Genomic DNA, 60948 nt, shown 5'->3' on the forward strand with positions numbered 1-60948 from the left:
TGTTAGTGGACGCAGTAGCAGGGCATGAGCATCTGTCCTTCATGGACGGGACAACAGGATATCACCAGATTCCTGTAGCGGAAGTAGATAGGCACAAGACCGCGTTCTGCTGCCTTGGCTTTGCGGGAGTTTTTGAATATATGGTCATGCCCTTTGGTTTAAAGAACGCTGGGGCCACCTATCAGAGTGTCATGAACCTGATCTTCCATGACATACTGGGAAAGATTTTAGAGGTTTACATAGATGACGTGGTCGTGAAGTCCAGAAAACTAGGGGACCACATTGTGGACCATAGGAAGGTTTTTGAGCGCATGCGGCTACACAAATTGAAGATGAACCCTGCCAAGTGCGTGTTCGGAGTCCAGGCTGGCGACTTTTTGGGTTTCATCGTCCACCAAAGGGGCATTGAGGTACCTGAGGATAAGGTGAACGCGGTCATCAATGCCTATCCCCCGTGATCGAAGAAAGAGTTGCAGCGGCTACTGGGCAAGATCAACTTCCTGCGACAGTTCATCTCTAACTCCGCTGGAAAAATTCAGCCTTTTTCCCCGCTGTTGAAACTGCAAGGGCAAAATGAGTTTGTCTGGGAGCCTAAACATCAAGAGGCCTTTGATAAAATCAAGGCCTATCTCACGAGTCCACCAGTACTTGTTCCTCCCAGACCTGGTTTCCCACTTAAGCTTTACATCTCTGCGGCCGAGGCTTCCATTGGGAGCCTGCTCGCTCAGGACGATGAGGAAGGCATTGAGCATGCTATCTTCTACCTCAATATATGCTCATGTTGAGGGGTCAACTCAATACATTAGAGCATATTAAGGTTACGGGAGTTACAATATTCCAATAATTGTCTTATTAAAATTGCATCATATCTCTAAGCATTTTCATCTACTATATATACCTGTCACTTCTTGCTCATACACACACAATGAAATTCATTATCTTCTATAGTTCTCTCCTAGCCATTTCTCTAGTGAATTCATACATATTCTAGAGTGTGCTTTGTTCTTGCTCTTCCATAATGCCAAAGGAAAAAAATCAAGCATTTCTAAGATCCAAGTTTGCGAGTGTACGCTTACAAGGATTAACGGTTGCTGTACCTTGGAGGGTAGGGCGCCACTAACCTGCTACACCGAGACATTGTCTCCGAGGGGCGAAATCTACTCTTAAGGGCAGTGTTTACACGCCTCAACCTTAAACTCTTTTCGAATGATATGTCATTTGGAAGTCTACACATTCAAGAGATAAGTCCTATAATTCTTATTATTTTAATCTATTATGAAAATTGTTGTAGGAGAATGGAATTGTGTGTGTATTATTGATAATAGGAGCCCTTTAAATAGGGAGTTACAAGGTACCCAAAAAGGTAATAGAATCTGATTACAATTGAATACCTAGAACACATTCCTATTACAACTCTAAACCCTAGTTTGTAGAGGCACACATTATGTCGATATCCTTCAACACTCCCCTTTGTGCCGCTCAAACTTGGTGATGACGCTTTGATTGTTGCCTCGTTAAAAACCTTGCCAGGTAACAAAAACCCTGTGGGACAAAAATAACCCTAGTCGAAGGACAAAAAGAGCACAACACGTCCTTCACTCTTCGAGATCGAACATGTAGACATCATGCCTCCCCCTGATGTCAATATCTCCCCCTGATTGCTACAATCATGGGAGTTCGGATAAATTTCTCAATCCGATGCTCTTCACATGTTTCTCGAAGGTGGATTTTGGTAACGACTTAGTAAATAAGTCCGCTACATTATCCTCTGATCGGATTTGGTTCACTTCAATATTTAGAAGTGCCTGTTGTTGCTGATTGTAAAAGAACTTAGGCGATATATGCTTGGTGCTGTTGCCCTTGATGAAACCTAATTTCATTTGTTCAATACAAGCTGCATTATCCTCATAAATGCATGTAGGTTCATCTGTGGTAGACTTCAAACCACAAGTTCCTCGAATATGTCTAACTATAGACCTTAGCCATATGCATTCTCGCACAGCTTCATGTAGAGCAATAATCTCTGCATGATTTGAGGAAGTAGCAACAAGGGTCTGTTTTGTAGACCTCCAAGATATCGCTGTGCTTCCCATGGTAAAGACATAACCCGTTTGGGAGCGACCTTTGTGAGGATCAGAGAGATACCCTGCATCAGCAAAACCCATCAAGACATCGTTGTCATTTTGATGGAGGGGAGGAGGAGCACGGAAGGTGGCGTTTTGCCTTGTGGAGTCCAATCCCACACTTCTGTTATTTCTTTTCTCTCTGTAGGGATAAAACAAGCTCATATCAATCGTACCCTTTTAAGTAAGGAAAGATTGTCTTTATACCAGTCCAATGGCGTTGCGTTGGCGCGGGGCTATATCCAGCCAACAAGTTCATAATAATTGAGGTGTCCGGTCTTGTATTGTGCTAAGTACAATAATGCGCCTATTGTACATAAGTAAGCACTTCTGCTATTAACACGTCTTCGTCATCATCCCTGGGACGAAACGGATCCCTTTTAGGGCCAAGACTACAGACGACCATGGGAGTGCATTTTTGACTTTATCAAAATGCCTAAGCATCTATTGACACGGTATACAAGTTCTGAATCTAGACAAAACCGTGTTCTCCCAAGGTCCTTCCTCTCAAACTCGGATTTCAGGTGTTCAGCGGTTTCCCTTAGCTCTCAAGGGTTTCAATTATGTTTATTAACATAAACCGTGACAATTGTAAATCCAGAACTTGTTATGAAAACGCAGGGGCATAGTTCATCATATCCCTTCCCAATCAAGTAGTCACTTTAGTGAGCGTTTCACCCTCATTGCAAACGCGCTCCGTGGTCAAAAGCCACTTGATTTGGGTAAATGAAGTCCACAAGAACCTTCATTATATTCCGTATCTAGATCCCCATAAAGATACGTAGTGACCACATTTGTAAGCTGCATGTTCAATTATTTGGAAACTACCAAACTGACAAGGTAGTGGAGTGCAATGACATCCATTACGAGAGAATATGTCTTCTCGTAGTCGATTCCAGGGCGTTGTGAGAAACCTTGCGCCATAAGGTGAGATTACCATCTCTTTTTCTCGTCACGCTATCTAACGAAGACCTATTAATGTCAACAGGTTTTATGTTAGGAGGTGTTGGCATCTCAGGCCCGAAATCCTTCCTCTTCGTTAGTGAATCCAATTCAACCTGGATCACATCTTTCCATTTAGGCCAATTTTCTCTACGTTGGCATTCTTCAACGGAGTAAGGTTCAATGTCATTGGTCTCAATAATTCCACGTCCTCATGTACACTAGTGTAGTTCGTAGAGATCTCTATATTCTCAGGAATTGGTTCTAACATTGAGGTGTCCCCCAATGATGTCTCTTGGACATAACCACAATCCAAAATATTCTCATGAGACGGATTTTGAGTATCAATGATCAATGGATCAAGTTGTGCCAAACTCGCTCTCTTCTTAGGGCGAGAATCCATCGAACCTATGGGTCTCCTACGCTCTCTAGCGGAACCCATGGCCTATGACGCCATTATGCCACCTTGTGGCGTCACCATACCACCATCCATGGTGGTGGTGCCGTACCCATCTTCTCTAGGTGGCACCATGTCCTCTTATGGGGACATCAATCCTTGCAGGCATGTTTGCAGCAGGTATATGTGATCTCGTCACTTTTAGGGGATCAAGATGAGACATAGTGGGGACAGACCACGACAATTCCTGTCGTTCCTGTTGAACATTGACGTTCTAATCTCCCCCTAACGACGGGAAGACTGTCTCATCAAAGTGACAATTCGCAAATCCAGCGAAATAGAGATCGCCTGTCAAGGGTTCTACGTAGCGGACTTATATATATATGCATTCGTTGTAATGACTCATGTTGATGCGCTGTGGCGGCGCAATTGGCACATAAACCGCACTCTCAAATATGCATAAGTACGAGATATTAGACCCGAACCCAGTCACTAGCTGTAACACAAATAAAAGTTGAGTGGCTGCTATGAGTCGTATACGAATTAGCATAGCTGCATGCGATATTGCATAACCCAAGTGGAAATATTGGTGCGCATTACCAAAGTCTGGGCTACCATCGTAGTCTTTTAATGGTGGCTTTTCCGCCAGACCAATTGGGTGTGTACATGGGAATATGATACTTGATATCAATACCCGATGATATGCAATAGTCATCGAAAATTTTCGATGTAAACTCTCTAGCATTTTCAAGTCGAATTGACTGAACGGAATGATCCGGGTAGTGAGCCCGTAGCCATATGATTTGGGCTAGGAGTTCATCTTAAGCAGCATTACGAGTGGACGATAGTGCGACATGTGACCAGCGTGTCCACATATCAACCAACAGCATAAAACATCTAAGCAGTCCGCAAGTTGGTTGAGTCGATCCACAGAATCCCCTTGGATTCTTTGTAAGAATGAAATTATTCCTTTAGTATCCTTTGCATAGGATGGTCGTGATCCTTAAAAAATAGGCTTTACAGAACAAAAGATTGGCCTTATAATCAACCAATGAAGGTTTTGGTTGAGCCAGAATGTCACAATTTATTTTGAGAAGTAGAGAGAGGAGCCAAGTCTCCATACATGGTGTCAATGCCATGTATTGGCCGCAGGGGGTAGGCAGTGTTGGCCATGTGTGGCTAGTCTTGCACAATCATGGCGCCATGAGGCGCATGTGCAGCTCCTCGAACCAACTCTTGGTTCTTACTTCTTTTCGTTCTGAAAAATGAATGTCCGTGTGAAGTCTTTAATACATGGATCATCATGTCACGACCTGGGTGTCCCAAACGGTCATGCCAAAGCCTATATGTGTCAGAATCCCATAAATCATCTCTCATGACATGGTTGGATTCAATGACTCGAATAGTGGTTGCATACAACCCACTAGAGCGACACATAAGTTTCTCTAATACTCGTTTATGTCTGTAGTCATTAGAGGTGATGCAAAGGAACTCTGGTCCATTCTCACAATGTGTTTCCACATGAAAACCATTGGCTTTTATATTTTTCAAATAAAGTTCGAATTAAGGTATGTCCAAGACATTAAGCAAAAGAATCGACACTTTATTAATAGCCAATGATTACATCAAAGTTTCTTAACCAAAGTCTAATCCAAAAATAAAAGTCAAACTTAGACAGATTGTAGTCACTCAATCCGTTCGGTGACTCCAATCAAATATGACCAGGAAAGTGGGAAGAGATGTCGGTGGAGCGAGGTTCTCTTAAGTACCACTAATCTCAATTACTTTCCTAGACATCATACTTAATTAGGTGAGCCAAGTGAGAAAGAGTTAAAACAAAATGTCATTTCTTGGAAAATAAAAGACTATTCGAAATAAAAATCTGCGGCATTTTGTCTTCATCGCCAGATTTAAAGTCTTTTTGAACTCGATGTCTTGATCACCATGACGCGGCTACCTTCTTAGGTACATTGCAAATTCGGGTCCATTGATCAGACGTTCCATATCAGAAATAGACACCATAAAGAGGATTCTCCCTTGATTGAGGCGCATTGGCGCAATTTGCATGGTTCCTAGGACCAGTGGCGTTGGAAAGTGATGACCATGGCCAACGTTGGCTCCATGGTTTCCAACCCTTCTTCCCTCAAAATCACGGCTCCTACGGTCGCGTGATTGTCGCCTTGGGCGATTACCTTCTCGAGCATTTCGATTGTATGGATCATGACGTCGATGGCGACTTTCTCTAGCCATGGGACGATGCTCTTGATGGCCATCTTGAGGCCTATCAATATCTCTGTTCATAGCTTCAATAAGCTGTTGAAAACTTGTGATCCGTCTTGCATTTATATGAGTCCGAAATAAATCACAGGATCTCATAGCATAGACAGGGAAGGTATTGAGGGTTTTCTCAATCAATTGTTCTTCTGTGATCGTCTTGCCACAGAAGTGCATCATTGCTCTGATGCGGAGGGCTTCCGAATAAAATTACATGACTGTGTCAAATTCAGAGAAGCGAAGATCTTTCCATTCTGCTTCTGTATTCGGAAGGATGGAGTCACAAACATTGCCATATCGTTCGCGAAGCGCTTGCCAAAGCTTTATAGCGCTATCCTCATTTATGAACTCAAACTGGAGGTCACTATCCATGTGACGTTTCATGAAGGCAAGTGCCCTGAAAATATCTTTCTCAGTTTGAGGGTCTGGAGCTGTTTCTATAGGACAAAGCTCTTGGATTGTATGCAATAAGTCACGGGCAATAAGGTGGAGCTCAACATCCTGAGCCCACGTTAGGTATCTTTTGCCTGCATAATCCAATGGAACAAAATCGAGTATGTTCGAGTTTGACAACCTGAAAAAGGGGTGAAACAAGAACGAATTAGTTTCGGAGCTAAACTTCCATGAAAACTAACAATAATAAGATTTCCGAGCTATGCTACCAAGAAATCGATTTCCAAGAATCTCTTTTGGATTAGACCAAACAATGATGTTTTTAATATGGTCACAATTTGATGCTTTATGGACGCTCTTAGTCCAAGCATTATGAACACTCTTAGTTCATACGAACGCTCTTAGTTCGTTTAATTATGAACACTCTTAGTTCATACGAACACTCTTAGTTCGTTAAGCGCGAATCCCCACAATTCCGCTTTGTTAAATACTCAAAACCACACATGTTCATATATTCATATATTCCAAAATTCTGTAGGAAATAAAAGGAATTTAAAATACAAGAAAGCATGAACTTTAATCGTAAAAACTTACTTGGTAATTTGAAGCTTTGCTTCACGATTCTTTATACACGCGCGTGTTGATGCAGGCGTGTAGCTAAATTAGGGTTGCTGGAATCTGGTCGGAAATTGGCAGTTGGTAGGCTGCCCTTCTCCCTTCTTTTTTTCCTTTTTTTTCACTTTTTTTTTTCTTTCCGGGCCCAAGCCTGCTTCCCCTTCCCTTTTTTTTTTTTTTTTTTCTCTCTCTCTCGGCCCAGGCCTGCCCTTTTTTCTTTCTTTCTTCTTTTCTTCTTTTCTTCTTTTCCTTCGCGTCTTCTTCTTCTTTCTTTCCTCTGTTCTTCCTCCTCCTAATCTGCAGCGATCGACTGAAGCAGGTGGGAGGCTGCTGCTGCTGCAGATCGGAGGTGCGGGATGCTGGGCGCGCGGGCTGCAGGTGCTTGGGCTGTTCGCGGCTTGGGCTGCTGGGGGTAGGACGCAGGGAGCTGCAGGAAGTTGCGGCAGGAGGTATGGCAGTGGGCTGCAGGCTTGCGGCAGGAGGCTGCTTGTGGTAGGAGGCTGGGGCGTGCACGGCTGCAGGTGCAAGTAGGCGGGCTGTGCAGGGAGGCTGCGGCAGATTTTGGTGTTTAGGGTTTTAGGGTTTTTTTTTTCTTTTTTTTCGGCTAGGGTTAGAACTCGTGCTGATAACGTGTTGTAGGAGAATGGAATTGTGTGTGTATTATTGATAATAGGAGCCCTTTAAATAGGGAGTTACAAGGTACCCAAAAAGGTAATAGAATCCGATTACAATTGAATACCTAGAACACATTCCTATTACAACTCTAAACCCTAGTTTGTAGAGGCACACATTATGTCGATATCCTTTAACAAAAATAACATTATGATCATTATTTATTATTAATATATTATATTTTTGAGATCTTGTAGGAGGTGAAATCTAGTGACAGAAGTAGCATCCATCGACTAAATTTTCCAACACAAACCGGTTTGAACCTAAGTATGTTCCGGTGAAACATAGTCTCTACACTCTGTGTGTTCTTGAGCATTCACAATTTTGAAATGATAGCATTCACAATTTTGAAATGATGGCTAAGGTAAAAAGGTGTAACTTAATAAAAACCTTTAAGAATGAATGAGGCACAAAAACCAAAATAAAAATTATGACAATAAAAAAAAAACAACAAAAAAAAAAATATGAATCATGTGTGTGTCGGTAATATGTGGTCTGAAAAATTGAATCGAAGGTGCGGAGGTGCCCACTGCCCAGGTTGCCCCTCACCTCCACCCCCACCCCCACCCCCAACCACACTCTTTTTTACACGCATCAAAGTGATCGTGGAACCCATCACTTGCCACTCGTCAAGTCCTAGCTCGCCACGTATTTGATATATGCTTCCTTGCACTTTGATCCACCTGACCTGACAGCTTTCTTATACGGAAGACTTGTTTTAGACACAAGGAATTAAATTACTTCTTGCACGTCCAATGGATATTAATTAGATTGCAGCTGGTCGCTTAACTGATGCATCAAGTCAACTAAAAACTATATATGTAGCTACTACTTCACCAAAACCATCTTATGGCCAGCTCTGCAAAAGCTATAGCGAAATCACGCTAACGTGCTACTGCATAATCGTAAGATTGCGCCAGATGTGGAAATAATGTTGTACTGCTAGTTGTCGTTGAAATGAAATGTTACTTCTTTTTAGGTCAATAATATAAAACCAACAATCCAATCTTCAAAACAGCTAGCTAGAAGCATCTAGTTTTTTCATGCCCTAGCCTCAAGCTTGTTCTTAGTATATATTCAGAAAGAAAAGTATGAAAACCCCAAATGAGAGAACATAGGGTAAACAGCGGATAAGCTCTGCTAAGGCAACAATAAAATCATAAGAAATCAGAAGTCAAAATCTCCTGCGGCCTTATTGAAGAGGATATCCCTATTGTTCATGTGCATAATGCCATCCTTGAGGGTGCACTTCCACTTGCTCTTTGTGCGTTTCACCTTCTCAAACTGAGCCAACACCAAATTCTGTGTGTTCAGCTCCTCCTCTCCCTCCTCCACATCATCCAAATCGTCGTCGTCATCTTCATTCAGTGGGGGCTCATCATTCCCCTCTACCTTCGCAGAAGTACTACTGCTCCCTCCACTATCCTCAATCTTAAAGACCTCTCCGGCTCCAACTTGCTGGGTTATAAACCCGTCACCAGCGGTCTGATATGTTTGAGAGGTCATCCGAGGATAAGGAGGTTGCATGAATGGTGCTCCCGTAGGAATAGTGTCATACAAGTTTTCTCCAGTTGCCGGTAGAGGCGGTTGTAGTTGAACCGGAACGTGTAACGGTAATTGGGGGAACACTGGTACATTGAGATCCACAGCAGGCGTACCAACAACACCGGCTTGCATCATCTTGGCCTCCCAAGTTGCTTGAAACTGCACGAGTAGTTTTTCTCCGGGGCCATTGATGAACTCTGGTCTGACCTTGTTGATCACATCCTGGATGACATTCAGGTAGACGACACCGCTCGTCATTCTTATAACCAATTAGGGTTTTTTTCGGTGCATATTACGACCCTGGGGGGTTTATATAGAGGTAATGTGTGTTACTAATAAGGAAAGTAAATCCTAATCCACTAAGGAAAGTATATCCTTATCGGACAAGGAATCTAAATCCAATCTAATCTTATCGGGCTTGAAAAACCTAGTCCTATACTATAATACTAACATTTTATTCAACATTTAAGGACATTACAATTTTCCAAACATGAAGTTTATCAATCCATTACTAATTGGTAGAACCTACCAATTCCAGATGCAGTCATTCAACAAATTTTTAATACCGTTTCTCCTAGTGTAACTACACCTTCACAAAATAATTTGGACCAAATCCAATTGAGAGAGTTTCAAATCCTTCACCTTTACTAAACATGTCTTCACTGTAAGTTTACATCATACAGATCCTTGAGTTGAGTGCTTGTTGAAGAATGTTCATGGGACTCATCCTTACTAGCGAGAGAAAGGGAAGAATCAATCCATGGACCTTCCATTGATGTTCCTCTTACATGACTATCTTGCGAGAAGGTTGAAACATGTGTTTGGCTGTCTTGTGATAGTCTCTCAAAGGCTTTGAATCTTGCATCCTGCTCCATCATGTCGCGCTTGATTAATGGTGCTTGAATCGGACTTTTACCTTCAAGCATGCTTACGACAGATGACATGGGTGGTCTGAGAGTGGGAGATGGATTGGTGCATAAAAGCGCCAAGTTAAGCATTGTCATCGCCTCTTCTTTGGAGTAGTTTGAACCAAGATCTGGGTCCACAAGTTCTAACATATTTCCTTGCTCTTGTAGGACATAGGCCTATAAAACAAAAGCATCTATCATCTTCTGAATATATCCAAGTTAAAATTAAAAGAGCATACTTTAACACAACAGTATGTGGATGTAAAACATGAAAATTGAAGAACTACAAATATTTTATTTGTAGGAGATAGGTTGTTCGAGAGTGTTTGAACCCTGAAAACCATTTTGAAAAATACTTATTTCCACACAATTTGTGCTTATTTCAAGTACAACGGGAATAAACTACTTACATGAAGAGTGGACAAACAAAACTTCTGAAGATTACAGAATATAATATATGAAGCTTACCCCGTCAAGGAGATACACGTACTCCTCCTTTGGTCTGTAATTTGTGTTGCTCTTTCCACTGACTATTTCTAAGGCAACAATACCAAAACTATACACATCTGCTTTGTCAGTCAAGTATCCCCTCATTGCGTATTCAGGTGCCATATAGCCTCTGTAGAAATGGTAAATAACTCCAAATCAGTGAGAATATTGCAGTTAACCGTTAACAAATGAAGGCTAAGAGAACTATAAGAAAACTGTAAATGAAAGTATTAAAGTATTTGGCAATGCATTAGGGAAGCCATATCCATTACCCGGCAGCAGCTTTTACAGTTTCTGTTTCTTTGTTCGAAATTCTAACTCAGGAAACATAAATGACACAAAGCCATACTAAGACATCTTAGGGAAGCAAAAGTATATGAGAGAGAGCTCACATTGTTCCAGCTATTCGAGTGCTGATATGTGTGTTCTCTTCTTCATCCAGCTTAGCTAAACCAAAATCAGATATTTTGGCATTCAGATCTTTATCAAGTAGGACATTAGTTGCCTTTATATCCCTGTGAACAATTTTCAACCTTGATTCTTCATGAAGATAGGCCAACCCTCTCGCTATCCCTATGCATATCTTCTTTCTTGTTTTCCAGTCCAAGTGTAGCCGTTGTTCCTCACGACCTACAATTATAGGGGACCAGAACATCAAATACAAGACTTCTAAATTTAACATTATGCTGATAATGTTGCAGGCTTTACCAAAAAGTGCACGGGCAAGACTATTGTTTTCCATGTATTCATATATAAGCAATAACTGGTTTCCTTCGATACAGCAACCAAAAAGCTTCACGAGATTTGGGTGTTGCAAAGCAGATATCATGCCTATCTCGTTAACAAATTCACGGTTCCCTTGCTTTGATTTAGATGAGAGCTGCTTAACAGCAATTACAGCACCATCTGGTAGTACCCCCTACGATCAAGCAAGCTTATTTCAGAATATGTCTACACTTACCGCTAAAATTGAAAGACATTCATACAAATCCTTACCTTGTAAACAGGCCCAAAACCTCCTTCACCTATCTTATTTGAAGGATCAAAGTTACCAGTGGCAGCTTTAATTTGTCGTAAGGTGAAATAACCTGTTTGTAGTTCTAGCCCACGCAGTTCTGCCAAAAGGAAAGATTTTAGCTATTTAACAAACACTAAAGAAACAGACTGAAAACAAGAAAATGAAAATTTGTTGCCTGTTGTGGTGTTCAGGACATTGCCAACCAGACATATTTCACACTGAATTCATGTCTTTTTTTTGGTGGTCAAAATGTATCCCAAATTCAGTAGACACACTGTTAGTGTAATACACATCATAGACATCTCCAACCAGTTTGGGTCTTCTGATTAACCATGGTATCAAAGCTTTAATTTGGGTCCTAGGCTCGAAACTTCTCATTCTCAACCCTACTGATTTGTAATGTACTAGGTTGGCTATGTGTATTGGAAGTTTGGATAATGTACATTTTAAGCGTAGCCTATAAATAGAGACCTATATTTTGTCCAAAGAGATGTCTTGTAAATGAAATCGACAGAACTCTGTTACTCACACTTGAGTCGTTTTTCTATAGTTCACAATCAAAGCACGAAGTTTCTTCCCTTGAAATTTCAGTTCTTTTTAGTGTCAATCATTCAAGGGAGAAAGTTAACATGCTGGGAAGCAGTTCCTACGTAGAAATTGGTGCAACAAGGAACATTTTTGTATGAAGAGAATATCATTACCTTTATCTTCAAGGTCTTTGCCCCCCAAGTAACCCATATATCGAAGGACTGCCAAAATCAATACAATCAACACACATGATGATACTACAATGCCAGCAATAGCTCCAGCAGATAGGCCCCCACCACCAATATCAACCTTAAAATCTGCAAAGGAAACAGTAGTTCTTATAATGCATGAATGGAAAGAAAAGTAACAGTCTATAGTGTGAATGAAACTTACTTGGTGTCACAGTAATTGCAGATATAAGAGGTCCATAGACACCCCTATCAGGTATTGCAGTAGTTCCTTTTCCTTTCCAGTATAAGTGGATTTCTAGAGTGCTACCATTAACAAGGACATTAAATTCTTTGATGATGTCTTTACCAGCACCTCCTGCTTCCTTCATAATATTGAAATCCTTTAAAACCAAATTTCCCTGCACATAATTCGAATTACTAAATTAACCCATACAGTAACTCCATCAAAGCCATACCAAATCTTGTAAAGAAAACAACTAAGTTCTACAAGTGATAAACGGAAAGGAAAAAAACTCCAGTTCTACTCACTTGAATTGACACATCAAATATGCGCTTCCCGAGGCCAGTGAATGTGTCATTATCTGAATACATTATTTCAGCAAAGTGGAGCTGCACTTTGTAACTACCCTTAAGCATGCAGAGGCCATAATACTTGAGTGAGAGTGGGGAAAGGCGGGCAGTTTGATAAAATTCTGGACCATTAACATTAAGAGGCAATGTGTTTGTTGCTGTATAATCTGCATCATCATTCCCCATGTAAACACCTGTACTGCTATAACCCCACTTCTCAGATGAGGAAATGAAGTCTGACGATCCCACAGTGCTCAAGTCCTCTTCGTACTGATTACCATTGAATTCCATCCGACTCCCCCCACAATTAATAAACAAAGAATAGTCTGAAAATGTAATGGAAGTTGTATTAGACATGACACCCATCAGGACCAACTAAAATTGGATTCTTAAGCTGTTCCAACTTCCAAAATCATGAAAGTAAACTCTTTTATGAATCTACAGTCTCACGTTTGGCTTTTGTGGAACAAGGGAGGTCCTTCTGCAAGCACCACCTATTTGTTGAAAGAAATAAGGTCAATCTTACATTTTCATGTGAATTTCGATGAGAAAGAAACATAGTGAGCAAAGAACTTACGAGCTTTCTGAAGATGAAAAACTAGAAATTAAATTCCTGTTTGATAGTGAAGGAAGTTAGTAGATAATCTAAATTATGAGTAGCATATTATACGTACAGAAAGAGCTTAACATTAGTAGAAGCTTTAGATATTAATGAGCTTACACTGATAACTGTTGACAACCAACTGTAGTAAGTGATCCGCTAAAATTGTTGTAAGACAAATCACTGGAACAGATTGTTCATGACAATGTTAGCAACTTTAAATTCAAGATAAAATTAAAAAAATATAAAAAAAAAACATTTCATCTTGACATTAAAGGTGTATAGAAGAATTATATGAAAGGTACATTATTTGAGTCCAGCAAACACCGGTAAGAAAAAAAATACATAGATTAGTACTAGCGAAGAAGACTAACAAGTTATTTTTGTTGCTCAATATCCAGCTTGGTACTTCTCCAGTCAGTAAATTGTTGGTCAAAAACCTGCACCCATAAAAATTAAAGTCAATCAAACATGCAATGTAGCTAATTGAGAAATATATATAAACAACAATGCTTTTACACAAATAAACTCATGCTCCCTTTATTTATTGAATAGACTTACATGTAATCAAGAGCAACAAGATTCTCAAGGGTCGTTGGAACTTCACCTGTCAACTTGTTAAAGCTCAGGTCCCTATAAGAAGAAAAATCACATATGAGCTCTGTCTTGATAAATTACAAATATGGGTTTACTATTGAGCTACTCCTTCTGTCAGGACCCACCCCGGAATTACCCTCCTAACTCCGAGATGGACCTGCGGGGCCCACTTTTCGGGAAAATTCGACAGAACCTCCCCTAAAAGTGGACAACCCTAAACCTGCTGAAAACACTCCAAGGTATAACAATTTCTATGCTTGAAGCCACCCTGCTTCCAAGCAACATTCCGCAAATTTCCAAGTATAAACATCGAACTACTTATATAAATTACAACCCAGCAAATCAAATCATTCAACTTCCTCCAATATTATACAACTCCCATACACACATAATTATACAAATGTATAAATCCACCCTTTTTAAGTAATCAGAGCAATCTAAAGAACATACTCGAAATATAATACATAAAGTAGGTTAATAATTCTGTGTATAAAGCAACAAATTTCAATTGATGATTGACAGCCTTTCAAAGAAAAGAAAAAAGAAAAAAAAAACAGTTTTGGTTTGGTAAGACCAAAACTGAACCAAACCAAATTGAAAATTAGGCATCAAATTGATTCGTAATGGTTATCCGTGAACAAGATTTACAGTAGTTCAGGTCTGGATTCTGGAATGGTTATCCATGAACAAGATTTACAGGAAAAAAAAAATTGATTCATAAAATTATCCAAATTGTTGAAAGCAGGATCAGTGGTTTCTTTCTTCTCCTGAGAACCTTTTTATTTTTATTTTAATTATTTTCCTGAATTGAGATAGCTCTTGCCAAATCACCACTCAACTATCCAGGAATATCTATTTGTCAAGTACTAATTTTGAGGGAGCTTATAAGAAATAACCTTCATTTATAAGTTTATAAGCAAGCACGAAAACTCGGATTCTTGTTGACTTCATGGACTAATAAGTTTAAGCATTTCACCAATATATGCTGATTCTAAGCACTTACAATTCCTTTAATTTTGTCAGCTCTCCAATGTAGCCAGGGATAGAATCGGTAATTGAGCAATTTCTCAGAATCCTAAGCCAAGTAGAAGAAACCAAATATCCAGCAGGTTAGCAAAATTGTGAGAATGACATAGCATATAGTTTCAGTAGACTTCTGTGATATCGTACTCACACTCTTTCCAAAATTTTCAAATCCTCCAAATTAGGAAAAGGCATACTTGATCCATTCAAATCGGATATCCTCCTGAGACAAAGAAACACAGAAATATTCATGTTTTGTTATTTTCGATTTTCCATTATTAATCACTAACCAGATAACTACCCTAAACATGTAATTACAAGATAGAGGAGGGTGTTCTTCTCACAATTCAGTTAAGTTTGTCAGCAAAGATATGGTGGAAGGAATGGGGCCTTCCATGGATGTGCCTTGCATATCCCTGCTCAAATTTACTTGTTCAGAGGACAACGATATATAATAATCAACACTTAAAAACTTGATTCATAAGGAGTATAAAGAAGGAAGATGAACATAATGATGAGAAACTGACAGTCTGTCAAGTTTGGTCCAGTTTCCAATAAAAGTAGGTATTTTCCCTGAGATTCGGCTCCCATCTATCCTACTGCAGCAGCAAAAGAAGATGAGAATTCTATATTTCAAAATCCAATATATGCAATTATTGACTAAAAGTATCACGTACAAATCGGTTAAATTCTTTAGATTTCCAAATGATTCTGGAATTATTCCTGTAAAGTTGTTCGCAGAAAGAAGGCTGTAATAAAAGAAAGAGTCAGTTAGGCATTACCATTAAGCATGGTAGAAAAAACGTATCAGGTACCAAATCCAAAACAGGGTGCTGATGTTAATCATGAATAAGTTTATGATCAGATAAAAGGAACATGGTATCATTCTCCATATATATGCAATGCAGAGCTTTTTACCACTACAGTACTTAATTCTTCATATACATATACAGTTCCTCTTAGAAAACTTTGTTATATGTACCATATCATGTTCAATGGAAAAAGTAGCTTTGTAAATATTTGAATGATAAACAAAATGTTCCTGCTTTTGTTGCAGAGACGTGTGAAAAGTTTGCATGTCAAATAGCATGAGAAGAGCAATCTTACAGTCGCTCCAAGGAACTCAAACTCCCAAGGTTTTGAGGAAGAGGCCCTTCAAGTTGATTATCTTCCAACACACTGAAAAATGCAGTTTTGTTAAGGTTACATATTCTTGAGCTTCTTTTGTTAATTAGGGAAATAAAAGTCAATAAAATCCTTGCAATACTTACAGCTGAGTAAGAGTAGCAATGTCACCAATTTCCTTTGGAATAGAACCACTTAGTCGATTTCCTAAAAGAGACCTGCAGCATACCAATAGTTACATGCTAACAGCCTACATATTATCGCCTCATAAAGGTCAGTTATAAATTAAAAAAGAAAAAGAAAAAAAGGAGTAATCACTTACAGAACCTGAAGAGGGGCACGAGAAATGCTTGCAGGAATTGATCCATTGATGTAGTTACGAGTGAGATCACTATTTAAAAAAAAAAAAAAAAAAAAAGGCTTAGTCTTTGTCATTGTTGGATGGTCATTAGTAAAAAAGAGGTGCCAAGGAGAGTGTGCTTGGAAAGTAGTTTAAAATAGGGAAAAATGCACCAACAGTGTCTGGAGACTCTGAGGACTGTCAAAATGATACTTGGACTTTCAAACGTATCAATGTGATACCTGGACTTTTATTTTGTTGTCAATGTCGTACCCACGTCAAGTTTCCGTCACGGTTCTGTTAAATTTACCACGTGTGAAGCACGTGGGGTGCAAAATGAGGGCAAAAAGACTAATTTGCCCATATAACTGACATTTTAAATATTTTTAATAAAAAGGATTTAAAGCTATTTAATTCTTTTAATTTATTTTTTTCACCCCTCCACCTCTGATCTTCTTCCTCTCCCCTCGATCAACCACTCTCTGAAAAGAGTGACTTCTCTCGCCGATTCCTCCCTCAACAACACCTCGTACTCCTCGATTTCAGGTCTTGTCTATAAAGACGAGCTCCTCCAGACCTGATCCGAAACTTGCTGGAATATCTGGGACCGAAACGACGGTGGTTTGGTTGAAGCAGCAGTAGAAGAAGAGCTTGCGGAGGTAAGGGAAGGCGGAGAAGAGGAGCGGGCTGAGGGTGGCGGTGGAGGAGCAGGGCGGGTTTGGGGTGTAGTCGGAGACGTACCCGAAACTGACCTCGGAGACGTGGACAGTTACGATGCTGGGATCAGTGTCGTTGGCGAAGAAGTCGCAGACGACGCCGTGGGGGCCGTAGGAGCAGAGGTCGTCGGGAAGAGGGTGCGCCAGGGGACGTGGGGGTTGAGGGAGTCGAGGAAGCAGTAGACGGAGGCCTGCTCGGCGGGGGCGAGGAGGGGCTGGTTTAGGGAGAATAGGTGGGTGAGTGAGCACCGACCTTGGTTTGGATCGGATTGTCCGGATCTGGTGAGTGAGATTGATTCAAGAGGCCTCATGCTGGTCTCTCTCCCCTCTATTCTCCCTCAGCCATGTTCTGCACACAGAGAAGAGTACCAAAATCACCCTCTTGATTGTTGGTTCAATTTGAGATCAATGGCTGGAATGGGTTTCTTCCAAATTGAAGCTCAATCCCATCATCAGTCTCTCTTCTTTTGAAAGCTCAAATTGGTTTGTTGGGTTAAAGAAGATGAACATGAATGGGTTGAAGAACATGAACAATTGCTGGGATTAATTTTTTTTTTTTGGGGCATTTTTGCTGGGTTTAGAGGATGAACATGAAGAATTAATTCATTCAGAATTTAATGGAGAGAAAAAGTCATTTTTGCCCTCCGGATTAAAGGAGCCGTGACAGAAACTGGACGTGGGTACCACATTGACAACAAAATAGAAGTCCAGGTATCACACTGATACGTTTGAAAGTCCAGGTATCATTTTGACAGTCCTCAGAGTCTCCGGACACTGTTGGTGCATTTTTCCCTTTAAAATAAGGGAAAGAATCCTTATCTGTTTATCTTTATCCAAGTGAGTAATTCGCATTGAATAAATGAGGGGATATTTGAAGAAAAACTGAAGTTTACATGGTCCATCAAGATAACTATCAAAGAATCACTTACAGTTCTTGTAGATGAGTAAGATTTCCAAATTCCTCAGGTAGAATACCAGTTAAATTTAGACCCTTCATCACTCTGTCACACGAACATTCGAATAAAATCAGTAAATGGAAAAGAATGAAAAAAGAATAAACCAAATTTGATTAGTCTGATACGTTTCAGCAGTGGAATTCAAAGGAATCAAACTTCAAAGTAACGATATCGTACATGTTTGTGACATGGCAAGTGTTGTTTGCGAAGGAACAGTCGCAAGTGACATTGCTTAGAATCTTGTCCGTGATAATCTTATTAAAGCTTGATCCACCATCTTGGCAAGAACTTTGGCTGATGTTGTTCCAAAAAGAATTCTGGAGTTTCTGGGATATCGTTTCAAGAGTTTTCACTGTAATGTGCCAATCAATTAGTAATATGAAGTAACTGGTTCAGTAGAGAAATACTAAACTGTTCATCACACCCAAGTTTTTTCCTTTTGGTCAAAATTTGCCAAGTTGAGCCCATTTTTTTTTTCTTTCAATTTTTAAACCCAAATTCTACCTTAAAGAAACAGATCTGTACAGTGTTAAATATTAAAAACATTAAGCAGATTTTAAAGACTTGGGCAATAGTCAAGGACTCAAAATTGAAAAACAAAAAAAAACAAGCCATGTAAACGCATTTAATATATTTACCAGTCAACCCAAAACTAATTCAAAATCCTCCACACCTACTCATAGGCCTTATTTGTTTCCTGGAAAATGGGCCTTGGGAAAGGAAAGTGTTTCCTTTCCTGTGTTTGGGACAGCCATTGGAAGGGATACACTTTCCCAAATGAAGGGAAAAAGTGGAGGAAATCCATTCCCTCCCCCCCCTCCGGATTCACTTTCTCATGGGAAAAGAAATTGATTCATTTCCTTTCCCACCAACCAAACATAGCCATAATTCATCATCAACCCAACCCCTTGTTTTCTAATTAGCACACGCTATCTAACAAAATTAAGGCTAATTAATCAATAATCATTCACTTATTCTAAAGTCAGATTCTTTATCAAAATCAATCTGGATAGAGAAGCAGCATTATCCTATATTTGCTACCAAACAACAAGATAACTCTCTCCCATGTAATACTTATTATTAAACCTAAAGAAAATTAATAATACTAATTATTTAAAAAAAAAATGTCCAAGATATTAAATTTGGTTGTTTTGGCATTCATGACATGTACCAAACAAAGCAACAAGATAGACCCTTCCCTATCTAAAAAAACAAGATAGACCCTTTACTGCTCATTCTGCCATTCTGCAACTTGTACTGGCATAAATAGACAACTATGCCCTCATGAGCTGGTTATTGTTTTTGTTTCTCCATTACTAAATTTGGGAAGGGGCAATTCTCAGAGAAAAGGTATCTCAGAGTCAGATTCACAGAGCCCCAACCGGAAAAGTACCATAGTATCTTCCGCCGGTCATGCCTATCGTATTTAATAATTCAAAACGGAGCAGAGGACAGAAGAAAACGACATCACTAACCAAACAAAGCGCTTTTGTCTTTCACAAGAATTATTTATAAAAAAAAAAAAAAAAAAATGCGACATTTGACACTGCTCAATTAACTGGAACTGAGGTTCTGGACCCATATGACATTCATCTTCATCGATAAGATCAAGAATTCTATGTGGGGTAAAAATCAGAACTGAAAATTTACCATGTTTGGAGATCTTGAAAAACTATTAATATAGGGTCTGAAATTCTCATCAATGTCAATTTCTCAGTTCTAAAGTTGTTAATAATTCTGCTATAGAAAGCTTCTGATGTGCTCAGGTAGTCTGGTAGTAGTGTTTTTGAATGAGTGAAAGAGCAGAGGAAATTATAAAAAGGAACCAATTTGGAGATGTTGAATCAGACTTTAATGGAACCCAGAAGAGAAAAGGTTAAATTTTTAGAAACGAACACTGTTTGGATACATAGAATACAAAACAGAGCAGACACGCATAGAGAGATGAGGTAGAGAAAACAGGGTACCCAATTTCAGTTACTGAACAACAGAGCAGTTACCACAACAAACTGGTAAAGCAATGCAATATGCCCAGAACAGGGAAAATGTTGAATCTAACCCAAAAATCTTCACAAACCTAGAAAAAGGATATGATTTTGAAGCGATCGAGAAGGATGATATTATGGTACTTACCTTCTTGTAGAGGAATCAGTTCAGCATGAGACTCAAACCCAGTGAAGCAAATCATCACCAGAAACCCAAAAGCAAAGACAAAACCAATCCTAGAGTTCGAAATCACGAACCCCATTTTCTCTGTACAATCAACTCAAGACCCAATCACCTCTTGCATGCATAGAACAAATGGACAATGATTTGGTGAGAGAGATTAGAGAAGAAGCAAAAGGAGGGAGTGGTTGGTTACTTGTGTATGGAGTGAAAAAGACAGAGAGCGTACGTGATTCGAGGGCAGGAGGCTTAGGGGTTTAAGGATTATTATATGGTGCACCATATAATGACACAGAGAAGAAACATTACCTTCAGTTCAGAAACACAGAAACAAAGAAAGAGGAGGACACGAAAGGGTGTGCAATAAGAATAATAATATAGGAGAAGAGAGAGAGTGAATGAGCAAACGGTTGCCGGTAAGAATGGCATTTACTCTTGTGTGGTTGGTTTATTGAAAAAGTCAACTGTTGTCCTCCCGGTCAAAACAACACTGCTTCTGGCGGAACTCAGTCTGAAGTCTGAAACAGTGACTACAGGAACAGTAGAGGGGTTCAAATGGAGGCTACCGGTGACTACATTCCTTTTAAGGAATTTTTCTTATATTTCGCCAGTCCATGATTTTAACATTCTTGTAATCATATTTTCTCTTCAAAACTGAATGTGGACAAAAAACAAAAACATTTTGTAGTTAATTGGGGCTAAAATGAAGCACCTACTATGAATATCAGTTGATTTATGATTGAATTTCTGGATTTCTATGTTAAACTCTTAATCATGGTTTCAATCTTTGATGTGCAAGTTGATATTCTAGCTTGGTAAATGAGGTGCAACTCTCAGGTAGTGTGTTACCTCCCAAAGTAAGGACTCTGGGAGAATGAAAATTGGTAACAGTTTATCAAATAACCTTTGATGTGCAAGCTGATATTCTAGTATTTTACACTAACGTACCATGGCTTTAACCAAAATTTGTTTTTTTTTTCCTTTTTTTTATCCTGAGAGAAATCCCTAACGAAAAACACTTTATTATAAATTGGGTAGCTCACTTATTGAGTAGGAACAAACCCAAAAATATCATTCATCAGTAAAGTGGGTTATGAGTTATGACCAATGCACGTAGGGAACGGTTGAGTTTGGACTCCTCTTTTTCTTCTCCCTACCCACAAGTACCAATTAGGGCTATTGGGTCGTGTCATTATGCCAAATTCTGTTGTGCCATGTCAATGTATTAATCGTGTCGAAAAAAAAAAAATTTCAAGTTCTGAGTCTCAATTCGATTACAATATTTCTTGTTAATATTTCAAAATACATAATGTCGTTATAAGAAATAACTCGTAATATAGAAAGAATTACAATACTCACACCAGCATTACATTTACACAAAAGAATTTTCCTATTTTCAATACATACACACACACATAGACAAAAGACAAGATCGAGTATATGTTTATTTATTTTATTTTATTTTTCGCTAGGCGCCACTTTATTTCAACTTAAGGTCCCCTAATCTAAGCAAAAAATTGATCAGGATGTGAGATTGCTTTCAGGATGTGGATGTGGTCCTGTAGACATTGTTTGGAGATTAAATCGAACTAGCTTATATATGCAGGTTATTTATTATTCTCACGCGTTATGATGACCGAATATAATCAAGTTCTTAGCTAGATACTGATTTCGCACTTATTGTAAAATGCAGGCAGATCTTGATAGAATTGGAGTATTAATCTAAGAGGCTAGTTAGTAGTCTTTTCTATTTTGGCCTAAAGCTACCTTTGCCTACCTAGTACACCATACTCCTATACCATTTGTAACATAAATTACAAGATATGATTTTTATCATCCCTTTTATATATTATTATGCCAAATAATTTCGTCTTGGGGCACAAAATTAAAATGATATATTTATATGGTTGATAGAAGGTAGATAGCAAACTAGATATGTAGCTATTAGTTCTAATTTGTTTATTTGGTCGATTGGCTCAGTCAAAGAGCTAGTCACATGCACGTATGGCTTTCTACAAATATTGAAGAGGGCTTTCATTACTAGTCTTGATGGGAAGTTGACAGATGGGAATATGTACAAGTAGAAGCTTGTTTTTTACCAGCTGAGAATTCTCTATTTCATGAATTCAATTCAAAGTCAAATACGTCCACCTTAGATCTCTGCATGCATGCATGACTGTTTGATTTGGAAGCAATCCGAAACATTCAAATAATGGATGAATATAATTGTACTGATCGACAAATTTAAAATCTTCTAATTCTCAGTTAACTGTTCATCGGCTTATGAACAGTGCCGGCTAGAGACGAGCCGGTAATGGACGAAAAGATGATTTTGCCCCTGCATGATGTTTCTTGCTTCGACACCTGGGGTGCTGCTCGGTGCATGCTGTTTCTTGCTACGACACCTGGGGTGATGCTCAGTGCTGTCGTGTCTATGGTACTTCACTCCACCGAGAGGTAGATAGTGAAGGAAGTGATGCTGTTTGTTAGTGTACATACCGCCTATATTACATACCGCCAAGCATAATCAACGACCTCATAGGTGGGCCCCACAACATGACTAGCCCCGCCTATGGCATGCATCCGGTAGGCCGACACCCGAGCTACATTGTCATGGTGGAGGTCGGCCGGTATCTAGTCGGGAGGTCACCCTCCCATGCTCTCCAAAAGGCTTTAAGGGAAGAAAATATATGTATTATGTCCCACATCGGAAATGTAAACTAGAATGTGACTTCCTTTAGCTATAAGAGGAAGTCCTCCCCTTCTTAGAAGGGATGGATCCATGATCCCCACACTTGTATCACTACAAAGGTCACTTGACCTCACTCATAGTAAAATATCTAAGTGGACGTAGCCTTGCCCCAAGTGCATGGTGAACCACTATACATCCGGTGTCATCTCTCTCTCTATCTCCATCATGCTTCTTACTTTAGGTCCCGTATTCTTCAACAGAAACAGTTAGTATGTACGAGTCTGATTCCATCTTCCCTGTTACGCTGTTTGCTGAGAATTCTGATTTGGAGTCTGATTCCATCTTCACTCCACAGAGAGGTAGAGAGAGAGAGAGGGAATTGATATCCGTCTGTAATCGAAGAAATTGGTGCTTGGGGGTTTGATTTGATACGCAGCAAGGATCAATTTCTGTGGCAAAGGGATTGATTTCCGTCTCTAACCTGCATTTGATCACTCGGCACGAGGTTATTGAGCTTCCTCGAAGAGAGACAAAGCTCCAGCTTTCTTGAGATGGCGATCTTCTTCATTTTAAGAGGTATCTAATTGATTTCTTCAAAATCAGTGTAAATCGTCCTATGTGATTGATATAGGATTTGGGCTCGGAGGTATTGATTAAACAAAATATTGATTTTGCTAACAATTTCCATGTTTTTCTCTGACAAGAATTAAGGTTGGGTACCTGCCCTGAGGATTCTTGGCAACATCAGCTCCTCAAATTTGTTAGATCATGCTGAGGGATTTGTATAATCTCACGTCCAGGAGTCCAGGTACCCCATGATCTTCATAGCTCTCATTAATTTATTTGGGTTGATTTTTTTTTCTTGACAGCTATCTTGAGAAAACATTTTTATAGAAATTTTATATGATGCAGTTATGGTTTGCTAATTGCTATCTGTCTATTGATTTGGTTCATGGTTTTTGTTTAAGCAGAAGGTGCACAGGCTGCTTCGAGTCTTGCCGGGACAATGCTTGGATGAGGATGTTGCCTTCTAACACAGCTATTGCACATGTTAGCCCAACAGAGGTTCTCGAAGGTTTGACCTTTCGATTTTCGTTCTCAAGAGTTTGATCTTAGGAAAATCAAATTGTCAAATTGTGTGTGTTTTTCTGGGGTGTGAGAAAGTAAAAGTGAGTTTAGAACTGGAGGTGTATACTCTAATCATTTAACCTTACTTGGAATTATATTGAAAAACAAGTGAGCTATAGGTGGCTTGGAAAATTTGGTAAAAGAGACTTAAAGGGTATTGTACTGTCATATGAATATTTCTTGAAATGTAGTCATATGCTTCTTCTTTTTTATCTTGCTTCCAGATATGCCTGCAATTTGCTTCGACAAGGAAACAAATAATAATGAACTCAGAAACCCCTGAAGCTCAAGCGTTGGAGAAGGTGGAGGATAAGTCCAAATGAGAACTCTGAAGCATTGGCTTTTATCATTGATTTTTTCATTGATAATAGCTACTGATTTGAGTTGAATTATTTACTGACCTTTAATATTGGCTTTTATAGGACATATATGATATATCAGTACTGGTTTTGTTATCTAATCTGTTTGTTGTTATATGTTGTGCTACTCCAAATGGTTTTCGCATTGATTATGGCTACTGTCGCTTTTTTTGTCAGCTATTATCTCTATTTAAACAGTTGTCTTTATGATTTATTCTTCAATTATACAGTTTTGCATTTCTTGGATTGATTAGTTTGTGGTGGATTTGCAGCTTGAGAAAAGAGTGAACGAGGTTGAGCAGTATTACTTGAGGAAAGGCAGTCTGCAACCAACCACTTCGAAGGAGAAAGACGGAGATAAACATTTTAATACAATTAAGAAGCAGCAACAAGATGCATCATGTAGGGACGCTGCTGGTGCAAAGAGGATGCGAGATCTGTTGAATGATAGTGACATTTTTGCCCCTACATTCTCGCTGGCTTTTACCTGACTACCCTGACGAGGACTGGATGTGGCTCTTTTTCATTGCTCCACGAAGAGACAGAGCAATCTTGAGAGAGTTCATGAATGATCCAGAGACCCGGCGTTTGTTTCTTTGCTTCGCACGAAGAGAGAGAGTGGGAGATAGAGGTGATATTCAAGAAAGAGACTGATCGGAGAGTCACACAGAGAAAGAAAGAAGTGTGAGAGGGATCTGGGTTTTGACTACAGCCCCAAATTTCTAATCGGTAGGTTTGAATGTTTTATATACCTCTTGAATTTGCTGCCTTTTGTGGATGCATGTGATGTTCTTCTTTCTGAAATCATATATATCAATATGTGTTCAATCTCTTTAACCAAAGAGTCTAAATAGCAATATGTAATGGTGATGTCTGTTCACTCTGTTGTTACAATAAGAAATAGAAGAATGACTTTTGCACAATTTTGAATTCAACTTGGATGTGGCTTGACTTTTGGACAGAGGTGCTCAAAGAACGAAACGGTGATATTCGCTCTTTATGGAGACAGTTGCACAAAGAATGGGTACATATGTGGATTTACAATCTCGATACAGATGTGAGCAACTGATCTTACACTGAGGAGTTGTGTTTATTTGAGAAGAGAAAATTTCCAAAGATTATTATTTGTTTTGAAGCTGTTGGATTTTAAAGCAAAATGACTGCAGTATCTAAACAAATTGACTGAGGTATGTACAGCCAGATTGTTGTTTTTGTTATGGGGGTTTATTTTGGTATTTCATTTGTGTTAAATTCTGGGTTACAGAATCATTCGAATATTGCGAGTTGTCAACAATATCCAGCCTGCCGGGCATACTGATATTGGTCAGTCTAATTCCATTTTAAGAAGTGCAACTACCTTCCTTTACCTTTCTCTTTCAAAAAAGGTCATAGTATTACTTTATTTATCTTTTGATGTTGATAATTAGGAAAACTGCCATCTGAGATACACAAACTTTAGAAAGCAGCTGTATTTCTTGATAACAACACATTCTGCATTTTCTCACCAACATATTTACTACCCTCCAGTGCATATCAATGGTCAGGAAAATGCAGAGGAGGAGGATATGGATAACAATGATGATCTTGCTGGAGATGCCATTGAAAGTGATGACAAGGAAGAACAGGTACCAGCAGAACGGCCTCCCAAAACATCAAAATTTATAGGTATTCTTTAAACTTTTATTAGTATGAAATTATATTGATTGGTTTTGGCCAACCCTTTACCAAATCTAATTTTTGGATGACCAGCATCAGTGCCCCTGTGATGGTTGAGTTGGAGGGTGAGGCTGACCCACTTGAGGTATAAGATTCTCCTATGCCTATTCTGGATGCCCACAATTATTGTTTCGGTTGTTCCCTTATCTGCTTTATTCCTTTGTAAATGCATACAATGAGTTTTCACCCTTCCAGTACTGAAATTTACTGCTTTTGGTTAAATACCATAATGTCAATTTAAATCTTGCAGCTCCTTTTGGATATGTTATTTTGCTGCTTTACTATCGCTAGCACCAACAAGAGATTCTATTTTGGCTTCTCATTTATTGTTTAGTTTATACTCCTCAAATTCGAGTATCATGTGAAAGTGAAGAATCCCATCAAGACCAGAAATGGTGTGTTATGAGTATGTGCATTTTCTTGATGGCACATGAGAGCATCTACTAATACTATGGTGTAGACTTAAAACAAATAGTAAATTATCGCAGCAATATACAAACATTTCTGGTTGTTTATAGAGAACAAGTTAACATCTTATGTTTTGTTAACTATTGTCAGTCTCTTTCTATCAAAGGCAGTTTTTAAAATCGAAAAAGAGATCATATGATGTGCTTTGTAGTTTATATGTAACTCTTTTTTCTTCTGGTGGCTTCTGTTTTCTAGCTGAAAGAAATTATCGTGTGTGTATAGGATTATGTTTCTTTTGAGTTAAAGAAACATGTGAGAGGTCCAATTGTCATTTTTTACTGCATTATAATGTAAATGTTGTTTCCATATTCTACGCAAGTATAATCTTCTCGAGTTTTGAATTGCATAGATTGCTATGAAAGAGCTTCGTGAAAGGAAGATACCCTTTACCATCCGCCACTACCTGCCTGATAGAAGGTGAGATTCTGATTTTAGTTTTGTTGCAGTTCAAGTATTGACTCTGCTTCTCTCCCAGGTTTCATATCAATCATCTTTTCTAATGTGCATGCATATTTTAATTTCTGCCCAAATGCACTGAAGTGTTTCTAACTGTGTCCTGTTATTATTTTGCCTGAACTTGGAGCAAAACCTACCCTGTTGTTCATATAAGCAGTGTTCTTCAAATATTATTTTGTCTTCAACACAAATATTATTTTGTTTACCTATTTCACATTATCCTCATTTTGATGATTTTGATTCAAACTTAATACAACTTTATTATGTATTTACTTATGGAAGTAATTGATTGAATTGCAGCCCTGATGACAGATTGTAGCCATCCATCAAAAAGTTCTCACACACCAAAGTTTGATTTCGTGTGTAATGAAAATTATGCTATGTAATGTTATGAAATCAACGATATTCTTATGTACACAAACAGTTAATTTTCTAAACAATCTCCACCAATATATTAATAATTGCTTTTTCCCATTACATACTTCTAATAATTCATTGATAATGGTAAATCTCGCAGCAAAGCGCGGGCAACCTTTCTAGTGGGCACTAGAAGCTGGTCTAATTTACATAAAGTTTGGTCTTTGGAAAACTTCGATTTGGATTCTTTACGTGGTCCTGTGTTAGTCAACAGTTTTTTTTTCGGGTGTTGCTAGTTGATCCCAGTAAAAATCTATGTACGAGTCCCGTCAGCTGACCAGAGATTATTTGGTCACTTATCGTTCGATTGAAATCGGACGGTTGACAGATCTCATCCCAAATTTCATCACTTATCTGTCAACCGTCCGATTTAAATAGGATGGTAAGTGACCAAATAATCCCTGGTCAGCAGCTGACCAGGGAAACGGGGCTATCTTTGTACACCCGACAACATAATTTTTATCTCTTATTTTCAGGATTATCCCTCAAACATTCATCATTTTCTATTTATTTTTTATTTTTTATTTTTTAATTTGAAAATGATGAATGTTTGAGGGATAATCCTGAAAATAAGAGATAAAAATTATGTAAAAAAAAGAGAGAGATAACCGAATTGCTCCACCTTCAGAACGTTGACGGCTGTTCTGCCTCTTCTACCTCTACTATCACCATCTCTGATTCTCTTCTTCTTCCTTCTATCTTTTCTCTCAACTTTGTTTCAATTCTTTGAGATGATGGAGACTATCAAGATGAAAGAAATAAAACAATTAAAGTTTTGGAGCCAGCAAATCAACTTGAATTGCTTCACCTTCTCTCGATCAGTTCTACTTTCATATAACAAAATATTCATTAATTGTTCTAGTTGATAACCAATCATATATACAACATGGGTGTATTAAAAACTTTGCTGGATACAAATAGCAAGACCTTTTTTTGTCCCATATTACAAAAAAAAAAAAAAAAAAAAGAACAATTTTACTCCTATAAGCTACAAATAATTCTTGTAATACAATACTACAAAATATATTCTGGAACTCTAGCTAGTTAGAATCATCAACTTCCGCCAATCGAGATTAACTTTTTTTTGAGAATAAGAATCCTTTATTGAAAATAACCAAGATTACATAATATGGGAATGACCGGTGGTGGACAAGAACTCCCCACTCTCCTCCCTAAAAACCGAACTAGTTACGGGTCCGTCATCCAGGATGACATCCATGAGCCAAAAGAGCCCAACCCCTAACCACCTATTTCGCCCAACCTCACAGGCTTCAGATAACCCCGAGAATCTCGATAACACCTCATAGACAACCGCCTGAAAAACCAACGCCCTCTTCCGCACCGTGTCCCAAAGATACCAGACCACGTGCAAGGATCGCTCGTTAGCACATTGACCATAAGATAAAACCGAATATAAACCAACTCGTCCCCAGGAATAACACCATAACCATGACACCCAAATCTGACCCAACCCTAGCTCACATGAGTAGGGACAAAGTAAAGACAAAAAAACCCTAACCAAAGAACTAACCAAAAAAACTACTCTAAGCAAAAATAAAAAAGAACCACCGTACTCCTCCACCCTCTTCCCAAGAGCCTCGCCGGCAGACCACCTCCACAAGAGTGACAAGACTCTCCCTTCGAGCTCGCCTCGCCGAAGAAACACAAACCACACAGCAAGCCACGCCAAACTTCCGGCCTGTTGTTCGAGAAACAGATCGGACATCACCATGCCTTGCCGCCGCAGAGCGGAGAACCTCCACCCGTCTGTGTCCATTAGCTTGAGAGCCCAAAACCACCACTGCAATCTCCGTCCACCGACCCACCATAGAGAAGCAACCAGCGCCATACGATCCATGGCATACCGCCGCCATGATCTGGCCACTGACCACCCGCTCCACATCCGGGTCGCCGTCGAACGCCGATCGCCAAATACCCACACCTGCGTCGCTGCTTGAGAAGAAAGAAGAGTCGTACCCAGCCCAGTCCGATGAAGATAGGCCAAAGCCGGGAGCCTCCAGATCCCAAGAGCCCGTCCGGCAACACCCGCCGGTCGTCGATGAGGCATGGAGCCACAATCAACGCGGGAGCGCCGCCGGACAGACTGCAGAATGTCCTGTGCTTTTTCCAAACCCTATTTCGCTCGCCTGTTTTCTCGGAGCAGTATAGGTTGTGCCAATCGAGATTAACTGATTAACACAATGTTGTGAACTGTGAACTATAAATGGGTTAATAAATATGCATGTTTAAACTACAAAGTTAAAACACAATCGATTATAAAAAATAGCATGTGCCCACACTCTATGAGTCTATGTGTCTGGGTGTTTTTTTTTTTTTGGTAAGGAAGTGGGTAGTCAAAGCAGTTTCCTGCAATAATAACTACTATTTATTTTATTTTAAGAAATTTAATTTCTTTTTATTTTTTTTAAATTGACATTATTGTACCTGTTGGTTATTTCAGTTTCAAAAGTTTTTTAATATTAAAGAGTTATATTTGTCAAATTTTTCAGTTTTGGAGAGCAAGCTCTCTTCTCTTAATAATAGTATAGATATAGAAACAATAAAATATTACTTGACTTTTCGAAGAAAAAAAATATTACTTGAGGGCGAAGAACAAAAATTTGGCAAAGAATCCATTCGGGCATAAAGGAAATTATCTGAGATGAGACCCTCTCGACCCTCTGTTTGTCCTCTACCTCACTCTCACTCTCTCTTTGTGCATATATATTAAAGAAGCAGATGTCCTTAATTTCTCCAGAGCAAACACGCAGAGCTAAACTATAACCACTCGGCGTCATAGGTAGCCAACACCTGTCGGGAGCAAATCAGTAAAAACGGAGCAAATGGCAAGGGCAAAATCGAAACGACACTATTCATAAGGAATGCTACTGTTTATAAAGAGATAGAGCTTTAGAATAGAGAATGAGTAACATCGTGATTGAGAAATATCACAATTCATAAATCAATAACATTTATTGGTTATGGATGAAGTTGGTAAACCGTACATATTTTAAAGGTCAACACATCACCTCAATCAATCAGAGATCGACCATAGTAGCATGCATTTGGGCATTTTCAAATTTCAATCTAGGTACGTCTCTTCATGTAAAGTGGGAATTAAATATGGATGGCAAATTAAGATATGGACGAAACCACTAGAGAATCCTTGAAGTTTCTTTCGAGTTAAATTAGAAAAAGTAAAGAGGGACATAAGGAAAAGGTATCCGAATGAATCGATGAGTGACATCACTGACATGCATGGGAGTTTCCACACGCAAATTTTGATTCAGTCTCATTAGTCTCTATATATAGAGATAGGGTTTACATCAAAGTATATAACTAATGAATATTTACATAGACATCCACATAAATAATAATATTTACAACATGTATACAATACAAAAACTATATTCCGGAACTCTAAGCTAGAAAGTTAGAATCAACTTCCGCCAGTTGAGATTAACCGACTGACATAATGTTGTGAACAGTGAACTACAAATGTGTTAATAAATATGCATGTTTAAATTACTTTTTTTTTATGACAATGTTTAAATTACTTGAGTAACATTGTAATCGAGAAGTACGTACCACAATTTATAGATCAATAATATTATAATATTTGGTGATTATTAACAAAGTTGGTAACCGTACGTAAAAGTCTATATTATTACAGATTTTAAAGGTCAACACACCACCTCAATCAATCAGAGATCGACCTAGTAGACAACCTACGTACTTCTCTTCATGTGAAAAGTGGGAATCAAATATGGATGGCAAATTAAGTTATGCACGAAACCACCTAGAGAATCCTTGAAGTTTCTTTCGAGTTAAATTAAGAAAAAGTAAAGAGGACATAAGGAAAATGTATCCAAATGAATCGATGAGTGACATGCATGGGCACTGGCGGACGCACGTTGGGACGAGTGGGGGCTGCTGCCCCCAGTGGATTTTTTTCATTTGCTGAGCAGCTTCATATATGATATATGATTATATGTATGTTATGTTCATTGGTTTTGCCCCCAGAGGAAGAGGAATATGCTGCCATGCCCCCCGAGGAAGTGTAATCTGCTGCCTCACAACGATTAAACTAAAGAAACTTACACGTGTAAATGAATGCAAGCATTTGTCTTTTATAATCTTACACGGGAAGGTTCGCTGCTTTTTCTGCACTACCAAGTTCAAATTGAACAAAGCATTACATTAATACCCACAACTCCACAAGGCACGCCTTTTCCAACAACAAATTACAAATGAAAATTTCATCAAGCTAGCCTAGCTAGCTAGCTTAGGGTACGTGCTTGCCTGATACCTTTGGAAACTTACACGAGCAATCCAATCTTCATGACTAGTTTGAAATATTTTTTACTATTTTTTAATGCTCGCTGATTTTGTATTTTCATTTTTTTCGGTTTTGCTAGGAAATATAGCGAGTGTACTTTACAATAAATAGATGGAAATAAACTATATATCAAAAAATATATTGATTTAAAGTTATTTTATCTGTTAGGAAGTTAAAATATATATTCACTGAAAATATTATCAATATCGAAAGATTGAAAAATTATGCTTCATTCATTGTAGTATTTTATATTTGTTTGTTCAACCTTGTTTTTTGCCCCCACTCACAAAAATTTCTGCGTCCGCCACTGTGCATGGGAGTTTCCACACACGCAGATTTTGATTAATTTGCAGTCTAAAAGTACTCCACTAGTCAGAAAAGATGGCATCCAAGTCGATTATGAATATCAATTCCAGAAACTGTACTATATACGGCCGGGTCTCTATATGGGGCCTTCGCGCTTTTAGGCAATCATTCATTTTTAGACGCATTTGATTATCATTATTTGGAGTATGCTTTTGAGAAACAAACTTCTTAGTCTCAACTCTCAACCAACCAAATTTCTGCTTTCGTCTCTGCATGCAAAAGTGGGAATCAATTAAATATGGATGGTAGACCACATAAAATTTCACATGTGCTTTAATTTTCTGGAAGCAAAGTGAAAGTGTATAGCATAAACTGGATGAATATTTGATAAGAAAAAGGTTAGTCCATTGAATGACTAGGGTTTTAACTTTTTCCAAACGTGCATACATGCACCTTAAAGAGTTCATTTCAAAAAGAATACTATGGTTTTCAATGCCAAGTTGTATTGCAAATATTTAATTCCATATTGATCATTATTTTGTTTTTTCTAACAACAATTAATTAGTTCCCATGCACTTCCACTTGTGCATTCAAAAGTAAATGTTGACCAACATGAAACTGTACATCCCTATCTCTTTCTGGATCATGAATCTCAATGCTCGTCTCCCACCATCGTAACAGATTGTAGTTCAAATTGGATTTGGACAATTGAAATTAGCAGTGCAGTGGCAATCAATTGGGGCAGCTTGCTTTAATTTTGACGTTTCTAATGTAGAGGGTAAAATAGGAAGTGTGATGGAAAAAAATGAAAGAGGAATTAAGTTCAAAGAGTAGAGTAAATTATGAGGTCTGAAAATAACCAAAAAAATGAAAGGAGAGGTCAACTTCACTTTGTATTAATAAAAATTATTTTCATTATATCATTTATATGTTAATGACTAATATGCAAGCTTTTCTTGCTCGATGACGGAACACGAATGCGTGATCGTCGGAATAGTACTGTGAGGGGACTTTTATTTTTAAATATTGATGCATGCATTTATTTTCTTAAATAATGCTCTAGTTTTATTCATATTACATTTTGAGCAAATGAATTAATTTTCGGAATTTGATTTCGATTTATATCGTGGTTTTGCTTTCAATAATGAGTTCAAAGGTTGGTTATGATTTATAATGTTATTTGACGAATTACTTATTTCTGAGGTAATTTCCGGAATTAAGTATATTTCTAATCGCCGATTTAAGCTCCTGGAAGATTTTCAAGATGAGTTTCGATGGAGTTGGATTTTTCTCATTTATTTTTCGACTTTCGGTTTTGGCATTGGGAGTGCCTAATTAATGATTTTGGATTTGGTTTGTTTCTTGGAGATATTGAGAGATTTTTGTTGGAAATGGGATTTGCTTTTACTAATTTCCGGTTTTGGTTACGGATTTGAGAATATTTTGGCGTGTGGGACACGCCGTCGATTTATTCCTATTTCTCACTTATCCATTTTGAGATTGAGAGTAATCTTGGCGTGCGGGGTCACGTCGTTGAATACATGGTTTCTATCTCGTGTGAAATGTGGGGAAGCTACATGGATTTACTGGTTTTCGATGATTTTTTCCTCACCATACGCGGGTTATGTGATTAGGTCTCCTCCTCACTGACTTTGTGTTGGTGAGTGGCAGTTGAGGTAGCTTGTTCTCCTCCTCACCTACTTTGTGTTGGTGAGTGGCAGTAGAGGTGATTTATTCTCCTCCTCACGTGGGTGGCAGTTGAGGTTATTTGGTCTCCTCCTCGCACAATCTATGTGTGAGTGGAAGTTGAGGTTATTAGTTCTCCTCCTCGCACAATCTATGTGTGAGTGGCAGTTGAGGGTAGGTAGAGCCTGGGAGGCTCCATTTCCCGTATGGTGATATCTTTTCCCCATATCCTATCATTTCTCGACTAGCGGGGCCTAGTCTGATTTCCGTGTAACCAGCGGGGTTGGTCTTATCCTGTTGAGTATTGGAGTTTCGATCTTTTTTCTCAGTCGTTTCTGACTAGCGGGGCTAGTCGGTTTTTCTTGAGCGGAGCTTCTCGTGATTTGTTTTCTAAATCATTGCATGCATCGAGAGTTTTTAAGGAAATAAATGGGAAAAGTATAAAATCTCTTTCGTTTAGAATTGTTTATTTTTGTCCACTCACACTAACGTGTTTCCAATACTTTTCCCCTGGGCCCTTCGGTTTCAAATGCCCAGTTTGCAGGCGAATTAGTTGAGGTCGGGCGTACACGAAATTGAGGCATAGTCAGCAGCATGGCTTCCGCATCTGCCTTTGAATTAGGTTTTCCTCATATACCTTCCTGTTTGAATTGCTCTGATTACTTATGGGATTTATGTTATTCAAGTTGAGATATGTGTTTTGTGAATTGGAGATTGATGTTGATTTGGGGAGCAGGGTGGCTCCAGGAGCATAAGGATGATTTGATTGAGAAGTGTAAATGTTTTCCTACAGGTTTGGGTAGCCCATTTTAGGGGAAGTTCCGCCAAATTTTTGGCAGAATTTCTTCTAAGGTGGGCCCCGCAGGGTCACTTCGGATTTCAGGGTGAAATCCGGGGCGGGTCCTGTCTTTTGGTATCAGAAAACATTGACATACCACAATTTCAGTACATCGTTTTACACATTTCAATCAAAATCATAATCATCATATCAGGGTTTTTAATTCATAAATTAACATGCATATAGTTAAGTAAGATCGTTGCTGATACTTGAATTAATTGTCAAACAATCATTTTTCTTTTATGGACAAAAGGTTCATGTCCCGAGCGAACGAGCTTGTTTTATGAAAACACAATAATTTTCTTTGTATCATAATTGCTTGGCTGCTTGCAAGCTTCTTAATTAATAGTGTCAATTATAAAGTATAAGTCAACTGATGCAACATGATTGAGAAAGGACACATATATTAGAGCTGTACTTGTCTACTTGATAGTTAATACCATCATGAAAATCTAAGACAATTTATATCCTCCAATGGGTTGGCTCAATTTCTTGGATGAACTAATATATAAAGTCGTCGTAGATAAGAGGAAGATTCCAAGAGGCATCAATTGCATTAGAAATTCACAAGTGGGTGTTCAAAATAATTAATCTAAACTTAAGTTTACACAATTCTTAATCGTAAGCTTACGAATAACATAGCACAATGTACGTTTTAATTTAATCTAACAGCTAAATTTGTTTACACAATTTTGAATCACCAAATGATTATGGATTTTGTTGATTTTTTGTAGACACAATTCCAGAATTCATGCATAGAAATCTAAAAAATCAAAGGTTGAAATTATTGAATTAGGTCATATACTACTACTAGTATAAAATAGTAAAAATTCTTAAATTCTTTAGCAACGATCGCACGCGCAAGACGCCTACCCTCTTCGTAAGGAAAGAGGATTGCTACAACCAGGACCCACTGTCCATCCCTTCATTTTATATTACTATAAAAGAAAAGAAAAAAGTATATCTGCCATTTATGAAAACCCTATTAGCTATTGTCATTATTCATGTGTAATAATGACAATATTCATTTCTTAATATTGGTCCATCCCCCCTTATTAACTTCTTAAACAAGCTGATTAACCTCAATTGTACGCTTTTTTTTTTTGAACGCGGGGGGTGTCAGTCCATTGAAGTAAAGTAGGAAACATTACAAGAGATGACTCACCCGGACTCCGGGCAACGACAGAAAGAGTCATGAATGAAAAACCTAAGACAAACCTAGACTAATCAAACATAATGAATCCATGAGATGAAGCTCAAGTGCTGTAGAAACTAGAAACATAGTTCGACACTACTAGAATGGTCCCCGACCAAAGACAAGAGACCATTCCAATTTATTCATGTTCCCATCGACTTCCCCTATTCGAGGGCACCCATGGGAGTGCATTCCTCATACTCAGAACCTTTTCCAGAAGACATGTGAACCTCCCTATCAGTAAGGGTGGGTGTTCCTGCAGCCAAAACCGAGCTGCCTTCACCAGAGGAAGGATTGTCCACTACCTTAAAACTCCTCTTCCTGCGATGTTTTGGAACCTCAGAAATTAGCTTCTTAGGTTTTAAACCCACAGGTTTTGGATTATTCTTACGCCTAGGAGGACGTCCCAATTTAACCTTCTTTGCCGGAGAAACTAAGACAACCCCGTGCTTACTCTTCAGGGCCAATTCAGGTTCAAAACCAAGATCAACGGCCTCCACCTGAGGAGCCTGCTCAACTGTCTTCTTACGCTTAGAATATTGCATGAGGGCCGTAGAGGCCGTTCTCTTCTTCCCACTGAGAGATGGGACCACTACAGCAGCTTGCATGGGCGCACTGGCCCCCTGAACCGGAGATGAGATTTTGGCCAGTTGGGCCGCCAGAGCGGAGACCGAGAAACCCTGGAGTGAAATCGACTTTGCCACGGAAGTAAACAGATTAGGCGCTGTGGACTGAGCCAAAACCTTCGCAAGACTAGGAGCAGCAGACCCCACCAAGCTAGGGTTAGGGTTGGCTCCAACAGAGACCTGCATTGCTGTCGGAGGGCCACCACAACCCGACCGCTGATGTTCCATCATACCACAGACCCGGCAGAATCCAACGAGCCTCTCATAGCGGAACCTTACCGTCGCAGATGCCCCAGAGGTGAAATCAAAGGTGGATGGAGGGAAAACCTGTTTCACCGGAGACGACAAAACATGACGTATACGAACCCTAGCCGCCATGCCCTTACGAATCCCAGCTTTATCCAGATGCACGATCTCCCCTAAGGTAGCACCAATGAGCGCCACAGCACCCTCAGTAACTAGGGCCGGCGGTAGACCCATAATCTCCACCCATACTGGAAAAGAAGAGATCGGCACTTGCGCCGGATCTTTCAAACCATCGAACTCAGCCATAGCCAGCGCCTACTTTCCAAAAAACCACGGCCCTCCCTCAACCGTCCTTTGACGATCCTCTGGGTTTGAAAACTGAAAGACAAATCGGTCCTTGACTGCTCGTGCAGAGAGACGATTGCCAAGCCCCCATAAGGAGGTCATAGTCCCCAAGAAAGCCTTGGGATCAGCCCGACGCTTGTCCGTAATAGAGAGCAGTCTCCCCACCGCGAAGTGATGAGAAGACACAGTAGCAGCACCAGCCGGACCAAAGGATGTCCGACCATCTTCAGAGATCGCCAAAGCGGCTGCCAGACGAGCGGTAACGTGATCAACCATGGTGGAAGAAAGGAGGATGCCAAGAGAAGAAGATGCGAAGAAGCCCTAGCCAGAAACCCTAGCAAAGCAAACCCTATCACCGTAAAACTCTCCTAATGGGGAATACCGTAATACCTCAATTGTACGCTTGATTGCTTAACTTCATTAGTGGAAATCTTTCATGATAAATAATTTTTTTTTATTTCATTCATTTTGTGTTATGTTATGTATAGAAATGTTTTGAGTACCTTACTAAACCTCCTAGCCCTAGTGAGAAGGGCAAGAAGAAAATTTAAGTTATTTTTTATTTTGTGACTTAGCCTATTTACTATACTTTTGTGTAGTTTATAGGCTCACTTGGAATAAGTGAGCATTGATCTGTATTAGTGAGTGGTGCTAGCATATCGCTCGTCTTACTTGCCTATGAGCAGTGTGACTGATATGTATCCGTGCCGTTCTGACTTTAGTGAATGAAAACCCTATTATTATTGATTCAAAAAAAAAATGTATAGAAATGTTTTCAGACCAAAAAGAAAAAATGTATAGATATGCTTAATTATTTCCTTTTTTTCCTTTTCTTTTGGTATTTCCTAATTTTCTATATTCCTTGTCGTTAGGGCTGTCAATTCCGACACGACTCGAAACCCGCACGAAATAAAGCGGGTTGAACCCGCACGATTAAAAAGCGGGTTAGTCATGGGTCAACCCGCCATGACCCTTTTAATAAATGGGTCGGCCACGGGTCAACCTGCTAACACGAAGTGAACCCGTATAACTCGATTATGCTATACTTCATCCTGAAATTTTAGACGTTGGGAGTATTTAATCATAGAATTAGACAATTTGAAATATTTTGCTTTATATATAATTAGATTTAATTATTTATGAATTATATATAATTATTTATATTCTTCGTCTTGTGGAGTTTTTAGTGAATTTAATCAATTTATGCATTTTTTTAGTTAAATGGCTCGCATTGTTAACCCTTAAATGGGTAATTTTGTCAAACACGACACAACCTATTTATTAAATGGGTTAAGCGGATTGGAAACGGGTAACCCGTTTAATAAATAGGTTGGGTTTGGGTCTGTCCCTTCGGGGACATCCGATAAAATTGGAACGATACAGAGAAGATTAGCATGGCCCCTGCGCAAGGATGACACGCATAAATCGAGAAATGGTCCAAATTTTAAAAGTTTGGTCACCACTATGGGTGGGTTGGGGTGGGGATTATTAAAAAAAAAAAAAAAAAAAAGGTTGGGTTTGGGTTTAAATTTTTGACACGCGCATACGATTATTAAATGGGTTGAGTTTGAGTTTGTATCTTGCGACACGACAAATACTTTGACCCGACACGAACCCAACCCGACACGACCCATTGACATCCCTACTTGTCGTGAACGTCAATGTTTTTTTGTTTTTGTTTTGTTTTTTTTTTTTGAAACAGAATGAACGTTAATGTTTATTTCCTCATTGTATATGAAGTTTTCTATAATTTAATGTTTGCTGACTTTGCTAATTTGAATATCCCTCGAAAATAATTCCGGGACAAAAGAATAATTCCTCCCGCCCCGAAAAAAAATTCTAAAATTCTAATTCCACCTCATTGCTACTTGATGTATAAAGAGCCATCTACCAAACAATATACATTTGCGTACGTACTAAGAGGGAAAAAAAATCAAAACTTGAAAGAGTGGTAAACTTCACTATAAATCTATTTGATTTGTTCTCAACAAATTATCTGTTTGCAATATATAAAAAAAGGAATTCTGATAGGATTCTTGTGATACAATTTTGTAGGTCAAGTCAAGGCAGCCGCGCTCTCTCTCTAAACAGATAAGGGCATCTCCAACAGACTAGCTATTTCAACAAAAAGTTAAAAATTTGCCTAATTTGAGATAGTTTAGCACTCCAGCAGAATAGCTATATGAAAGTCAAATTTGGCTTTTGCTAAAATCTCTAGCTAAATTTAGCTAGGGAGGAGAGAGAAAATAACAAAAAGCTAAACACTCCACGTTCTATTTTTTTTAGTTTAGCTAACACTGCTGGAGGAAAAGTTGGAAATTTACTACCTAAATTTAACTTTTAGATGATTTAGCTAAAAAAATAGCTTTTACTGTTGGAGATGCTCTAAGGTTAGGGTTTTTAATTGCCATCTGCAGCTTTCTTTCCAACATCAATGGCAATTGATGCAATGGTCGCCCGTCTCGCCGCTTCCCTTGCCCTCGTGGAGGGGAAAAGGCCTGTGGATTTGCGTCTGTCAAAAGGACTACGACGTCATGAGGCTTTCATGGCTAGAAAGCTACTCACAGTGAGAGACTACACACGTCGATCATTCATGGGGATGTTTCGATCTGCCAAGAGGGTGAATGTTACCCTTAGGGTTGAAGAAACAGGAGAAGATGATTGTATTCTTTTCTTATTTTTGGATCTGGTGATAGAGCTAGGGTTTGGAACGGAGGACCATGGGGGTTTAATAGAGCTCCAATTGCAATTGCAGATTATGATGGCGTCATATCTCGGCGGTACCATTGAAAATGTCGTCTTATTGGATAACGTTGTTGGGTTTTCCTCCTGCCTTTCAATCTGAAATGATCATGCGTCTGATTGGTAGTACCTTGGGCGATTTCAAAGAGTATGATAAATTGGCGTTTAGGCAGAGGGTACTACATATAAGAGTTGAGATTGAGTATGACATACCACTACTATTTAAACAGAGGTTTTGGATTGAATATGATATTCAATTTCTGGTAAAATTCAAGTATGATAAGGTTTTTGGGCGCTGTGGCTTCGTCACCCATGTCAGACTCCCTTGCTCGGGTCCAAAACTAGAGGAGGATGATGAGGAGGTTGCAGGTGTGGTGGCATAGTCGTCTGCACTGGTAGTGTTGCGAGATGAACTAGGAACGGGTTCCAGTGCAGTTAGGGTTTTGGCGATTGGCCAAACCCTACTTTTCAAGGCCAAGCCTTCCTAGCAGCGTCCCAGATTTCTGCATTCCTCTAGTGGTGGCAGCAGCGTGGCGCGAGCGACATCAAGTGCATATTAGGGAACTTGTAGAACCGTGACAACAGGCTGAGTCTATCCTTGGACAACATCGTGCTAGGGATGGTGATGAGGTAACTGTTTCCCCAAAAAAGTTGAGATTGAGTTTAGCTATTAGCAAAAAGAATTTGGATGCAATGACTATGAGACTATTGGAGGGGCCATCTAAACATGTTGAACAACAAAAAAGGAAGAGAGGCCGGCCTGTGGGAAGTCTGAATAAGCCGCCTTATAGCATGACAGGGAAAGGAAAGAATGCCAAAGGTGAGGGTTAAACTGGAAAGAAGGTTAATTACAAACAAAAGCAAGAAGACCAACATGATGCCGAGGTTATTGGTTGCTGATGAGGTTGAGGATGGCACTAACTCTAATCCTAAGGGGAAGGAGATGGTGCTTCCTTAGATCTTTTTGATGTCTAGACATCTAGATGGAAGTCTTTTAAAGTAGAAATTTTCTCTATGAGCTTTTCTAAGATGTTTCTAGTCATTTTTTGTACCACAATTGTGTGTTGGCAAATTATGCTAGATGAATGATTTTTCCTTAGGAAGCGAGTTTTTCTTGCGTAGTTAGACTTGCTTTCAACGAGCGTCCATTTAGAATTTAATGAGTTTAGTTTTGGCTTAGAAAGGATATCTGGTCTTTGTACCAGGTTTCTTGAGTAAGTGTTTGTTAGACTTTGGCCTGTTTTATGACTTTGATTATTAATAATATCAAATCCTATTATAAAAAAAAAAGAAAAAAAGAAGAAGCAAGTTGTGAGAATAATATTCAACATTTTCTGTGTAATTTGTTCTTGTTTAAAGGGGAAGTAAGGCAGGTTGTAATGTAGTATTATAGTATGCGGACTTAATTTTCTTAAGGACTAATTTCAGTTTACCCCCCTGAGGTTAGGGGTCGTCATCATGTTAGTCCCTCTAGTTTCAATTTAATCATGTTAGTCCCTGTACTCTCAAATTTCATCATCCGTGTCCAATTTCTACTATTCCGTCCAATTTGGACCGTTAAGTCTGACTTTTGAGGGCTAAAATGGTCATTTCAAGACAAAAAAAAAACTAAAAAAAAAAAAGATTTTTTTTTTTTTTTTTTTTTTTTGCATTTTTTTTATTTTCTTGTTTTTTTTTTTCTTTTTCTTCGCTTATTATTATTATTATTTTTTTATAATTTTGTCTTCAACCTATACACCACAAGTTATAATAGGTTTATAAAAAAAAAAAAAAAATACTCTAGGTAGTTAAAAAGCCGCTCGCTGGTCTACGATATTTGTGATATATCTCCGATAAAGCGAAGAATTTTAGGATATATCTGTAAAATATAATAGGTTTATAAAGTGAAGAATTTTAAGATATCCTCAATAAAGTGAAGAAATATCTATAAAATATGATTAAAAAAATAAATACAGATATTTCTTCATTTTATTGGGGATATACCTAAAATTCTTCGCTTTATCGGAGATGTTCCACAAATATCGTAGACCAGCGAGCGAAGAATTTTAGGATATATCCCCAATAAAGTGAAGAAATATCTGTATTTATTTTTTTAATCATATTTTACAAATATTTCTTCACTTTATTGGGGATATATCCTATTATTCTTCACTTTATAAACCTATTATATTTTATAGATATATTTTACAAATATATCCTAAAATTTTTCACTTTATCGGAGATATATCACAAATATCGTAGACCAGCGAGCGACTTTTTAACCACCTAGAGTTTTTTTTTTTTTTTTTATAAACCTATTATAACTTGTGGTGTATAGGTTGAAGAAAAAATTTATAAAAATAAAAAATAAAAAAAATAAAAAAGAAACACCTAGAGTATTTTTTGTTTTTGTTTTTATAAACCTATTATAACTTGTGGTATATCTCCGATAAAGCGAAGAATTTTAGGATATATCCCCAATAAAGTGAAGAAATATCTGTATTTATTTTTTTAATCATATTTTACAGATATTTCTTTACTTTGTTGGGGATATATCCTATTATTCTTCACTTTATAAACCTATTATATTTTATAAATATATTTTACAGATATATCCTAAAATTTTTCGCTTTATCGGAGATATATCACAAATATCGTAGACCAGCGAGCGGCTTTTTAACCACCTAGAGTATTTTTTTTTGTTTTATAAACCTATTATAACTTGTGGTGTATAGGTTGAAGACAAAATTATAAAAAATAAAAATAATAATAATAATAAGCGAAGAAAAAGAAAAAAAAACAAGAAAATAAAAAAAATGCAAAAAAAAAAAAACAGAAAAAAAATGCAAAAAAAAAAAAAAAAACGAAAAATTTTTTTTTTTTTTTTTTTTTTTTATAGTTTTTTTTTTGTCTTGAAATGACCATTTTAGCCCTCAAAAGTCAGACTTAACGGTCCAAATTGGACGGAATAGTAGAAATTGGACACGGATGATGAAATTTGAGAGTACAGGGACTAACATGATTAAATTGAAACTAGAGGGACTAACATGATGACGACCCCTAATCTCAGGGGGGTAAACTGAAATTAGTCCTTTTCTTAATTTATCTCGTTTGTGTCATTTGAGGTCAAGTCTACTCTCTCTCTCCCTCCCGCACCCTCTTATTAGTTTCCTCTTTCTAAACTATTTCAAACAGAAAGCTACCTGTTAATTCCTCCTACTACTCCATTTCTATTCAAAGTTTCAAACCCACAGAGCTTAGCTCTCAAAATCTCCCTTTCTTTCTCCGAACAACTCATCAAGAGCCCTTCAAATGTGAAAAGTTTTGGCCATAATCATGAAAATGATTTACACATTCTTCTTCCCTCGGCTTCTTCTTGCTCTGTCTCTCCTGCTAGTTTGCTCTGCAACTTTTGCTTTCGGAGCCACTCGATTACCAGAGGATGAAGGTAGCTACTTAACAAGTTAATTTCTTTACGTTTATATATGCATTACTTTAATATTTATGATGTTTAATATATTGTTGCATGGATTATGTTCATGTGAAGTTGAAGCTTTGAAGGACATAGCAAAGACGCTGGGGAAGACGAACTGGAATTTCAGCGCTGATCCCTGTGGCAACGATTACGGGTGGGCTAATCTGAACCCGGTTAAAGGATCCGAAGATGCCGTCACCTGCAATTGTACCTTAGTTCCCAATTCCACTGTCTGCCACGTCACCAGCATGTATGTATCACTTGCTCTTTTGACAACTATACATCTTACATACTTCTTTTTGGGTAAATCCAATAATATTTTCTTAGATACTAAAAGTCCCTCAGTAGGGTGGAAATTTTTGACACCACATGAAGTTAATAGGTTTTAATTGGTGTTTTGCATTGATTCGTGAATTTGATATTGAATCGCTAAAGATGCGGGTTGTCTTCGGGTTAATCCGCTTATCCCATTGGTCATAACTCATATGTCAAATGATTGGTGCAATTTCCTCTCGTTTGTTGTAATTTCAAGTTATTTGGTATCCTCTATTGTTATTTAGGTCATCTTCTACGGCTGAAGTCTTAAGCAAAGTTGTTACTATCATACTATGTAAACGGGTAGCACCGTCTTGGCATATTAGTTGTTTAATCAACGAGCTGTGTTTGTGTTGGAGATTTTAACACAACTAATTAATAGGTCATGATGATCTGTTTGTCATGAATGAGTTGAGCATATATGATACAAACACTACAAGACATCATGAGACAATTTTGTTTTTCTTGTTTTTTAAATGTTTTTGAATGAAAAGTTAAATACTATCGTTTAATCACTTTAATGACAATATCTTTCAATGATGATTTGGGTTAAATATTGATGGTTTTTGTCTATTTGAGTGGTTGATGTGAAAGGGTTAGAAGGATGCATAAGGTCAAAGTCTACGAGATTATTATTTCTCATTTTGCATATACCAGTACTTTTTATGCTTTGTATTTTTCTTATTTTTAATCAGTGATCAGTGACTAATTATGTTGATATATAAAGACGATGATGAGTTTTGTGGGGTGAAAAAAGAGAGAGGGCAAGACGAAAATAACCTTAAAAATATGGCGGAGTTAACGATGTCATAATTAGTAATTTTTCGTATTATACGCATAAAACACGTACTTATGTTTTTTTTTAAAAATATTTCCGTACTTTGTATTTTTGAAAAGGACTCGTTAAATCTCCCATACTTTTGAAGCCAAAAGTATTATACATGTACTATACACGATTTTTACGTTTCTTTTCCCCGTATTTTACACATATTATTGAATAAAAATGAATATAAACTAATATTTTTAATTAAATTTTAATTATTTAATTAATTAAAAATATTTTGCCGAACTATTTATAAAATGTCCGCATAATACATGTACATATTTTTTGCGTACTATACACGTCCCGTCTTTTACTAACTATGAACGATGTTATTAATGGAGGGTACTAAAAGTATGTCGAATATTAGTTTTGAGGTACCAATGTGATAGTTTTAGAATATTAGGAATCAAAGTGTTTTTTTTTTTTTTGAGAATGGAATCAAAGTGTTAAACAGCCCAAACATCAAGAAGGAGTTTGATTCCCCTCCAATACATGAAAAGGAAAAATGTCAAATGACCATATCGACCATTAAATGTAGAAAAAGAAAAACAGAAAAGCCAAGGGGAGAGGCTCTTAGACCGTGTGGCTGGTCCTTCCTTCCTGATCATATTTTGCTTCAAATCTCATATTACAGACATCGCAGACGCAGAGCAATGGAGTCCCACGCGATTCTAACAACCCTCCTTTGTTTCTGGTTCATAGTCCTAATTAACTTTAAGTTGGTTGTCCCCCTAAAGCATTTTCTTAAAGTAGCAATTGCACGCAAGCTGTTCGATGAAATTCTCCCAAAGGAGAAATGTGCAGTACGAAACTAGGAAAGCCACACATTTGCTGTGCAGGGCAAACGTGATTTTGTAAAACTATCTCTTATTGGATGAATGATGAAATGACAATTACATTTACAATGATGCCTCAAGTATACAACAGTAAACCAAGCAGGTTTAACTGCATGATTGAAGCTATTCCAGCTAAGCTGACAGGTTAACCAGCATTTCTTGCCTCTGTTGGTTATAATGGGTTGGAGTCGATAGCTGAACTTCATGCTGGATTGTCTTTTGTCGCTATGTTCGTATGGGTTTGGTAACTCATGAGTAATTTATCTGTTTTGGTCTTGGTTCAGTGGTTGTTTTTCCTTTTAGGCACAGTTTAACTGAGTTGCTGATGTTTATTATATAGTGATTATTGAGATATAAATATAACCATGTATTTTAATGAAGTGCAGAGTTTTGAAATCTCAGAATCTGCCGGGAAAACTCCCGCCAGAGTTGATTAGGCTCCCCTATCTCCAAGAAATGTAAGTGCACTGTCAACACTCCAAGTTTGAGTCGTATTAATTTCATTAGCTAATTTATCTGTGTTTCAGTTTTGAAAGAGGCAATGACTCATTTCTTTCTTTCTCCTTCAGTGACCTCTCCCGCAACTACCTGAATGGCACCATCCCTCCAGAATGGGGTGCCCTGCCACTGCTTAACATGTACTTCTTGTCTCCCTCTGAATACATATGTGCATACTTGATACTCATTATTTTCACGTCATTCTCATATGTTTTGTTCTAATGGCCACTTCAATGTTCTTTCATCCATTTCTTTCTTAAACAAAGAATCTAAGACAGGTTTGTATATCTTGATGTCCCATCATGCACGATTTGGATAATAAATATTTGAATGTTAAATATGGAGTACTTTTTGTGCATTTCATATTCATAGCCATTTTAATGTTATTTAGCCATTATTTAATAAAAATGCTTTTAACATGTGAGTATTGTTGCAGTTCCCTTGTTGGAAACCGTTTGACAGGTTCTCTACCTGTTGAGCTTGCAAACATCACCACCCTGAAAAGTTTGTAAGTCTTGATAAGAACATTTGTGTCCTTCTCCCCTTACTTGGTGTTTGAACTTTCTCATGATTGGAATTAAATATGTTCTGTGCAGGGCCATCGATTTCAATAGCTTCTCTGGAGTTCTTCCTGTGAAGCTTGGGAACTTGCCCAACATAGAAAGAATGTAGGATCTCCTATTAGAACTTTTAACCATGATAACTGATGTTTGGTTATATCTGGAATTGTTTTTCCATAGACATATGCTTATGTAGTTATGTTTATCGCTAGTAAATCATGTGTAACCTTTTGGATCATCTATAGTTGCATGCTTGATATTTATTTGGAATTAGTCTTTATTTTTTAACTTTTATCCGTTTAATTGGTTAGGCTTCTTACCTCAAACAACTTTACTGGGGAGTTGCCGGAAACATTTGCAGGGCTTACTACGCTAAAAGACTTGTAAGCTTTTCGTTTTCTTTCTTTCTTTCTTTATTTCTTTAACTATGATGTCCTTAGCACCCAACCTAGTTATTATGTATCTCATTCCGAGAAAAGTTGTATCATTTTTATTCTTCCCATTGTTATGCAGTCGGATTAGTGACAATTCTTTTTCTGGAAAGATACCTAATTTTATTCAGAACTGGACCAATCTAGAAAAACTGTGAGTGCGTTATATTTCATTTATGTTTACTGTTGCTTGATTCTGAAATTTGAAATTTCATATCATCACTAATTTATACTATGACTTGTGAAACAGAGCAATTCAGGCTAGTGGCTTGACGGGGCCCATTCCTTCCGGCATCTCTCTTTTGACAAAATTAACTGACATGTTAGTACCTTTTGTTATAATTTGCTGGTTTGTAGAATGGAATAGATTAGGTTTGTGTAACTAATTTACATTTGCAGGAGAGTTACTGACTTGAATGGACCTGATTCATCATTTCCTCCACTTGAGAATATGAAAAAACTGAAGACACTGTGAGTTAGATACTTCCATGTGGCACACATTTCTGGCTGCACCAGACGTCTTTGCCAACTCAATTAAGTATAACTGTTTATGTTACAGGATGTTGCGGAATTGCAATATTAGTGGACAGCTACCTGCATATCTTGGGGAAATGACGACTTTGAAAACTTTGTTAGTACAATTGCTTTTTTGTTTTTCTGCCTTCTATAAACTATCTTAGTTCTACATGCTACTATACGAAACAAAGGATCATCATGTTTACATTTTCTTTGATTGGAATCTTTGCAGAGACCTCAGCTTTAACAAGCTAACTGGAGAAATTCCAAGCAGCTTTTCTGGACTAGCAAATGTGGATTACATGTAAGCAATGAATAACAGATCTTGATTCTTTTACTGATTACTAGGGGATTTACAATAAAGGAGCAGAATGAGGCCTCATGTATAATTTTTTTTTTTCGTGCTTTCTACATGCATGACTGTTGGGAAAATGTTAGCTTTAGGTTTTGGGGTCTAGCCGTTGTCTAACAGTAGGATTTGATGGAGTGTTTCTGAGTAATAAGTGAGATAGTTTTTGTTTAATATGTTGTGGATGAAGCAAGAATATGATATAAATGGGCATAAAAAGAACTGAGTACCGACATCAAGCATAACATGAGATGATTTTCGTATACAAAACAGATGCTCAGTTGTTTTTGCATTAATTATGTTTAGGTTCTTGACTGGAAATATGCTCACTGGATCTGTGCCAGATTGGCTGAAAGGAGACAACATGTAAGCTCTCTTCTAGAAAAGCTATAGTAGCAAATGCTACTCCTCCTCTTCTTCCCTATTTTAGATGGTGAACAAAAGTTTACTTAAGCCTTTTTATGCAGTGATCTTTCATACAACGATTTCACCACTAAGTCAGCAGCTGTCAGTTGTGAACCACAAGGCGGCTTGTAAGAATATCTTTGTTAAGTTATATTTTGTTCATGTTCTGCAGAGCAAACTTAACTTACGAGTATATGTTAATTACTACAGGAACTTGTTTGCAAGCTCTTCCGGGGACAATACTTCGTAAGTTTAATACAGTCTTTTAAAGGCGTGCATAAAAGTTTTACTTGGAATTCAAAGATCGATTTGCACTGCAGTTGGTTTATCATGTTTTCTTGCTGATCTTTTTGGACCCTCTATTGTTCTGTTTGCAGATCTGTTTCATGTTTGAAAATTGCAAAATGTCCAAAAAGTAAGTTGGGTTGCACATATGTCCTTTATAAATGTCTATGGCCTTTTCTTTGTTTTCCACTTCCTTCCTTCCTTTTTTTTTTTTTATATATTTTTATTTTATTTTATATTTTTTAAGGCTGAAAGCTTAACAGCTAAAAAAGATATCAGAATTTCTAAGGAACAAAAGACTAGAAAGTAAAATTATCAATTATCTACCACTGCTCTGAACAATGGTGAATAAAGAACTTGGTCTCTTTACACTTCATATTTAAGTATAGAACTACAATATGCAATGCAAAAAAGTTAGTGTTAAAGTTGCAAGTCTGTACGAGCATAGTTTCAATCCTATAGTGTCTTAAGTATTGAACTATGACGATCAGGGTGTGGGAGGAAGATGAGGGTTAAATCCAAAACAACTTCTTACTTAGCTTAGACAATATATACACAAGACTATAAGAGGCTGATGGATTCTTAATCTTTTAAGTGTACCAGTCTCTGCTTTTTATACTTTTAAGATCAAAAGTACATTGATTATGCACCCTAAGATTTGGCCTTGTCATCTACAAGTAGCATCTTTCACAGTCTTTGCCTAGTTAAGTAAACTTTCAGGATGAAGTTTGCTGATCATTATTTCATTTGGATAATTATTTCAGATATATATAGTATATGGAAATCTTATTTGTCGACCTGTATATGTTGTCCCCACCCCCCAGCCTTTCCATTGCAACAAAGGGATATAGAAGTCATTACCATTTTCTTCCTTCTAGGATTGATTCTTTTTTGTTTTCCTTCTCAAGGGCTACTAACCTGTTTTTGCTTTTCTTTCCTAGCTTGGTACTCTCTCCACATAAATTGTGGCGGAAAAGAAGCAACTCTCAGTGAAAATTTTACAAGGTCCACAATGGCAACATATGAGGATGATACAGATAAATCTGGGCCTTCATCATTTTACCAAAGCAGAACAAATTGGGCATCAAGCAACACTGGTTACTTTACTGATGATGATCGTCCTACAGATACCTTTATCTGGACTAATACATCTAGACTTTCTATAACCAATCCTCAGCTGTATTTGAATGCACGTCTTTCTCCTATTTCTCTAACTTATTATGGGTTTTGTCTGGGAAATGGAATCTACACAGTAAACCTCCATTTTGCCGAGATAATGTTTACAAATGACAAAACATATAGCAGCTTGGGAAGGCGTATATTTGATATTTATATACAGGTAAGACATATTTCCACATATATCAGCTAAAGTTTATAATATTTAACAAATGTTGTCAAAACAAATATTACTTTGTTTTTGGTCGATTAATTATTGTTCTGACTTTGTTATGTGGGAATTTTATGGCAACATGTAATTATGTACAGTCAAGACTAGAAGCCTTAGTAAATATGAACATGAAATGTTAAGTAATTATACTACTCTATTGCAGGGGTCACTAGTGCTGAAGGATTTTAACTTTGCGAATGACGCAGGAGGGTTTGGTATAGCAGTCATAAAAAACTTCACTGCTAATGTAACCAGTAATACCTTGGAGATCCGTTTATTTTGGGCTGGGAAAGGAACCACTGGCATCCCTATAAGAGGAATCTATGGCCCTCTTATCTCCGCTATTTCTGTAGATCCTAGTAAGTTTAATATTTTATGAACTCTGATGTTCTCCTTATAACTAGTTGTAGACCATTCAGAGTTTCATTATAAGGATATTCCATCCATCCTATTATAGGAGCTTCTTACACTAGTCTACGGTTTGATTTTGTGTTTCTTGCATTAATTGCCAAAGAAATGCATCTACTTACTTTATGTTTTACGTACCTAGTTTGACTTTGAGAATTGAGGAATGATCTCCATTCAGTCTCCTTGTCACAAAGTGTTTGTATGTTTATGTTTTTAGGTGCATGTGCTAGCTTCAAAGTTCATTTACATTCAACATAGAGGATTTTTACCTGAAAGTTTTCTTTTACCTAAAAAAAGAATTGACAGCAAACTTGTGTATCTTATTATCTACTTGTTTTAAGGTTCCCCCAAAGGGTTGAATCTTTTGTGTCTTTGCGCATTGGGTAGCTGGTTGAGTAACACACTCCTATCAATAACCTTTACTATATAATAAAGCTTGTCTACTTCCGGCAGACTTTGAACCCCCGCAAGAGGCCTCGGCAGGAGGTGGAGGTGGAAGTGGAATATCTGTAGGTGTCCTGGTTGGAATTGTGGTTGGGGGAATCTTCATTATACTACTTATTTTTGGTATTCTTTGGTGGAAAGGCTTTCTAAGAAGAGAAAGGACTCTTGAACAAGGTATTTTGCAGTTAGTTTGTGATACTACTAATAGTTTAGTTTAGTTTAGATTGATTTCAAACTCTAGAGGCTTCCTAAGATGATATTAATATTGTTCTACTTTTCATTTAGTATCACCAACATATGAGCATTATCATGTTTGTAAGATGGTAATTGTTTAGATTTCAAAATCTTTAGTACATAATGCTGGTAGAATACATTATATGAATATTGTCAAAAGTATTAGTTAGGTGACTTTGTTAAATTCTAGGCCTCTAATCAGTCTGAAGCTTGAATTCATAGTGCAATGTTAGTCTAAAAATTTGGGAAACCATTTCTTATATCAAATCGCTTCCTACACAGATTTAAATGGAGTGGACTTGCAAACTAGTAAATTTACCTTGAGGCAAATCAACGCTGCCACAAACGACTTTAACCCAGCTAATAAGATTGGAGAAGGTGGTTTTGGTCCTGTTCACAAGGTATTGGTCAGAACCAATCATTTCTATTCATTTTCTTCACCTGAGTTCTTTTTTTTTTTTTTTTTTTCGCGGATTCTCACTATGTTTGATGAATGCAGGGCCTTCTATCAGATGGCACCATAATTGCTGTTAAGCAGCTTTCTGCCAAATCAAAACAAGGGAATCGTGAATTTGTGAATGAGATTGGCATGATTTCTGCTTTGCAACACCCTCATCTTGTCAAGCTCTATGGATGCTGCATTGAAGGAAATCAATTGTTCCTTGTGTATGAGTACCTGGAAAATAATAGTCTTGCACGTGCTTTGTTTGGTAAATATTTCTAGCATAAGTGTTTGTGTCTAAACCTTCACTTGGTTCATGCAAGTGGATGTATAAGATTTTCTTATAACTAGCTATTATGTATTTTTTTTTTTTTTTTGACAAATTGAAGGCCCGGAAGAACGTCAGTTAAAGTTAGATTGGCCAACAAGGCACAATATCTGTGTCGGTATAGCAAGAGGTTTGGCCTTCCTCCATGAGGAGTCAAGGTTGAAGATCGTTCATCGAGACATCAAAGCTACTAATGTGCTACTTGATAAAAATCTTTTCCCCAAGATATCCGACTTTGGATTGGCCAAACTTGATGAAGAGGAGAATACCCACATAAGCACCCGAATTGCTGGAACTTAGTAAGTCCTGTTGTATTAACTTGTTACTTTTTAGTTAACTCTTCATTTCACTGCAAGCCATCCATATAAATAGGAAAAAGAAGATGGAACAAATTGAAGGTTTTATCCAATATATAGCTCTGTTATTATCTGTATTGCATTGTAAGTACTCATTTAGGCTAGGTTTGTAAAATTACTTGTATTCAAGTATTTTTACAGTTTTTTTTTCTTGTAGCTTTTTTAAATGTGGGAATTTATATTTGAATTCGTTTTTGCAGTGGATATATGGCACCTGAATATGCGATGCGTGGTTATTTAACTGATAAAGCCGATGTTTATAGTTTTGGAATTGTTGTACTGGAAATTGTCAGTGGGAGGAGCAATACAACTTACCGGACAAAGGAAGAATGCTTTTATCTTCTTGATTGGGTAACATGAATCTATTTCTTCTTTGTTCACTTTAGTTCTATTGGTCCTTGAATCAAAAGGAGCATGTATACCTACAGTACTATATAATGATTGAAATCCTTAATCTCGTTTCTAGGCACTTCTTCTAAAAGAGAAAGGGAACGTACTGGAACTAGTTGATCCAAGGTTGGGCTTAGACTTTAACAAAGAAGAAATGATGATCACAATCAATGTGGCTCTTCTTTGCACTAATGTCATTGCAGCAGATAGGCCTACCATGTCTTCAGTGGTGAGCATGCTTGAAGGCAAGGCTTCTGTCCAAGAGTTGGTCTTGGATCCAAATGCGTCGAAGGATGAGATCAATGAAATGAGGAAACATTTTGAGTCCAATGTTGCAGAAAACACGAGTGAGAATAGTCAGAGGCAAACTATGTCAACCGAAGGGCCTTGGACTGCTTCATCTACATCAGTTAATGATCTTTATCCAGTCAATCCTGATTCAACTTACTGGGAGAACAGAAATTAGAGAAACTGAGCAGACCGTCTTCATTTTGTTGCCTGCATATATATGTTCAATAACCATTTCAACTTATTTCTTTTTGAAATATAGTGAAGGAATGTTCACAGAAGTAGGTTCTTTTATAGCATAGTGATTGTAGATTGTGAAGCAAGCTGTTCACATCACCTTACCTTTTTAGTTTACTGAACTGAATTTCTCTTCACATTACCTACTCTGGAATAAATCATTTTGGATTAACTTTAATATAGAGAAACTAGAGTACGTATCTTGTCATTAAATTCAATTTCAGAAAATGTTGCTATTACAATGGGGTGTTCTATAGTCGATTAATGCTCATTGAGTTGAGTGCACAGCAAACAATTTGCAATCCAACCGTTCTTGGCTGCGGAATTTTAATACTCCCTATCACTGTAGAATTTTGCATGACAGTGATGTAACTTGGGATAAGAGACAACTACCCGTTGGCGACTAGAGAGATAAAGATGTTGTGAGAGATGTAGAATATTCTGTAAATATTTACTTTCCTTGTAGGTATAGATTACGTTTTCTGTATAGTCATAGGAGATTTTTTTTCCTATTAGGATTACTCTTGTATCTCTTTATAATCCTCCTATTTTAGAGATGAATAATATAGTATTGAAGCATAACAAACACATCGAACTCTTATTTTCTACTTGGTATCAGAGCAGGCTCAATCCTTTGAACTTGCACTGGGTTGAAACTCGAAACCGGAATTCGGAAGAACATCAAACCGCTGCGCACCACCTTTGAAGTCAAACCATTAATTGGCATAGGACTCAAAGAACAAGCAGCAGCATCACATCTCTACATCACGTGGGGACCGCATTGGAAAAAAAAAACATTAATTGCCATAGGACTGAAAGAACACCCAGCAGCATCACATCTGTACATCACGTGGGGACCGTATTTGAATTGCCGCTGCTTTATTGCTCAAGTCTAGCCACACCCTGATTGATTAAGTCTTGCCGGCCAAACTCAGGCTATGTTTGGGGGGGCTTTTTAGCTCCCCTGCTTATAAGCACAAGAGTCACATGCGTTTGGTTAGCTGACTTATGCTCAGCTTATTTGAAAAGCCACTGCAGCTTCTCTCAAAAAGCAGAAGTTGCCTGACCCCTGCTTTCAGAAGCCAGAAGCCAGCAGCGTACTGTAGCGGAGATTACTGTAGCTAAATGAATCTTTCTAAATGACGGAGTCTATCCTTCCTTGGTTGAGGCAATTACGGATTGCCATTACCCCTTCGAGATGAGATCTCAGACTCTGCTTCATTTTCATCTCTATCCCATCTCTACTCTCCCTCTGACGCCGTCGGGCTCTCATCACAGACCAAGCATCGCTCTCATCACAGACACCGCCTCAGCCTCTCATCTCTGACGCCGCCTCAGCCAAACAATAATCACTAAAACCCCAAGCACAGAGCAACTGAAATTATTGTTGGTTAGAATTATGGATGAGAATCGAGTGTATCAATCCGAGTTCGAAAGATGCAGAAGCTAGGGTTTCCGAGCATGAGGAGCTTGGATCAGTTCAAGTCCCTCTCCAAATCGGTCTCAAGAGGACCTCCGAAGACCTTCGCCTACTCTTCGCGTCCGCAGGAGTCGACCTCGTCGGGAAGCTTCGCGAACTTGAAGCTCACCGCAGGTTCGGATTGATCGGAATTTCTATGTTTTCTAGTTGATTTCCTCGAAGCCAAGGTTTTTGATTTCCCAGTACTCGATTGTTGAAATTAGAAGCAAAAGTTACAACTTACAAGTTGAAATCTTGATCTGAATTTGGAAAATTTTGATTCTGCTTTTGGGTATTTCTGCATTGAAGGAGTGTGTGTTGAAATTGAATATTGATTGTTGAAGGATGTGGCTAGTGTATTCTTTTCTGAGATTGAGCATGTAAGGAGATGAGAATTATGCAGAAAAAATTTCAGTTGGTTATTCTTGGAAAGATTGGAGGTGTAATTGTTACTAGTTGTGATTGGTAACTTTGTGAAGTGATATTAGCGAGACTATCATTGATACTGGCTTCTGTTGGAGAATTATGCTCAGTTGTTAGACTTACGATCGATCTAGCTACATTTTAAGAAGAATTTTCTGCACTAAGCCTTACGTTCTAGTTCTCCTTATATTCATCTTTTTTTGTGGCTATTGTGAGGATTTGAAATCTGCTCCTCGAAGTTGGTAGGACTGTGGTTTAGTTGTTGTTAATAGCATTTCATAAGAACAGTATACCAAGCAAACTAGACTCCTGAATCATATCGATGTAAGATTAGAACATATTTACATACTACTTTAATCTAAACCAGTAAAAATATTTCTACAGTGTCTAATATCCTAGCTCTTGGTTCCAATTTTAGGAGTGATCCCTTGTCCAGTTATTCTTGTCAGTTTCTTGTGGCTTCAATCTTTAGCTAAAGTACTTTTCAGCTGTAGGGAAACTTCATTAGCTCAGAAATTGACTAAGAAAACTAAGGGAGGACTTTGGAAGACTTGTATATATCATGTGGAAATAGAGAAATGTCTTGTTTCAATCTTTGAATATTGTCTGTGTATATTCAAATAACACAATCAGATATTGTTACCGATTAAATGCATTTACTGTGTTGTTTGCTTATCAACTTCTCTAGTTAAATGAAAATAACTTTCTCATGAAAATGGCCATTTGTTGGTTTATAATTATCTTGGCAAATCAAGTAATCATCTTAGGATTTATTCCTATCCTTATCATGTAGTTTTGGCCTGTATCAATTGAACAGTTGTATTTCTCCATCTAAATTCTTCTCTTCTATTTTTACCTCCCTTAGCTTAGCTATTTCTCCATTGCTCCCTAGTGCTACTACTGCAACAGTATTGTTGATTCTAATGGCTTAGTTGCAATAGGTAGATGTGAATGATATCGTTGAGGAAAAGATAAGTCGATTGTTTTGTTATGTAGTGTTCTTGGCTTGGTTGTTTGTAAATGATGGTGCAGGTTAGCAATGATGATACTAGGAGTTCATTGCTTCATTGATTCACTTGCTTCACTTGTGCACAAATTAGGTTGGATCACTATCTTGGATTGAGAAAGAGTTGGCTTAGGCTATTTGTAATTTACCTATTTGCTGTTTCATACAGGTTTTGAGGAAAAGATTTATATAGCCTCATCATTAAGGGACATGCAAGGTTATTCATTTGATAAGCAAGTGAAGATTGTCATTGTCACCATGACACTTCATAATTATATACGGAGACATGCACATGGTGATAGACATTTTGTCCGCAGTGAAGAAAGAAAAGGTTATGGGTCAAGTGGTGGGATAGAAATGGATGATGATGTAGAAGAAGAATATCATGGTCACGGTGCACAAGAAATGGAAACAATAAGAAATAACATTACTCAAAGTTTGATGAATGTGCGTAATAACGTGAACATTTGATGCGAATCAGAAACCAATTGTTATTAATGTTACTAATATATTTATATAAGTTATTTTTAAACTTGTCCAATATTAATCATATGGTCACGATTTATAAAAATTGAAAGTTAACAAAAATTAATAAGGACATAATAAAGATTAAAAATAATAACAAGAGCATTTGAACAACATTGTATTACTAAACAATTAAGGCAAAATAATCTCTCATGTCCAATTTGGTCATTCCACAAACAAAAAGCACAAGCCAGTTTGATTTACCAAACACTTTGCCACTGCTTCTGCCACTGACAGCTCTTATAAAAAGCCAGTTTACCAAACATTCAGCGGCTTTGCTTTTCAGCCACTTATTCTCAGAAATAAGCAGAAGCCAGCTTTTCTGAAAAGCTCAGCCATACCAAACATAGCCTCATATAGAGGTGTCCTTTGCTTTCTATAACTACTACTGTAAGTTATTATTTTTTTTTTAAACATACTTTTGCCCAATTTTCAATGGAAGATGATTCTGCCACCCTCGCACTCCACAACATGCCTCCACCACGCCGCCTTTCGGGTAAGATAAATCCATATGCAAATACAAAGTGTCCAGTCTGTGGAATTTTAGGTCATAGCAAGCAAAGGTGTTATGAAGTAATTGGGTACTCTGATTGGTGGGATTTCACCAAGAAACCGCGAAAGAACCTTGAAAAGGCTGTCGTCGCTACTACAAAAGAAGAGCAATCTTCTAATGTCTCCGCTAATGTAGCACAGTCAGGTATATGTGAATAGTTCTTGGACCATATGACTAATGATCCTACCCTCTTGAAAAAACTGAAACCCTCCTCTCAAAATATTGTTTCTACAGCTGATGGTACTCCAACTCCGGTTACCGGAGAAGGCTCTGTTGTCCTATCTGACACGTTAACCCTTGACTCTGTATTGGTTGTCCCTTCATTAGCATATAATCTCCTATCTGTTGGCCATATTATTCTAGCACTAGCATGTATTGTTACTTTCTATCCCTCTTTCTGTGTGTTTCAGGACATTCTGACTCGACGGATTCTTGGTTATGGTGTTAGAAGGGGGAAACTCTACTACTTGGATCTGACAGAAAGTGGAGAGCAACAGCTGTTAGGACAAGTAAATCAGGTTAATGGAGTAGAGAATGCTAAGGAAAATGTGTGGCTGTGGCATCGTCGTTTGGGTCATCTGTCTTTTAGTTATCTTAAGAAACTGCAACCTCATTTATTTTCGGTTGTTAGTGATTCAGATTTTCGTTGTGACGTATGTGAACTGGCTAAAAGTCATCGAATTTCATATTCACCTAGTCTTAATAAAAGTCCCATTCCGTTTATGAAGATTCATTGATGTTTGGGGTCCTGCCAAGATCCCGTCTCTTTCTGGAGCTCGATATTTTGTGACTTTTATTGATGATTGTACTCGTATGACTTGGGTGTCTTTATTGAAGAACAAGAGTGATGTGTATTCTATGTTCAAGGAGTTTCACAAAATGGTGTCTACACAGTATCAACAGACTATTCGAGTTTTCCAATCTGATAATGGCGGAGAATATGTTAATGGTCCTATGCAGGAGTTTATACAATCTCATGGAATTCGCCATCAAACGTCGAATTCATATACTCCTCAGCAGAATGGGTTGGCAGAAAGAAAGAATCGGCAATTGCTTGAAGTTGTCCGTGCTTCTTTGTTTGGTATGCACGTACCCCGTGAATATTGGGGAGAAGCTTTGAAGTCCGCTGCCTACCTTATTAATCGTACTCCTTCTCGGGTGATTGAATTTCAAAATCCTCAGCAGAAGCTTCAGAAATTTCTTTCACTTCCGTTGTTACCTAACTTGGAGCCTCGTGTGTTTGGCTGCGTAGCCTACGTTCATATTCCCCAACCTCAACGCAGCAAGCTTGATCCCCGTGCCCGTAAGTGTATATTTGTTGGTTATGCTGAATTTCAGAAGGGTTATCGATGTTATGACCCTCTTACTGGCACTATACATGTCTCTTTTGATGTTGCGTTTCTTGAATCCGAGCCTTATTATTCAGGGGGAGTTTCGGAGTCTTCCCTTCAGGGGGAGAGAGGTTGTGAAGGAAATCCTCGAGATTTATCTGCATTTGAAGAATTAGAAGTTTTAGAATCGAGATTTGCAATTGGGAATTCTCCAACACTGGTTGAACGTGAAAAAGAGGACGGGGCAATAGGAAACGACAATGAAAGTGCACATGGTGTCGGCCCAGTTGGCGGTAGACCCAGAGAGGATGAGCTGATGGGTAGTGGACCCAGAGAGGATGAGCTGATGGGTAGTGGACCCAGAGAGGGTGAGCTGATGGGCGGTGGACCCAGAGATGCTGTCGGCCCAGGTGTTAATTCCAGCGGTGGATCGGTGGGGTCCCCAACCTGTAAGGATAAAAGTGGTGTCGGCCTACGTCATGACCAGCCAACATGTGCAGCACCCCGCCAAGAGACCAGCATGCATTCCCCTCCCCAAAGTGACTTCGACCAGTCAGACGGGGAAGAAGTTACACGCCAGCAATTTGGCACGTGTCTTGAAGGTGATAGTGACGCTTCAATGCATCCTGGAATGTATGAAACATCACATGCTTATGAATTACCTATTGATCAGCCCAGTCTTGACTCACCCAATGAAGATAATATAATTCGGAGCTCTCGTCTGTCAGAGTTTTTACCCCTCTCTACATCATCAACTGAAGGACCCGCTGTGAATGTTCCCCCTCAGGTACCTTTAATTTTGAATGAATCATCTGGGGTAGATAATATTGAGTCTAGAAAATCACAAATGGTTAACAAGGGTATTCCTAAGAAACAATATGAACCATATATCAAAGCTAAAGCTAAATATCCTATAGCTAATTACAAATCTAACCATAGGTTGTCTGGGTCATATGCACTTGCTGTTGATCAATTATCTACTGTATCTATTCCTAGTAGTGTACAAGATGCTTTAGCGGACCCTAAGTGGACTAAAGCGATGAATGAAGAACTAGAAGCTTTACAGAAAAATTCGACTTGGGATATTGTGACTATGCCTGCTGGGAAGAAAACTGTTGGATGTCAATGGGTGTTTACAGTAAAACTTAAAGCTGATGGGAGCATTGACAGGTACAAAGCCAGATTAGTCGCCAAAGGGTACACTCAGCGCTATGGAATTGATTATGAAGAAACGTTTGCCCCTGTAGCAAAGATCAATACTGTTCGGATCTTGATTTCACTTGCAGCAACTAAAGATTGGCCTCTACATCAGTTTGATGTGAAGAATGCTTTCCTCAATGGAAATTTGGAGGAAGAAGTGTATATGGACATACCGCCAGGAGTCAAAAATATGCCTTGTGATACTGGCAAGGTTTGTAAGTTGAATAAATCTCTGTATGGTTTGAAACAGTCTCCTAGAGCTTGGTTTGGAAGATTCTCCAAGTCTATGAGGATGTTCGGATATAGACAAAGCAACTCGGATCATACCTTGTTCATCAAGCGTAGTCAGGGTAAGATTACCGCTCTGATAGTATATGTTGATGATATGCATGATTGTCACAGGGGATGATCTAACAGAGATGGAACCCTACAAAAGTATCTTTCTAAGGAATTTGAGATGAAGGACCTTGGGCAATTGAAGTACTTTCTTGGAATTGAAGTCGCAAGGTCGAAGAAGGGAATTTCTTTGTCCCAACGTAAGTATGTACTTGACTTATTAGCTGAGACCGGGATGCTTGACTGCAACCCTATTGAGACACCGATCGAGATGAACCACAACCTTGCCATCTATCCGGATCAGGTTCCGACTGATAAAAGAAGGTATCAACGTCTAGTAGGGAGGCTTATTTATCTTTCTCATACTAGGCCTGATATTGCTTATGCTGTGAGTGTGGTTAGTCAGTTTATGCATTGTCCCAGTGAAGAGCATATGGATGCAGTGTATCGTATTTTGAGATATCTTAAGATGGCACCTAGAAGAGGTTTGTTGTTTGAAAAAAGAATGAGTTGGAAGTTGTGGGGTACACGGATGCAGATTGGGCTGGTGATAAGACAGACAGACGATCCACATCTGGATATTTTACATTTGTTGGAGGAAACCTTGTGACTTGGCGCAGCAAGAAACAGAAGGTTGTCGCTAGGTCAAGTGCTGAAGCTGAGTTTCGAGGTATGGCACATGGAGTTTGTGAGATGTTGTGGATTCGTAACGTGTTGAAAGATTTGGGTTTTAAACTCCAGAAACCTATGGACCTGCATTGTGATAGCACGTCTGCTATTGAAATTGCTCGTAATCCTGTTCAACATGACCGGACAAAGCACGTGGAAGTAGATCGGCATTTCATTAAGGAAAACCTGGACAGGAAGATTATCCGTTTCCCTTTTGTGTATACAGAAGATCAATTAGCAGATGTTCTTACGAAAGGAGTGTCAAGGAAAGTGTTTGACAACTCAATTGGAAAGTTGGGCATGATCGACATCTATGCACCAACTTGAAGGGGAGTGTAGAATATTTTGTAAATATTTCATTTCCTTGTAGGTATAGATTACGTTTTCTGTATAGTCATAGGAGATTTTTTTTCCTATTAGGATTACTCTTGTATCTCTTTATAATCCTCCTATTTTGGAGATGAATAATATAGTATTGAAGCATAACAAACACATCGAACTCTTATTTTCTACTAGAGAGAGAGAGAGAGTCGCCCATACGGTTTCAGATTGATGCTAAGTAATTGAAGTGCTTGATTGTGTGGGAGGCAAAGAAATGTTTACTTTGATTTCAGAAGCCAAAAAAAAAAAAAATGCACGTAATCAACAAGATATATGTGAAACATATACGCAACAACGTATGAAGAAAAATTATTTACTAGCTATAAGCTCA

The 60948-nt window shown here is 38.1% G+C and overlaps 4 protein-coding genes, 1 long non-coding RNA gene and 1 other non-coding gene across 15 annotated transcripts; 4 read left to right on the forward strand and 2 right to left on the reverse strand.

Moving 5' to 3' along the window:
- Nucleotides 1–8368: 8368 nt before the first annotated feature.
- Nucleotides 8369–9292, reverse strand: LOC133728276 (uncharacterized). The gene has a single exon (XM_062155674.1). The coding sequence runs from the start codon at nt 9217–9219 to the stop codon at nt 8584–8586; it is 636 nt and encodes a 211-aa protein (XP_062011658.1). The 5' UTR covers nt 9220–9292; the 3' UTR covers nt 8369–8583.
- A 173-nt stretch (nt 9293–9465) lies between these two features.
- Nucleotides 9466–20518, reverse strand: LOC133728275 (probable LRR receptor-like serine/threonine-protein kinase At1g53430). Of its 3 annotated transcripts, XM_062155672.1 has the most exons (24): nt 20157–20516; nt 18201–18375; nt 17997–18068; nt 16334–16402; nt 16158–16229; nt 15994–16065; nt 15564–15635; nt 15414–15485; nt 15231–15302; nt 15038–15109; nt 14867–14938; nt 13828–13899; nt 13641–13706; nt 13387–13449; nt 13243–13278; nt 13116–13159; nt 12624–12991; nt 12298–12493; nt 12078–12221; nt 11355–11473; nt 11067–11277; nt 10751–10988; nt 10338–10488; nt 9466–10046 (listed from the first exon to the last, which is right to left on the reverse strand). In XM_062155672.1, exons 1-24 carry the CDS (start codon nt 20269–20271, stop codon nt 9621–9623), a joined length of 3069 nt encoding a protein of 1022 aa, XP_062011656.1. In that variant the 5' UTR covers nt 20272–20516; the 3' UTR covers nt 9466–9620. The 3 variants fall into 3 exon arrangements, with proteins under 3 accessions (XP_062011656.1, XP_062011657.1, XP_062011655.1); XM_062155673.1 differs by having other exon boundaries at nt 10751–11277; nt 12078–12125; nt 20157–20518; XM_062155671.1 differs by having other exon boundaries at nt 10751–11277; nt 20157–20517.
- Nucleotides 20519–23019: 2501 nt separating this feature from the next.
- LOC133728278 (uncharacterized) lies at nt 23020–27485 on the forward strand. 8 transcript variants are annotated; one of them, XR_009855767.1, is made up of 11 exons: nt 23023–23457; nt 23586–23689; nt 23853–23956; nt 24234–24311; nt 24641–25097; nt 25331–25555; nt 25633–25691; nt 25796–26033; nt 26118–26169; nt 26902–26969; nt 27309–27485. It is a non-coding gene; the product is annotated as an uncharacterized LOC133728278 (long non-coding RNA). The 8 variants fall into 8 exon arrangements; XR_009855766.1 differs by having other exon boundaries at nt 23033–23457; nt 25896–26033; XR_009855769.1 differs by having other exon boundaries at nt 23020–23457; nt 23853–23946; nt 25633–26033.
- A 10865-nt stretch (nt 27486–38350) lies between these two features.
- LOC133734987 (U6 spliceosomal RNA) lies at nt 38351–38453 on the forward strand. The gene has a single exon (XR_009858729.1). It is a non-coding gene; the product is annotated as a U6 spliceosomal RNA (small nuclear RNA).
- Nucleotides 38454–42883: 4430 nt separating this feature from the next.
- Nucleotides 42884–52923, forward strand: LOC133728282 (probable leucine-rich repeat receptor-like serine/threonine-protein kinase At3g14840). The gene is made up of 24 exons (XM_062155680.1): nt 42884–43175; nt 43275–43452; nt 45563–45634; nt 45746–45814; nt 46111–46182; nt 46271–46342; nt 46546–46617; nt 46748–46819; nt 46916–46987; nt 47065–47136; nt 47225–47296; nt 47414–47485; nt 47837–47896; nt 47998–48063; nt 48146–48181; nt 48313–48350; nt 49162–49559; nt 49771–49966; nt 50469–50633; nt 50976–51094; nt 51193–51403; nt 51525–51762; nt 52020–52170; nt 52286–52923. The coding sequence occupies exons 1-24, from the start codon at nt 43064–43066 to the stop codon at nt 52673–52675; spliced, it is 3075 nt and encodes a 1024-aa protein (XP_062011664.1). The 5' UTR covers nt 42884–43063; the 3' UTR covers nt 52676–52923.
- A 727-nt stretch (nt 52924–53650) lies between these two features.
- LOC133728280 (uncharacterized) lies at nt 53651–56127 on the forward strand. Its single transcript, XM_062155678.1, has 2 exons — nt 53651–54328; nt 55792–56127. The coding sequence occupies exons 1-2, from the start codon at nt 54172–54174 to the stop codon at nt 56091–56093; spliced, it is 459 nt and encodes a 152-aa protein (XP_062011662.1). The 5' UTR covers nt 53651–54171; the 3' UTR covers nt 56094–56127.
- The last annotated feature ends 4821 nt before the right edge of the window (nt 56128–60948 follow it).

Source organism: Rosa rugosa, chromosome 2, assembly GCF_958449725.1.
Source record: "Rosa rugosa chromosome 2, drRosRugo1.1, whole genome shotgun sequence".
Classification (NCBI taxonomy): domain Eukaryota; kingdom Viridiplantae; phylum Streptophyta; class Magnoliopsida; order Rosales; family Rosaceae; genus Rosa; species Rosa rugosa.

What these genes read in the sequence shown, in the direction of transcription:
- LOC133728276 (XM_062155674.1), bottom strand. Translation starts at nt 9,219, where the DNA reads ATGACGAGCGGTGTCGTCTACCTGAATGTCATCCAGGATGTGATCAAC.
- LOC133728275 (XM_062155671.1), bottom strand. Translation starts at nt 20,271, where the DNA reads ATGGGGTTCGTGATTTCGAACTCTAGGATTGGTTTTGTCTTTGCTTTT. An exon ending in TGGACCAAACTTGACAGACT is followed by an intron (nt 15,303 to 15,413) that starts GTCAGTTTCTCA and finishes AAATTTGAGCAG; the next exon opens with GGATATGCAAGGCACATCCA. An exon ending in CAAAGACCTTGAAGATAAAG is followed by an intron (nt 11,474 to 12,077) that starts GTAATGATATTC and finishes TCCTTTTGGCAG; the next exon opens with AACTGCGTGGGCTAGAACTA.
- LOC133728282 (XM_062155680.1), top strand. Translation starts at nt 43,064, where the DNA reads ATGAAAATGATTTACACATTCTTCTTCCCTCGGCTTCTTCTTGCTCTG. An exon ending in TATTTGATATTTATATACAG is followed by an intron (nt 49,560 to 49,770) that starts GTAAGACATATT and finishes ACTCTATTGCAG; the next exon opens with GGGTCACTAGTGCTGAAGGA. An exon ending in GCTTTTATCTTCTTGATTGG is followed by an intron (nt 52,171 to 52,285) that starts GTAACATGAATC and finishes TCTCGTTTCTAG; the next exon opens with GCACTTCTTCTAAAAGAGAA.
- LOC133728280 (XM_062155678.1), top strand. Translation starts at nt 54,172, where the DNA reads ATGCAGAAGCTAGGGTTTCCGAGCATGAGGAGCTTGGATCAGTTCAAG. An exon ending in GAACTTGAAGCTCACCGCAG is followed by an intron (nt 54,329 to 55,791) that starts GTTCGGATTGAT and finishes TGTTTCATACAG; the next exon opens with GTTTTGAGGAAAAGATTTAT.